This window comes from Aegilops tauschii, chromosome 2 (genome assembly GCF_002575655.3).
Source record: "Aegilops tauschii subsp. strangulata cultivar AL8/78 chromosome 2, Aet v6.0, whole genome shotgun sequence".
Classification (NCBI taxonomy): Eukaryota; Viridiplantae; Streptophyta; class Magnoliopsida; order Poales; family Poaceae; genus Aegilops; species Aegilops tauschii.
Genome location: NC_053036.3, coordinates 32,861,353 through 32,933,441, shown reverse-complemented (window position 1 = coordinate 32,933,441; position 72,089 = coordinate 32,861,353). Strand labels below are relative to the sequence as shown.

Here is a 72,089-nt window from a genome sequence, read left to right as displayed (position 1 = left end):
ACTAGTTGGAATAGCTTCTACCCACTTAGTAACGTAATCAACAACAACTAAAATATGTGCATACCCATTAGAGGAAGGAAACGGTCCCATATAATCAAAGCCCCAAACATCAAATGGTTCAATAACAATTGAATAATTCATAGACATTTCTTGACGTCTACTAATATTACCGATTCTTTGACATTCATCACAAGACAAGACAAACTTACGGGCATCTTTGAAAAGAGTAGGCCAAATAAAAACCGGATTGCAATACCTTATGTGCAGTTCTATCTTCAGCGTGGTGTCCTCCATAAGCCTCGGAGTGACACTTGTGTAGGATCTGTTCCTGTTCATGCTCAGGTACACAACGTCTAATAACACCGTCTACTCCTTCTCTATAAAGGTGTGGGTCATCCCAGAAGTAATGTCTTAAATCATAGAAAAACCTTTTCTTTTGCTGGTATGTGAAACTAGGTGGTATAAATTTAAAAACAATGTAATTAGCATAATCAGCATACCATGGAGCAGTACGAGAAGCATTTATGACAGCTAATTGTTCATCAGGAAAGCTATCATCAATAGGTAGTGGGTCATCAAGAACATTCTCTAACCTAGATAAGTTGTCTGCAACGGGGTTCTCAGCTCCCTTTCTATCAATAATATGCAAATCAAATTCTTGTAGCAAGAGAACCCATCTAATAAGTCTAGGTTTAGCATCTTTCTTTTCCATAAGATATTTAATAGCAGCATGATCAGTGTGAACAGTTACTTTAGAATCAACAATATAAGGTCTGAACTTATCACAAGCAAATACAACAGCCAAAAATTCTTTTTCAGTGGTAGCATAATTACTCTGGGCACTGTCTAGAGTTTTACTAGCATATTGGATAACGTTTAATTTCTTATCAAATCTTTGTCGTAGAACAGCACCTACAGCATAATCACTAGCATCGCACATAATTTCAAAGGGTAAATTCCAATCAGGTGGTTGAACAATAGGTGCAGAAATCAAGGCTTTCTTAAGTATTTCGAATGCTTCTACACAATCATCATCAAAGACAAAAGGAACATCTTTTTGTAAGAGATTAGTCAGAGGCCTAGAAATATTTGAGAAGTCTTTAATGAACCTCCTATAAAAACCGGCATGACCGAGGAAACTTCTTATACCTTTGATGTCCTTAGGACACGACATCTTTTCAATAGCATCAACTTTAGCTCTATCAACTTCAATACCTCTTTCAGAAATTTTATGCCCCAAGACAATACCGTCATTAACCATAAAGCAGCACTTCTCCCAATTCAAGAAAAGATTAGTTTCTTCACATCTCAGCAAAACTCGATCAAGGTCGCTCAAGCAATCATCAAAAGAAGTTCCATAAACAGAAAAATCATCCATGAAAACCTCAACAATCTTTTCACAAAAGTCAGAGAATATAGCCATCATGCATCTTTGAAAGGTAGCAGGTGCATTACATAAGCCAAAAGGCATACGTCTATAAGCAAAGGTACCAAAAGGGCAAGTAAAAGTGGTTTTTTCTTGATCCTCTTTTGACATAGGTATTTGAGAGAAACCAGAATAGCCATCTAGAAAGCAAAAATGTGTATGTTTGGATAATCTTTCTAGCATTTGATCAATAAAAGGTAAAGGGTAATGATCCTTTTTAGTAGCTTTATTTAGTTTGTGGAAATCAATTACATTCTATAACATGTAACAATTCTTTGTGGGATCAATTCATCTTTATCATTAGGAACAACAGTAATACCTCCCTTCTTAGGGACACAATGGACAGGACTTACCCACTGACTATCAACGACATGATAAATTATACCTGCCTCCAGAAGCTTTAGTGTTTCTTTTCTTACCACTTCTTTCATCTTAGGGTTTAACCGCCGTTGGTGATCAACAACCGGTTTAGCGTCTTTCTCCAATTTTATTTTGTGCTGGCATAGAGTGGGACTAATGCCCTTAAGATCATCAAGAGTATATCCAATAGCAGCACGGTGCTTCTTTAGAGTTTTCAATAATTTATCTTCTCCTTCTCTGAAAGGTTAGCACTGATAATAACATGATATATCTTCTTTTCATCAAGATAAGCATATTTAAGAGTATAAGGTAATAGTTTAAGCTCAAACACGAGATCACCCTTTGGTGGAGGAGGATCCCCTAGAATTTCAACAGGCAAGTTGTGTTTCAAAACAGGTCCCTGTTTAAAGAATAATTCATCTATTTCCCTCCTTTCATTCATAAACATATCATTTTCATGGTCTAGCAAATATTGCTCTAAAGGATCGTTAGGAGGCACGAAAATAGAAGCAAGACCAATAATTTCATCTTTCATAGGCAATTCTTTATCATGGGGTTGTCTACAAAATTTAGCAAAATTAAAATCATGAGACATATCCCCTAAACCAACAATAACAATATCTTTTTCGCAGTCTATCTTAGCATTAACAGTATTCAAGAAGGGTCTACCAAATATAATGGGACAAAAGTCATCTTGTGGGGAACCAAGAACAAGAAAATCAGTAGGATATTTAACCTTCCCACACAAGATTTCAACATCTCTAACAATCCCAACTGGTGAAATAGTATCTCTATTGGCAAGCTTAATTGTAACATCAATTTCTTCTATCTCAGCAGGTGCAATATCATGTGTATAAGGAATGAGGTATTGCACTTGCACTAGCACCCATGTCACATGAGCCATGATAACAATTATCTCCTATTTTAACACAAATAACAGGCATGCCAACAACAGGTCTATGTTTACCCTTAGTATCGGGTCTAGCAATTCTAGCAGCTTCATTACAGAAATAAATAACATGCCCATCAATATTATCGGCTAAGAGATCTTTAACCATAGCAATACTAGGTTCAACTTTAATTTGCTCAGAGGGTGTAGGTGTTCTAGTATTACTCTTACGAACCACAATTGAAGCTTTAGCATGATCCTTTATTCTAATAGGGAAGGGTGGTTTCTCAATATAAGCGGTAGGAACAATAGGATCAACATTATAAGTGATAGCCTTTTCTTCAACTTTAATAGGTTCAACTACTTTTACTTCAATGGGAGGATTATATTTAAACCACTTCTCCTTAGGGAGATCAACATGAGTAGCAAAGGATTCACAGAAAGAAGCTACTATCTCAGAGTCAAGTCCATATTTAGTGCTAAATTCATGGAAAACATCGGTATCCATAAAAGATTTAACACAATCAAACTTGGGTGTTATACCTGACTCCTTACCTTCATCGAGATCCCAATCTTCAGAGTTGCGTTTAATTCTTTCCAATAAATCCCATTTGAATTCAATAGTCTTCATCATAAAAGAACCAATACAAGAAGTATCGTGCATGGAGCGATTATTGAGAGAAAGCCGAGCATAAATTTTTTGAATAATGATTTCTCTTGGGAGCTCATGATTGGGGCATGAATATAACATTGACTTAAGCCTCCCCCAAGCTTGACCGATGCTTTCTCCTTCGTGAGACAAAAAATTCATAGGATAAAATTTCTGGTGAAATTCCAATTTCAATCGGTTGTAGTTCCATGATCCCATATCATCACATAGCCTAAACCATGGCAATGCCTTTCCCTTCAAAGATAAAGGGAATACCTTCTTCTTGATAACATCCTCGGGCATACCTGCAAGCTTAAATAACCCACAAACTTTATCCACATAGATTAGGTGCAAATCGGGATGTAATGTTCCATCTCGTGTAAAAGGGTTAGCTAGCAGTTTCTCTATCATACCCGAAGGAATTTCAAAGTAAACATTTTCAGTAGGTTCAGTAGGTTGAGGAGAAACTCTTTGCTCTACTGGCCGGGGTGAAGATACCCCGAACAATCCCCTCAAAGGATTATGTTCCATAGTAACAAGTGACAGTAAATTTCCGCACACTATATGAATTTTTCCTTACCAAATTCCACTTACCAAAGGCGCTTCACTCCCCGGCAACGGCGCCAGAAAAGAGTCTTGTGAAGGAAATATGCCCTAGAGGCAATAATAAAGTTATTATTTATTTCCTTATATCATGATAAATGTTTATTATTCATGCTAGAATTGTATTAACCGGAAACATGATACATTTGTGAATACATAGAAAAACAGAGTGTCACTAGTATGCCTCTACTTAAATAGCTCGTTGATCAAAGATGGTTATGTTTCCTAGCCATAGACATGAGTTGTCATTCGATTAACGGGGTCACATCATTAGGAGAATGATGTGATTGACTTGACCCATTCCGTTAGCTTAGCACTCGATCGTTTAGTATGTTGCTATTGCTTTCTGCATGACTTATACATGTTCCTACGACTATGAGATTATGCAACTCCCGTTTACCGGAGGAACACTTTGTGTGCTACCAAACGTGACAACGTAACTGGGTGATTATAAAGGTGCTCTACAGGTGTCTCCAAAGGTACTTGTTGGGTTGGTGTCGTGGTTTTGTCACTGCAGATGTCCTAGAGAAAGGACTTAGTCGTGGAGCCATCGCTACGGGTTAGCTTAAAGGGGTTAAAGCGGACAAGGGACGCAAGAGAGTTTATACTAGTTCGGCCCCTTACGATGAAGGTAAAAGCCTACGTCTAGTTGTGATGGAATTGATGGGGTTTCGATGACCAGGGAGCGAATACGCTTTGCCTAAGTCTCGAGTTGTTGGTTGTTGTCCCTGAACCGCCGCCGGGTCGTCCCCTTATATACATGGGTTGACGCCCGCCGGTTTACAGAATCCCGAGGCCGGCTCATAAACGTGTCCGGCTCGGTCTCTGCTACTTCTATCTTACAACACAAGTTTACATATCAATGCCGGTTTATGTCTACAGACCTTAAACCGGCTTTGGGCCCTGGGCCTTCATGAAGCGTCACTGTCTGTCCTCATGGACTTCAGATACAGATGAACTACTTATGGGGTTAACCCGGCCTCTCCTGGCCGGTTTACGCCCAGTGGTAATATCCCCAACATTAGGCCCCAGATTGATTTGAACTGGTTCATGTCAATCCTCAATACTTAAGAAAATTTCTCCTTCAACATCTTCACACAATCTTGTAAACCGCCGTGACATCATCTTCTAGGATCATGGTAAACCGCCGTAACGTCACCTGTCATTAACGAGCCTCCGACAATCGAGCGACAGCTCCGCCTTATATCCAAAATTTAGGCTCCTTGATTTTCGCGCCTGATGCTTATCTTTCTGCCCTTATAAATAGGGCCAGGGGGTCTTTCCATTCCCCCCCGTATCTCTTCACCTCGTCCTCTTCCTTGCACTGCCCGACATTTGGAGCTCAGCCGCCACCGTCGACCTTTGCTTCCGCCTCAACTCCGGCGGCTGCATCACCCTGAACGCACCAGAGAATCGCGGCGCCTCTCCGCTCTTCCATCAGCATCGGTAAGCCTTCTTTCCTTCCAACCATAGATCTGTCATTAGGGTTTTAGTGTTCATCGGTGTTCGTCGGTGTTCGTCGTTGTGCAATAGCTCTTTGATTCAAACCTTGATATTTATCCTGTACGGTGATAGCCGTAGCCCTTCTTTTCCATCCATGCATCTCGTTTAAGTAGAAAATCCCATCTGAACCTTCATCAACTTCTTCAGTACCAATATTTAGGTCTGAATATATTTTCATTTTCTGACATGCGGTAGATCCAAAATTATAATGCCAACTTGTGAAACCTGTTTTTCCCTTCACTTATACATCTTTAATACCAGATTGGGCGGTTTAACTTCATATACAAAATGATGACCCAGTAGATACCATTAGTCCCCTGTTGAACCGCCAATGCTTTCATCATTGTATTGTTTCCATTGTCAGACTCCGGTTTACAAATAACCAATCCCGGTTTATCAATATGCTTGTATCCTTATACTGTTGTGTAGTTGTCCACTGTAAATCTTAAACCGGCAATAATCATGTTTCAGATTTCCATTGCCATGGCCAAGCAAATCTATGAATGCAATTGGGCTCCCTCTCGAGTAACCGAAGAGCAGTTAAACAATCTTGTTAAAACAGGCGCTTTAGCTAAAAAAGATGTCATCCACTGGAGGGTCCCTGGCCCGGAAAATCCTCCTACACCCAAGGATGGAGAGGTAGTCGTGTTCGCTGATCATCTCGGACGAGGTTTTAGCCCTCCCGGTTCAAAAAAATTCCGGGATGTACTGGCTAGTTTCCAACCGCGCCCTCAAGACATCGGTCCCAATTCTGTAACCAACATCTGCCACTTCCAAGTCTTTTGTGAGGTTTATCTGCAAGAGGAACCTTCAGTCGAACTGTTTAGGGATTTCTTTCACTTAAACCGTCGCACAGAGTTCTCGGATGGACCCAATACGGAACTGGGCGGAATGGCGGTTCAGAAAAGGAAGGAAGTCACCTTCCCCCATCCCAAACTCCACAGTCACCCCAAAGAGTGGAACCAGACTTGGTTTTACTGCATGGATACATCTCCATCCGATGAAAACCCCCTGCCGGGTTACCGCCCTGAACGCCTTAGCAACACACATCCTTTTTCTCAGAGGTTGACGGCAAGAGAAAGGGCCAACTATGCTCCCCAATTATGAAAGCTTAGAGCCTTCATGGCGAATGGTTTCACAGGAGTTGATCTTGCTCGTTGCTGGATAAGCTGGAGTATTCTGCCCTTAAGCCGGCGCTCCGGTTTGATGTGTGAATATACGGGGAGTTTATAGGATGCTCAGCGGCACATTGACATTCAGCTTACAGATGCAGAAGTCACTGAGGCTGTAAAAAAGATATTGAACGAACCGGAGGCTGTCTGTGCCCAAACCGACTACTCCCTTTCTGCACCTTCAACAAACCACCAGCTGTAAGAATCATATAATCTTTTTATCTGAAGTTGCTTCTGTCCAAATATTCTCTGAAAGTGTGATTATTTTCTGACAGGGTGATGATCCGTTCTGGAACAAGAAACCATCCCAAGACAAACTGGCGAAGCCGCAAGATAAACCAGTCAAGCCAGTTCGTCCAAAGACCAAGGTTGTTAAAAAACCTGCCAAGAGAAGGACCACTGCATCCTCCGATCCACCAGCTGATGACGATGTGGGTAACCCGGAACCAGAGGTAGAACTTGACTCTCTTGGTTCATTTTTCGTACATCTCATTGACAATGATTATTATCAGGACGACGCTGAAGGCAGTCATGCTGAGGACATAGAGGTAACCATTCTTTCCTCCGATTCAGATCCTCTGCCAACATCAAAAATCCGTCAAGCAAACCGGAAAGTAAAATTTTCTCACCCTCTTGCTTACTTGGACCCAAACTTTCTTTTGAAGACGCAGCAGCACGAAGCTCGCCGTACAACCCGGCACAGTGGCCAGGTAGTTACCTCCGCCGGTTTACCGAATAGTCCGGTTCGGAAACGCCAATCAGAGGTCTCTTATCCCATTGATACTTCATGCCCAAAAGTAGGTTGTTTCCGCCAGCCTCTTAACCCGTCTGATTCAAATTATCAGGGTACTTCTCACTCATCCTCTGGCGAGTCATCGACCACGCAGCTTCCACCCCTCAAAACAGTTCCTGGGTGAGCTATGCATGTGTCTTTATTCTTGATGTGTTATCTTTACATACTGTATTGATCCTTATGTTTATCTTTTCTCAGCGCCAAGCCAAGACCCAGCAAGAAGGCTCGGTTAAGCAAACCGGCTGATAATAATGTAGCTGCTGAACCGGAAACAACTCCAGATCCAGAAGAAACCGACGCTGACGACATGCTTAACGATCCGCCGCCTCAAGACCATGACTTCCTTGCCGAACAAGTGCAAGTTGACACTACAAGCCATGCAGACCGGCCAACCAGCCCTGTCTGAACTGATGACAAACCGGCCAGTCCGGTTAAGGATACTAACAAACCGCCAACTCCAGCAAAGGCTGCTGATGATCAAGATGATGGCATTATGATTACTGGCACTGGCCACACCACTCCTGGCAACCCTATCGCTTTGTCAAAGTATACTGCCAAGGACGAGCTCTCTGCTATCGGCAAAGGCAAATGGAATGCCGATTTATCAAGCTACGCCCATCTCAATGCTAAAGACATTCACTCTGGCTTCTTGAACCGTCTGTATACCAGCCGTGACTATGAAGCTAGTTTGGTAAACTTGATGAAGGAGCGATATGAGGTAACTACTATTTTTCTCTTTTGTCCAATTGCAGTTTATCAACTCCTAGTAGCCCCAAGTGACGGTGTATGATACCAATCTAAACCGGGACTTTGTCATAACTTAACTTTGCATATTTAGCCTCCAGGGACCAGATTACTTCTTTATGATGAACCGGTTCCTTAAAATTTGCCATACTGCTCTTTCACCGGTATAGCCCCCAAGGGCCGGTTTAACTTTATAAAGATGAACTGGGACTGTATAAGAATTCTCATACCAATAGTTTTTGAGCAAACACACATTAGCCCCCAAGTGCCAAGATTAATACTTGTATTGTGCTTAGGACTTGTAGAAATTTCTGATAAGGAGCAAATATGCATTAGCCCCCAAGTATCAAGGGCATAACTTGTTATGTGCTTGGTACTTCAAATATGTACTGTCAACTCATTATGTATCTGTCTCTTTATAGGCTGAACTGAGCAAGAAGGAAAGCCAAACCGCTGATCTGCAAGAGAACATCAAGTCCCAACAGGCCGAAACTTCCAAAGCAAAAGATGAGCTGACGAGCGCCTTAGCCGCTATGGAAAAGCTAAAGGAGAGCTTCGCCAAGGAGCGGGCGGATTGGAACACAGAGAAATCCGCTTTGCGGTAAAGAGCTGAAGACGCTGAAGCAGCTCTCAAACCGGTGGTAGACGAGCTGACTGGTGTAAAGCGGCAGATACATGCCATGACTGCTGCTGTGTTCGGTAAGCATCCTTGCTTTATACTTTCAACATATCTTCCCATGCGTTGCCGGTTTGCTTTATACTTTCAACATATCTTCCCAGGAACTCGCATTAGTCATCTAGGCTCTGACGTTCAGAAGAAGCTGAAGGCTGCCACACGCTGATAGAACACTGTATACCGGCGCACAACGAATTATCTGCGCTGCTTCTCACAACAAGCCGCCCCCGACGTTAATCAAGTATACCTTAGACAGGCTATCTATGCTGCCTGCCCGGGTAGAAGAGCTAAAGAGGTCTGCTGCAAGGGCTGGCGCTCTGACCGCACTAACCCGGGCAAAAGCATGGGTGCCTGATCTTGATTCGACGGACGTGGCTAAAGGCTACCCAAGCTTAAAAGAAGACGGATCGGAATTTTGCACTGAAGATCTCCGCGCCATAAACCGGGAAGTACATCCACTGGCTTGTCAACCTTCTGAAGAGGCTGATCTTTCATTTTACCAGGCGAGTTATGATACCAATAACAAGCGGGTTGCTGCACCAACTCCTGAGGCTCAAAACCTGATCCCTCCAATCCGTAAGCACGCTTATGCCCCTGACATTGAACCGTCCACCCTTATAAGCGACGAAGCTGTGTTCCAAGCTTTAACTGGGATCGACTGGACAACTGTTGACTTCCAGCCGCTGGGTAGGGATGAAGATGAGCCGGTGCAAGATGATCCGCAGCCGTCAGGTCAAGCTGATAAGCAATCATAATCCGGGGGCCGGTTTAGTCTTCCACTTGCTGCAATGCTTATTGAGAAACAATTATCCCTTTGGGCACTGAAACGCCTTGTAATAGGCTAGTTAAAACACTTGGTCTGTTTTGCCTTCATGCATATCTATGTGCAACTGATGCGAATCCGCCATGCTTAAGATATGATGTTCATAATCCATAGCTATGTATTCAAGTTGTTCCTGCAGATAAGAAGCTTAAAGCGCCCTGGCGGTTTACCACCGGGCGGGTCATGATACCCAAATATATATATGACCAAGGTTTATAACCAAGGTAAAAGATAACCAAATATGGAAATATATGGTACCTGTGACCTTTAGGCATAGTGTTGGCTGACCAACTTTGTAATGAGGGTAATAACCCTAATCCGGAGTAGAAGTAACTCCTGTTATATGATGCCGTTCCGGGCTGTGATACACACCAGTTTATTCCATACTGGTGACTTTAAGTCAAAACCAGACCGGGCTGATAGTCTCCGGATTATAATTTGATTGTATACTATCAACTTGTAGTTGATAGCCTAACCGGGCTGATAAACACCGGTTTAAAAACATCACAAATCTTATTAAAACAAAGAAGACTCAGCAAAAGGCAAATAAAAACCGTTGTAGTCGAGGCTTTTCTCGGGCTGCCAGGCCCCAAGTTTGATCAAGAGGTGTAGCTATGGTTCGGGTTCGACCAAGCCCCCAAGTGATGTTGTGGCATTACGCCGATCAAGAGGTGTAGCTATGGTTCGGATACGACCAAGCCCCCAAGTGATGTTGTGGCATTACGCCGATCAAGAGGTGTAGCTATGGTTCGGGTTCGACCAAGCCCCCAAGTGATGCTGTGGCATTACGCTGATCAAGAGGTGTAGCTATGGTTCGGGTTCGACAAAGCCCCCAAGTGATGCTGTGGCATTGCGCCGATCAAGAGGTGTAGTTATGGTTCGGATACGACCAAGCCCCCAAGTGATCTAATATCAAGCTTTGAGAAGCTAAATCAAGGGGTAAACCGGACGCCACTTTGTAAGCTCCATGTAACCACACATGATGTAAGAAAACAACAGATACCCCGCTTTAGCTGAGGTTCTGGTTTATTATATTGATCATAATATATACAATGTCATGATATGTACATAAGCAGAGCCTGTAGCTCAAGTATAGTAGGGCCGAAGATGAGCAATATTCCACGGCCGGTTGGTCTCCTCCTCCGATTTACGTGAGTCTTTGCGCTCTCGAACATCGATTAGGTAGTATGACCCGTTGTGTAGATTTTTGCTGACCACAAAAGGTCCTTCCCAAGGGAGGGATAGCTTGTGCATATCCGTCTGATCCTGGATGAGTCGAAGCACCAAATCTCCTTCCTGAAAGGTTCTGGTTCTAACCCGGCGGCTATGATAACGACGCAGATCTTGCTGATAAATCGCCGAACGGGCTGCCGCCATGTCACGCTCCTCATCTAACAGGTCAAGAGCTTCCTGCCGTGCTTTCTCGTTGTCAGCTTCAACGTATGCCACTACACGAGGTGAGTCATGACGGATGTCACTAGGAAGAACAGCTTCCGCTCCATAAACCATGAAGAACGGTGTGTATCATGTCGATCTGTTGGGTGTGGTATTGATGCTCCATAACACTGAAGGTAGCTCCTCAACCCAACAACTCGGCGTCCGTTGCAAAGGAACCATAAGCCGGGGTTTGATGCCTCTCAAGATCTCTTGATTGGCCCTCTCCGCTTGACCATTGGACTGGGGGTGAGCCACTGATGACATGTCAAGCCGGATGTGCTCACGTTGACAGAACTCCTTCATGGCACCCTTTGACAGATTGGTACCATTGTCTGTTATAATGCTGTGTGGAAAGCCAAACCGGAAGATCACCTTTTTGATGAATTGAACCGCCGTGGCTGCGTCACACTTACTAACTGGCTCTGCCTCCACCCACTTCGTGAACTTATCAACCGCCATCAAAACGTGGGTCTTCTTGTCCTTGGACCTCTTGAAAGGCCCAACCATATCCAGCCCCCAAGTTGCAAACGGCCAGGTGATTGGAATCATCCTCAATTCTTGAGCCGGTACATGAGCGCGCCTTGAGAATTTCTGACAGCCATCACATCTTTTGACCAAGTCCTCGGCATCAGCATGAGCTGTCAACCAATAGAAACCATGACGAAACGCCTTGGCCACCAAAGATTTTGAACCGGCGTGGTGACCACAATCTCCTTCGTGGATCTCACGCAAAATTTCACGGCCTTCCTCAGGAGACACACAGCGTTGAAACTCCCTTGTCACACTGCAATGATGTAACTCTCCATTGATAATTGTCATGGACTTGGACCGCCGGGTTATCTACCTGGCCAAGGTTTCATCCTCTGGTAATTCACCCCGGTTCATATACGCCAGATATGGAACCGTCCAATCCGGGATAACATGAAGAGCCGCCACCAATTGAGCCTCCGGATTAGGAACATCCAAATCCTCTTCACTAGGGAGCTTGACGGACGGATTATGCAAAACATCCAGGAAGACATTAGGTGGAATCGGTTTACGTTGGGAACCCAGGCGGCTTAAAGCGTCCGCCGCTTCATTCTTCCGCCGGTCCACATGATCCACCTGATAACCTTTAAAGTGACCTGCAACAATATCCACCTCACGACGATATGCTGCCATTAGTGGGTCCTTGGAATCCCAAGTGTCGGACACTTGTTGAACCACCAGATCCGAGTCACCGAAGCACTTAACTCGGCTGAGGTTCATCTCCTTAGCTATCCGAAGACCATGGAGTAAAGCCTCATATTCAGCTGCATTGTTAGTGCAAGGGAACATTAAACGGAGAACATAACAAAACTTATCACCTCGTGGGGAAGTTAATACGACTCCAGCCCCCGAGCCCTCCAATTGCCTGGACCCATCAAAATGAATAGTCCAATAAGTGTGATCCGGCTTCTCCTCTGGCGCTTGTAATTCTGTCCAATCATTGATGAAATCCACAAGTGCCTGAGATTTGATCGTCGTTCGGGGTATGTATTTCAACCCGTGAGGCCCGGCTCGATAGCCCACTTAGCAATCCGACCAGTTGCTTCCCTGTTCTGGATTATATCCCCCAAAGGAGCAGAGCTGACCACCGTGATGGGATGACCTTGGAAATACTGCTTAAGCTTCCGGCTTGCCATGAAAACCCCATACACCAATTTTTGCCAATGCGGGTACCTCTGCTTGGACTCAATAAGTACCTCACTGATATAGTAAACCGGCCGCTGAACCGGATATTCCTTTCCTACCTCCTTGCGCTCCACCACAATAGCCACACTAACAGCCCGAACATTAGCTGCCACATATAGCAACAACGGTTCTTTGTCCACTAGAGCAGCGAGAATCGGCGGATTAGCCAGCTGCCGCTTTAATTCCTCAAATGCTTCATTAGCGGCGTCACTCCAGACGAAGTTATCCGTTTTCTTCAGCATCTGATATAAAGGGATGGCCTTCTCGCCAAGGCGACTGACAAACCGGCTCAATGCGGCAATCCGGCCTGCCAGGCGTTGAACATCATTGATACATTTCGGTTTAGCCAAGGAGGTGATGGCCTTGATCTTTTCCGGATTAGCTTCAATGCCCCTGTTAGACACCAAAAAGCCCAAGACCTTGCCTGCAGGTACACCAAAGACACACTTGGCCGGATTAAGCATCATTTTATAAACCCTTAGGTTATCAAAAGTTTCCTTCAAGTCATCAATCAATGTCTCCTTCTTCCTTGATTTTACCACAATATCATCCACATAGGCGTGAACATTGCGGCCGATCTGTTTATGCAGACAATTCTGCACACACCGTTGATAAGTCGCCTGGGCACTCTTGAGCCCAAAGGGCATGGACACATAGCAGAAGGCTCCAAAGGGAGTTATGAAGGCTGTCTTCTCCTGGTCCTTAACTGCCATTTTGATCTGATGATAACTAGAGTATGCATCCAAAAAGCTTAAACGCTCGCAACCCGCCGTAGCATCAATAATTTGATCAATACGGGGAAGGGCAAAAGGATCTGCTGGACAAGCTTTGTTGAGATCTGTGTAGTCCACACACATACGCCAAGTGCCATTCTTCTTGAGGACCAGCACCGGATTAGCCAACCACTCAGGATGGAATACTTCAACGATAAATCCAGCCGCCAAGAGCCTGGCTACTTCTTCTCCAATAGCTTTGCGTCTTTCTTCATTGAACCAGCGGAGAAACTGCTTGACCGGTTTATACTTGGGATCAACATTGAGAGTGTGCTCAGCGAGTTCTCTCGGTACACCTGGCATGTCGGAAGGCTTCCATGCAAAGATGTCCCGAGTCTCATGGATGAACTCGATGAGCGCGCTTTCCTATTTTGGATCCAAGTTAGCGCTGATGCTAAACTGCTTGGACGAATCGCCAGGCACGAAGTCAACAAGCTTAGTCTCATCAGTCGATTTAAACTTCGGGGCCGGATCATGCTCTGTTGTTGGTTTCTTCAATGAAGTCATATCTGCCGGATCAACATTGTCCTTGTAAAACTTCAACTCTTATGTTGCACAAACCGACTCAGCATAAGCCGCATCACCTTCTTCACACTCCAGAGCAATCTTGCGGCTCCCATGCACGGTTATAGTTCCCTTGTGACCCGGCATCTTGAGCTGCAGATAGACATAACAAGGCCGTGCCATAAACTTAGCATAAGCTGGCCGTCCAAATAGGGCATGATACAGGCTGCTGATTTTCACCACTTCAAAGGTCAAGGTTTCTGATCTCGAGTCATGCTCATCTCCAAAAGCCACCTCCAGAGCTATCTTACCAACAGGATATGCCGACTTACTAGGCACTACACCATGGAACACCGTATTGGACGGTTTAAGATTTTTATCTGTTAACCCCATGCGACGGAAAGTTTCGTAATAAAGGATATTGATACTACTCCCTCCATCCATGAGTACCTTAGTGAACTTATAACCTCCCACCTGAGGTGCCACCACCAGAGCCAGATGACCCGGATTGTCAACCCGGGGTGGATGATCTTCTCTACTCCACACAATTGGCTGCTCGGACCAGCGCAAATAACGGGGCACCGCCGGTTCACCGGCATTCACCACCCTTTTATGAAGCTTCTGATCGCGCTTGTCCAAGCTAGTGGTGAAGACATGATACTGTCCGCTATTTAACTGCTTCGGGTTGCTCTGGTAACCCGACTGCTGCTGCTGCTGATTGCCCTGATGATTATAGCCACCTTGATTACCATGATTACTTTGATTGTTATGTCCCCCCTGATTACCGTGGAAGCCTGAACCGGAATTTCCTCCACCATAACCCGGCCCATGAGACCCGGGGCCCGAACCGCCTCCTGGTCCATGATCATACCGGAAAGAATTAGAATTTTTGAACTCTTGCATGATGTAACAATCTTTCCAGAGGTGCATGGACGGTTCCTCCTTCGTCCCATGCTTTGGACAGGGCTGGTTCAACAGATAAGACAAACGGTCCGGATTAGGATTTGGCCTTCCACCGCGCTGGGGCGGTTTACCCTTACGCCGCTGGCCCTTGTCGTGTGTATTAGTATTAGCCACAAAGTCTAAACCCTGCCTTGCGCTTGCCGTCATTTCCATGACCCGCCGGGTTGTGGTGCTGCCCCTTGGTGTTGCCGTTCTTCTTTCCCTTCCCTGTCTTATCATCGTCAGACTCGGGATCCTTGGTACTATCAGAGTCGGCATACTTCACCAGTGCAGCCATGAGGGTTCCCATGTCATTACAATGACGTTTGAGCCGTCCCAACTTCAACTTCAGGGGTTCAAACCGGCAATTGCCTTCCAATGTTAAAACTGCGGTGTCAGCGTTGATGCGATCTGATGAATGCAAAATCTCCGAAACCCGGCGCACCCAATGGGTTGTTGACTCTCCTTCCTCCTGGACACAGGCAGCTAAGTCCACAATTGACATGGGCTGCTTGCATGTATCCTTGAAATTCTGAATAAACCGGGCTCTCAACTCGGCCCATGACCTGATAGAATTAGCCGGTAAGCCTTTAACCAAGTGCGGGCTGTCCCTTCTAGCATCATGGTGAAGTATTTCGCACATGCCGCATCATCCACATCCAACATCTCCATGGCCATCTCATAGCTTTCGACCCATGTTTCAGGGGATAAATCTGCGGTGTAATTCGGCACCTTGCGCGGGCCCTTGAAATCCTTGGGCAGGCGCACATTGCGTAATGCTGGGACAAGACATGGCACTCCCAAAGAACTAGAGGGAACTCCTGGTTCCACCGATGTGGTTGGACGAACCGGAGTAAGCTGACAGGCTTCATGCTGCGCCGCTAACTCGGCTTCTCTGCGTGCCCGAGCCCGGTCCACCACCTCCTGAGCATCACCAGCACCACCCGCCGGGTTATTGCCACGGGGCGGATCACGGTTCCGCGCATTGCTTGACACTGCCGGTTCATCCATATGCCTGCTGTAACTCCGGCTTGGACGGGTAGTGGAATGAATCCGATCACGACTATATGAATAAGCCTCCTGTTGAACCAAGGCTGTCTGAAGAAGCTCCTTAACCCGACGCGTCTCGACCGCCGCTGGAGAATCGCCTTCGATCGGGATGGCCGCCAGCCGTGAAGCGGCAGCGACAATGTTGTCCATCGGGTTAGAATAATGACCCGGTGGCGTGGGGACATGCGGTGCCACAATGTTGTTCTGACGAGGCGGATCCACCAAACGTGGCTGAACCGGCGCCCCTGCTCCCGGTGCCTCCGCCCGGTTTACCACCGGCGGATTGCTGGTCCCCGCTCCTGGGGTGTTAAAGAGATTTCTAGCGTCATAAACCGGCGGCAAGCGAGATCGGTGCCTCCTCTTCAGGACTTCGTTCGACGCACTCTGATCCAGCATAATCCGGTAAGCTTGTGCATCCAAAGCGGCCCGCTCCGCGACTATCTTGGTATCCTCAGCTGCTAAGTCGGCTTTGGCCTGGGTGATCTGATTTTTCACTTTCGCGATTTCCGCATTGTGTGCATCCTGATCCGCCGGGTTAACCTCCGCCATCAGCGTTGCCAACGTGTGAAACAAATCAGATAGAACTTGAGCTGGCGGTCACACAGGGCCTCTTGCCCCGACCGCTGCTGCCGCTGCCGATCCGGAAATCATCGCTGCTGCAGTCGAAGAGCGGAGCGCCGGTTGCGTGCCGGCCATGAAGATTGCAACCCGGTTTGGCAGATCAAAGGGGTCCGGAATACTGTTGCCATCGGAACAGCCCCCAATCCGGCCATCTTGTAACTGATATAACGACTCGGTCTCTCCGGTCAATGACTCGTCGCCGGAATAAATGACGGTCTCACCACCAGATTCTGATCTATCCTCAGATTCCCCTCCATGGATAACTCCCACGAAGGCACGCTTCATGACAGGCTTGACCCGGGCAGATCTCGCATGCTGAGCCGTTTCGACGAGGTCAGTGCAGACGTCTGGCTCAGGGCCCGGTTCACCGATCTTGCCAATGAAAACGTGTATGCCACCAAAGGGGACCCGGTACCCGTACTCGATTGAGCCGGCCTCGGGGCCCCAGCCTGCATCGTCGATGTAGAGCTTGACGCGACGACTCTTGGTCATCCGGCCCACAGCGTAACCCTTGAGTCCTTCGAAGTTGCCCTCCAAGAACTTGAAACCATCGTGTGATAGCCCCACGGTGGGCGCCAACTGTCGTGGTTTTGTCACGGCAGATGTCCTAGAGAAAGGACTTAGTCGTGGAGCCATCGCTACGCGTTAGCTTAAAGGGGTTAAAGCGGACAAGGGACGCAAGAGAGTTTATACTAGTTCGGCCCCTTACGATGAAGGTAAAAGCCTACGTCTAGTTGTGATGGAATTGATGGGGTTTCGATGACCAGGGAGCGAATACGCTTTGCCTAAGTCTCAAGTTGTTGTCTGTTGTCCCTGAACCGCCGCCGGGTCGTCCCCTTATATACATGGGTTGACGCCCGCCGGTTTACAGAATCCCGAGGCCGGCTCATAAACGTGTCCGGCTCGGTCTCTGCTACTTCTATCTTACAACACAAGTTTACATATCAATGCCGGTTTATGTCTAAAGGCCTTAAACCGGCGTTGGGCCCTGGGCCTTCATGAAGCGTCACCGTCTGTCTTCATGGACTTCAGATACAGATGAACTACTTATGGGGTTAACCCGGCCTCTCGTGGCCGGTTTACGCCCAGTGGTAATATCCCCAACAGTTGGCGTATTTCGAGATTAGGATTTGTCACTCCGATTGTCGGAGAGGTATATCTGGGCCCTCTCGGTAATGCACATCACTTAAGCCTTGCAAGCATTGCAACTAATGAGTTAGTTGTGGGATGATGTATTACGGAACGAGTAAAGAGACTTGCCGGTAACGAGATTGAACTAGGTATTGAGATACCGACGATCGAATCTCGGGCAAGTAACATACCGATGACAAAGGGAACACCGTATGTTGTTATGCGGTCTGACTGATAAAGATCTTCGTAGAATATGTGGGAGCCAATATGAGCATCTAGGTTCCGCTATTGGTTATTGACCGGAGATGTGTCTCGGTCATGTCTACATAGTTCTCGAACCCGTAGGGTCCGCACGCTTAACATTTCGATGACAGTTATATTATGAGTTTATATGTTTTGATGTACCGAAGGTTGTTCGGAGTCCCGGATGTGATCACAGACATGACGAGGAGTCTCGAAATGGTCGAGACATGAAGATTGATATATTGGAAGCCTATATTTGGATATCGGAAGTGTTCCGGGTGAAATCGGGATTTTACCGGAGTACCGGAGGGGTTACCGGAACCCCCGGAGGTTAATGGGCCATAGCGGGCCTTAGTGTATATGAGGAGAGGCGGCCAGGGCAAGGGCCGCGCGCCCCTCCCCCCTAGTCCGAATAGGACAAGGAGAGGGGGGCGCCCCCCTTTCCTTCCTCTCCTCCACCTGTTTCCCCCTTCTCCTATTCCAACAAGGAAGGGAGGGAGTCCTACTCCCGGTGGGAGTAGGACTCCTCCTGGCGCGCCTCCTCGCTGGCCGGCCGTGCCTCCCCCCTTGCTCCTTTATATACGGGGGCAGGGGGCACCCCAAGGACACAACAATTGATCGCTTGATCTTTTAGCCGTGTGCGGTGCCCCCCTCCACCATAGTCCACCTCGATAATACTGTAGCGGTGCTTAGGCGAAGCCCTGCGTCGGTAGAACATCATCATCATCACCACGCCGTCGTGCTGAGGAAGCTCTCCCTCAACACTCGGCTGGATCGGAGTTCGAGGGACGTCATCGGGCTGAACGTGTGCTGAACTCGGAGGTGCCGTGCGTTCGGTACTTGATCGGTCGGATCGTGAAGACGTACGACTACATCAACCGCGTTGTGCTAACACTTCCGCTTTCGGTCTACGAGGGTACGTGGACAACACTCTCCCCTCTCGTTGCTATGCATCACCATGATCTTGCGTGTGTGTAGGAATTTTTTTGAAATTACTACGTTCCCCAACAGTGGCATCCGAGCCTGGTTTTAGGCGTTGATGTTATATGCACGAGTAGAACACAAGTGAGTTGTGGGCGATATAAGTCATACTGCTTACCAGCATGTCATACTTCTGTTCGGCGGTATTTTTGGATGAGGCGGCCCGGACTGACATTACGCGTATGCTTACGCGAGACTGGTTCTACCGACGTGCTTTGCACACAGGTGGCTGGCGGGTGTCAGTTTCTCCAACTTTAGTTGAACCGAGTGTGGCTACGCCCGGTCCTTGCGAAGGTTAAAACAGCACCAACTTGACAAACTATCGTTGTGGTTTTGATGCGTAGGTAAGAACGGTTCTTGCTATGCCCGTAGCAGCCACGTAAAATTTGCAACAACAAAGTAGAGGACGTCTAACTTGTTTTTGCAGGGCATGTTGTGATGTGATATGGTCAAGACATGATGCTAAATTTTATTGTATGAGATGATCATGTTTTGTAACCGAGTTATCGGCAACTGGCAGGAGCCATATGGTTGTCGCTTTATTGTATGCAATGCAATCGCCCTGTAATGCTTTACTTTATCACTAAGCGGTAGCGATAGTCGTAGAAGCATAAGATTGGCGAGACGACAACGATGCTATGATGGAGATCAAGGTGTTGCGCCGGTAACGATGGTGATCATGACGGTGCTTCGGAGATGGAGATCAAGGTGTTGCGCCGGTAACGATGGTGATCATGACGGTGCTTCGGAGATGGAGATCACAAGCACAAGATGATGATGGCCATATCATATCACTTATATTGATTGCGTGTGATGTTTATCTTTTATGCATCTTATCTTGCTTTGATTGACGGTAGCATTATAAGATGATCCCTCACTAAATTATCAAAGTATAAGTGTTCTCCCTGAGTATGCACCGTTGCGAAAGTTCTTCGTGCTGAGACACCACGTGATGATCGGGTGTGATAGGCTCTACGTTCAAATACAACGGGTGCAAAACAGTTGCACACGCGGAATACTCAGGTTAAACTTGACGAGCCTAGCATATAACAGATATGGCTTCAGAACACTGAGACCGAAAGGTCGAGCGTGAATCATATAGTAGATATGATCGACATAGTGATGTTCACCATTGAAACTACTCCATCTCACGTGATGATCGGACATGGTTTAGTTGATATGGATCACGTGATCACTTAGAAGATTAGAGGGATGTCTATCTAAGTGGGAGTTCTTAAGTAATATGATTAATTGAACTTTAATTTATCATGAACTTAGTCCTGGTAGTATTAGCATATCTATGTTGTAGATCAATAGCTCGCGTTGTTGCTTCCCTATGTTTTATATATGTTCCTAGAGAAAACTAAGTTGAAAGATGATAGTAGCAATGATGCGGACTGGGTCCGTGATCTGAGGTTTATCCTCATTGCTGCACAGAAGAATTATGTCCTTGATGCACCGCTAGGTGACAGACCTATTGCAGGAGCAGATGTAGACGTTATGAACGTTTGGCTAGCTCAATATGATGACTACTTGATAGTTTAGTGCACCATGCTTAACGGCTTAGAATCAGGACTTCAAAGACGTTTTGAACGTCATGGACCATATGAGATGTTCCAGGAGTTGAAGTTAATATTTCAAGCAAATACCCGAGTTGAGAGATATGAAGTCTCCAACAAGTTCTACAGCTAAAAGATGGAGGAGAATAGCTCAAGCAGTGAGCATGTGCTCAGATTGTCCGGGTACTACAATCGCTTGAATAAAGTGGGAGTTAATCTTCCAGATAAGATAGTGATTGACAGAATTCTCTAGTCACCATCACCAAGTTAGTAGAACTTCGTGATGAACTATAATATGCAAGGGATAACAAAAACAATTCCCGAGCTCTTTGTGATGCTGAAATCGACGAAGGTGGAAATCAAGAAAAACATCAAGTGTTGATGGTTGACGAGACCACTAGTTTCAAGAAAAGGGCAAAGGGAAGAAGGGGAACTTCAAGAAGAATGGCAAGCAAGTTGCTGCTCAAGTGAAGAAGCCCAAGTCTGGTCCTAAGCCTGAGACTAAGTGCTTCTACTGCAAAGGGACTGGTCACTGGAAGCGGAACTACCCCAGGTATTTGGTGGATAAGAAGGATGGCAAAGTGAACAAAGGTATATTGGATATACATGTTATTGATGTGTAATTTACTAGTGTTTATAGCAACCCCTCGTCATTGATACTGGTTCAGTTGCTAAGAGTAGTAACTCGAAATGGGAGTTGCAGAATAAACAGAAACTAGTAAAAGGCAAGGTGACGATGTGTGTTGGAAGTAGTTCCAAGATTGATATGATCATCATCGCACACTCCCTATACTTTCGGGATTAGTGTTGAAACTAAATAAGTGTTATTTGGTGTTTGCGTTGAGCATGAATATGATTTGATCATGTTTGTTGCAATACGGTTATTCATTTAAATTAGAGAATAATTGTTGTTCTGTTTACATGAATAAAACCTTCTATGGTCATACACCCAATAAAACGGTTTGTTGGATCTCGATCGTAGTGATACACATATTCATAATAATGAAGCCAAAAGATGCAAAGTTAATAATGATAGTGCAACTTATTTGTGGCACTGCCGTTTAGGTCATATTGGTGTAAAGCGCATGAAGAAACTCCATGCTGATGGGATTTTGGAATCACTTGATTATGAATCACTTGATGCTTGCGAACCATGCCTCTTGGGCAAGATGACTAAAACGCCGTTCTCCGGAACAATGGACCAAGCAACAGATTTGTTGGAAATCATACATACTGATGTATGTGGTCCGATGAATATTAAGGCTTGCGGCGGGTATCATTATTTTCTGACATTCACAGATGATTTGAGCAGATATGGGTATATCTACTTGATGAAACACAAGTCTGAAACATTTGAAAAGTTCAAAGAATTTCAGAGTGAAGTGGAGAATCATCGTAACAAAAATAAAAGTTTCTACGATATGATCGCAGAGGTAAAATATTTGAGTTGCGAGTTTGGCCTTCAGTTAAAACAATGTGAAATAGTTTCACTACTCACGCCATCTGGAACACCACAGTGTAATGGTGTGTCCGAACGTCGTAAATGTACTTTATTAGATATGGTGCGATCTATGATGTTTCTTACCGATCTACCACTATCGTTTTAGGGTTATGCATTAGAGACAGCTACATTCACGTTAAATAGGGCACCATCTAAATCCGTTGAGACGACACCGTATGAACTATGGTTTGGCAAGAAACCTAAGATGTCGTTTCTTAAAGTTTGAGGTTGCAATGCTTATGTGAAAAGGTTTCAACCTGATAAGCTCAAACCCAAATCAGAGAAATGCGTCTTCATAGGATACCCAAAAGAAAATGTTGGGTACACCTTCTATCACAGATCCGAAGGCAAGATATTCGTTGCTGAAAATGGATCCTTTCTAGAGAAGGAGTTTCTCTCGAAAGAATTGAGTGGGAGGAAAGTAGAACTTGATGAGGTAACTGTACCTGCTCCCTTATTGGAAAGTAGTTCATCACAGAAACCAGTTCCTGTGACACCTACACCAATTAATGAGGAAGCTAATGATGATGATCATGAAACTTCAGATCAAGTTACTACCGAACCTCGTAGGTCAACCAGAGTAAGATCCGCACCAGAGTGGTACGGTAATCCTGTTCTGGAGGTCATGTTACTTGACCATGACGAACCTACGAACTATGAGGAAGCGATGATGAGCCCAGATTCCGCAAAATGGCTTGAGGCCATGAAATCTGAGATGGGATCCATGTATGAGAACAAAGTATGGACTTTGATTGACTTGCCCAATGATCGGCGAGGCATTGAGATTAAATGGATCTTCAAGAGGAAGACGGACGCTGATAGTAGTGTTACTATCTACAAAGCTAGAATTGTCGCAAAATGTTTTCGACAAGTTCAAGGTGTTGACTACGATGAGAGTTTCTCACTCGTATCTATGCTTAAGTCTGTCCGAATCATGTTAGCAATTGCCGCATTTTATGAAATCTGGCAAATGGATAAACAAAACTGCATTCTTTAATGGATTTATTAAAGAAGAGTTGTATATGATGCAACCAGAAGGTTTTGTCAATCCTAAAAGTGCTAACAAAATATGCAAGCTCCAGCGATCCATCTATGGACTGGTGCAAGCATCTCGGAGTTGGAATATACGCTTTGATAAGTTGATCAAAGCATATAGTTTTTATACAGACTTGCGGTGAAGCCTGTATTTACAAGAAAGTGAGTGGGAGCTCTGTAGCATTTCTGATAAGTATATGTGAATGACATATTGTTGATCGGAAATAATGTAGAATTATTCTGCAAAGCATAAAGGAGTGTTTGAAAGGAGTTTTTCAAAGAAAGACCTCGGTGAAGCTGCTTACATGTTGAGCATCAAGATCTATAGAGATAGATCAAGACGCTTGATAAGTTTTTTTTTTCAATGAGTACATACCTTGACAGGATTTTGAAATAGTTCAAAATGGAACAGTCAAAGAAAGAGTTCTTGCCTATGTTACAAGGTGTGAAGTTGAGTAAAGACTCAAAACCCGACCACGGCAGAAAAATAGAAAGAGAATGAAGAGTGATTCCCTATGCCTCAGTCATAGATTCTATCAAGTATGCTATGCTGAGTACCAGACCTATTGTGTACCTCACCATAAGTTTGGCAAGGGAGTACAATAGTGATCTAGGAGTAGATCACTGGGCAGCGGTCAAAATTATCCTTAGCGGAATAAGGATATATTTCTTGGTTATGGAGGTGAGAAGGAGTTCGTCGTAAAGAGTTACGTCGATGCAAGCTTTGACACCGATCTGGATGACTCTAAGTCACAATCCAGATACATATTGAAAAGTGGGAGCAATTAGCTAAAGTAGCTCCGTGCAGAGCATTGTAAACATAGAAATTTGCAAAATACTTATGGATCTGAATGTGACAGACCCGTTGACTAAAATTATCTCACAAGCAAAACATGATCACACCTTAGTACTCTTTGGGTGTTAATCACATAGCGATGTGAACTACATTACTGACTCTAGTAAACCCTTTGGGTGTTGGTCACATGTTGATGTGAACTATGGGTGTTAACCACATAAAGATGTGAACCATTGATGTTAAATCACATAGCAATGTGAACTAGATTATTGACTCTAGTGCAAGTGGGAGACTGAAGGAAATATGCCCTAGAGGCAATAATAAAGTTATTATTTATTTCCTTATATCATGATAAATGTTTATTATTCATGCTAGAATTGTATTAACCGGAAACATGATACATGTGTGAATACATAGACAAACAGAGTGTCACTAGTATGCCTCTACTTGACAAGCTCGTTGATCAAAGATGGTTATGTTTCCTAGCCATAGACATGAGTTGTCATTTGATTAACGGGATCACATCATTAGGAGAATGATGTGATTGACTTGACCCATTCCGTTATCTTAGCACTCGATCGTTTAGTATGTTGCTATTGCTTTCTTCATGACTTATACATGTTCCTATGACTATGAGATTATGCAACTCCCGTTTACCGAAGGAACACTTTGTGTGCTACCAAACTTCACAACGTAACTAGGTGATTATAAAGGTGCTCTACAGTTGTCTCCAAAGGTACTTGTTGGGTTGGCGTATTTCGAGATTAGGATTTGTCACTCCGATTGTCGGAGAGGTATCTCTAGGCCCTCTCGGTAATGCACATCACTTAAGCCTTGCAAGCATTGCAACTAATGAGTTAGTTGTGGGATGATGTATTACGGAACGAGTAAAGAGACTTGCTGGTAACGAGATTGAACTAGGTATTGAGATACCGACGATCGAATCTCGGGCAAGTAACATACCGATGACAAAGGGAACAACGTATGTTGTTATGCGGTCTGACCGATAAAGATCTTCGTAGAATATGTGGGAGCCAATATGAGCATCCAGGTTCCGCTATTGGTTACTGACCGGAGACGTGTCTCGGTCATGTCTACATAGTTCTCTAACCCGTAGGGTCCGCACGCTTAACGTTTTGATGACAGTTATATTATGAGTTTATATGTTTTGATGTACCGAAGGTTGTTCGGAGTCCCGGATGTGATGACGGACATGACGAGGAGTCTCGAAATGGTCGAGACATGAAGATTGATATATTGGAAGCCTATATTTGGATATCGGAAGTGTTCCGGGTGAAATCGGGATTTTACCGGAGTACCGGAGGGGTTACCGGAACCCCCCGGGGGTTAATGGGCCATAGTGGGCCTTAGTGGATATGAGGAGAGGCGGCCAGGGCAAGGGCCGCGCGCCTCTCCCCCCTAGTCCGAATAGGACAAGGAGAGGGGGGCGGCGCCCCCCCCTTCCTTCCTCTCCTCCACCTCTTTCCCCCTTCTCCTATTCCAACAAGGAAGGGAGGGAGTCCTACTCCCGGTGGGAGTAGGAATCCTCCTGGCGCGCCTCCTCCCTGGCCGGCCGCACCTCCCCTCCTTGCTCCTTTATACGGGGGCAGGGGGCACCCCAAGGACACAACAATTGATCGCTTGATCTTTTAGCCGTGTGCGGTGCCCCCCTCCACCATAGTCCACCTTGATAATACTGTAGCGGTGCTTAGGCGAAGCCCTGCGTCGGTAGAACATCATCATCGTCACCACGCCGTCGTGCTGACGAAACTCTCCCTCAACACTCGGCTGGATCGGAGTTCGAGGGACGTCATCGGGCTGAACGTGTGCTGAACTCGGAGGTGCCGTGCGTTCGGTACTTGATCGGTCGGATCGTGAAGACGTACGACTACATCAACCGCGTTGTGCTAACGCTTCCGCTTTCGGTCTATGAGGGTACGAGGACAACACTCTCCCCTCTCGTTGCTATGCATCACCATGATCTTGCGTGTGCGTAGGAATTTTTTTGAAATTACTACGTTCCCCAACATCTTGATGACCCAAAAGTATAGGGGATCTATCGTAGTCCTTTCGATAAGTAAGAGTGTCGAACCCAACGAGGAGCAGAAGGAAATGACAAGCAGTTTTCAGTAAGGTATACTCTGCAAGCACTGAAATTATCGGTAACAGATAGTTTTGTGATAAGGTAACTTGTAACGGATGGCAAGTAATGAAAGTAAATCAGGTGCAGCAAGATGGCCCAATCCTTTTTGTAGCAAAGGACAAGCCTGGACAAACTCTTATATGAAGGAAAACCCTCCCGAGGACACATGGGAATTATCGTCAAGCTAGTTTTCATCACACTCATATGATTCGCGTTCGTTACTTTGATAATTTGATATGTGGGTGGACCGGTGCTTGGGTACTGCCCTTCCTTGGACAAGCATCCCACTTATGATTAACCCCTCTTGCAAGCATCCGCAACTAGAAAAGAAGTATTAAGGTAAACCTAACCATAGCATTAAACATGTGGATCCAAATCAGCCCCTTACGAAGCAACGCATAAACTAGGGTTTAAGCTTCTGCCACTCTAGCAACCCATCATCTACTTAATACTTCCCAATGCCTTCCTCTAGGCCCAAATAATGGTGAAGTGTCATGTAGTCGACGTTCACATAACACCACTAGAGGAAAGACAACATACATCTCATCAAAATATCGAACGAATACCAAATTCACATGACTACTTATAGCAAGACTTCTCCCATGTCCTCAGGAACAAACGTAACTACTCACAAATCATATTCATGTTCATAATCAGAGGGGTATTAATATGCATAAAGGATCTGAACATATGATCTTCGACCAAATAAACCAACTAGCATCAACTACAAGGAGTAATCAACACTACTAGCAACCCACAGGTACCAATCTGAGGCTTTGGGACAAAGATTTGATACAAGAGATGAAGTAGAGTTTTAGAGGAGATGGTGCTATTGAAGATGTTGATGGAGATTGACCCCCTCCTGATGAGAGGATCGATGGTGATGATGATGGTGATGATTTCCCCCTCCCGGAGGGATGTTTTCCCGGCATAACAGCTCCGCCGGAGCCCTAGATTGGTTCCGCCAAGGTTCCGCCTCGTGGCGGCGGTGTTTCATCCCGAAAGCTTGCTTCTAATTTTTTTTCCAGGGTGAAAGACTTCATATAGAAGAAGATGGGCACCGGAGGCCTGCCAGGGGGCCCACGAGGCAGGGGGCGCGCCCAGGGGGTAGGGCGTGCCCCCACCCTCGTGGCCAGGGTGTGGGCCCCCTCTGGTTGATTCTTTCTCCAGTATTTTTTATATATTCCAAAACGTGCCTCCGTGAAATTTCAGGACTTTTGGAGTTGTGCAGAATAGGTCTCTAATATTTGCTCCTTTTCCAGCTTAGAATTCCAGCTGCCGGCAGTCTCCCTCTTCATGTAAACCTTGTAAAATGACAGAGAATAGGCATAAGTATTGTGACATAATGTGTAATAATAGCCCATAATGCAATAAATATCGATATAAAAGCATGATGCAAAATGAACGTATCAGTGTCCACCATGGATGTTGTCGGTAGTGGGCGGAGGGATCCTGGGTGGACGGAGGAAGTGTTGGTGGGGGTTGTGATGTTCTACGATGTCCAGGCGGCGGCCGAAGAGGTACAACAACGGCGGCGGACTAGAAGGGTGTGGATGGAAAGTAAGGGGGAGCAGGGATGGAGTAAAAGATAAGTGAACCAGGATGGGGCGTTTGAGTGGACCGGAGGTGTTGGAGTCCTACATGACGGCGGTCTGGACTCCCGCAAAGGCCCCTCATCCAGTTTGCTTCTGATTTGTGAGAAAACGTACGTACGGACCGCTCCGCGGACCGACAGGGTACCATGTTGGATAGAAGAATGGCCCCAATAGCTCGGTCCTGATGGATGTGGCTGGTTAGTGGGTCATTGAAGATGCTCTTAAGGGTAAGGAGTAAAAATGGAAAGAAAAACACAGTCGATTATATTAGTCACTTCGTCAGCTCACCATTAGTTGACGCCGCCAGAGCTTGGACGTTCCCAGCTCTGTGATCTCACTGGTGCTACCATTCAGCGCCTCACCCACCTCCATGCAGGTTCTCAGTATGCCGTGCTCTGCTTTTGCTCGCTTATTTGTTCATGCATTCCACATTATATTTTTGAAAAGGATCGGATTTATTATAAAAGTTTAACGGAAGCCTAAAAATCTTAAACATAATAAAAATTACATCGAGATTCCGAGACCATCAAACGACCACTATTGCCTTCAGAATGAGCCGTCGATGGGCTGCTGTCACCACCTACCGGACCCAGCTTGACCTTATCAATCACAGATAGGAAGCCATCATGCACGTGCTCCTAAGGACCAGCGTCCTGGAGCCACAACCGTCGTCGTCGAATTCTTGCGTAGATCTGAAGCACCTAACACCAAATCTGGCCAGATGACGAGAAACCCTAACCTCGCCGTCCCAAGGAGATGGTAGGAATCCCGTGCGGAGCTCCATCGACTATGTCCAAACGAACAAACTCGAGGGGGTCGAAACCTGGAAGACAAACTCGAAGAAGAAACACCATCATCCACCCGAGCGCCGCACCTGCGTGGACTAAATGCCCTAACCTCAACTACTAAGCGGAGCGGAGACACCGAGGTTCCCCTCCCCGCCACCGGCCGTCGGAGCGACAGGTAGAGGGGAGGCGGATCCACGGGCTCAAGGTGAAATCTGGACGTGAAAGTTTTCCAATGGAACACTATTTAGCATAGTGGCTTAAGTTAAGTGTGAGGAATCAAGGTCCCATCAGTGATTCTAAATATACCAAGCCAGTAATACCTCATAAATTATGAATTTTGTGAAAGCATGAAGACACATATAGATATATAAATATACACACGGATCTGAAATTGTCAGATCCGTTGGACGAAGTCTATACAACAAGTGAAGCATATTTTACACCATTGGGGGTCGTGTAACTGGGTGCATCGCAGCTTCCTCTGGACGTCGTCCAGCGCGTTGGTTAAAAGCGGCATTGCGCGCGTCGTCCAACGCGCTGGTTAAAAGCCGCGCGCGGGCGCCCGCCAACTGCCACCCTTTCCCTCCCCCGCGCCTCTTCCTCGCCTCTTCCCGTGCCCCGCCACCGCGCCTTCTCCCCCGCCTCTTCCAATTCCCTGCCGCCACTGCGCCTTCTCCCCCCGCCTCTTCCAGCGCCTTGTCATGCCGCCGCGCCCCCGGAGCAGCTCGGGCTTCCGCGGCGGCCGCCTCCACCCCTCCAGCGTGTATTATGCGGAGATCCACTCCGGCGATACACGCTTTGGGCTCGAAACGTTATATTTTGCAGTGCCTGCTGGTGCTATGGCGGCTAAATTTTTCAGCGCCTGGTAAAGCAAATTAAACACTCTCCTGCGTGCGCTAAAAAGCTATTTCGGCGCTGAAAAACAAATTTAGCGGGCGCGCAACTGTGTGCCTGTTGGAGATGCTCTTAGGCCCTTGTGTATATAAACCGTTATCCAACAACATCTATGACTAATACTCCATCGGAGACCCAATATACAGCACGTGTCTCTAAGTATTAGCTAAAACATGGCATTACATTAAGCAAAAACAAAATTAAGCTGAGGCCATCTGCAAGTCAGTTGTTTATGGTGTTTGATAGTTCAAGCAACAAAAATGCAGCACACAAGTCAAGTCTACAAGATCACAACATCAACATAACGAGATGGATGTAATTCCAGTCAAACAAAATAAGCACCGATAATTGATTGGTGGCTAATGGGGCAGTTGTATTTCTCAATCCATAATTCTCATCTTCCGCTTGGCACCACCTATCTTGATGGATGGTTTGGAACAGATATTTGAAATAAACCTATATTCGTCTTTCAAGTATTACAAGTGTACCCGATGAAGAATTTCATCACATGTATATCTGAAAATAAATGCAAAGGTTCATATAAAATGACAAACGTCTCGCCGATTGGTCCTGGTGAGAAATATATATCCATTAAAATGAAGCATCACATATTAATTTAAGAGTGTTTATCCAGAACGACAAAGTTCAGTAGAAAATCCTTATATTTCGGATAACTTCGCATAATCCAGGGCTCTCTTTCCTTCTAGTTTGTTTGAGAAATAAAGTCTTAAATACTCTCCTACTTTCATTGTCTTGTATAATATCTTCTGTTCTGCAGTTTCCAACATTGGTGAAATAATTCCATCATAGTTTGGGATTTGAAATGCTGATATGGATAGTCGCTCCTTGTGGGGATTGATGGTGACCCTGTGCTCAATGCTCTTGTACTTCCCATTTGTCATAATCTATAAATAAGAAATAGATTGGATTCAACAAATATCAAGTTTCTCATCTATATCCTTGAAAATAGTAGTTTCTCAATCGTATAAAATTGGAAGTAGTTTGAGACTACACATGACATTGTCTAGGGAAAAGTAATATATACACCATTCAACTATTCCTTTGTCTAGAGTGTACCGTCCATCCCCCGAAAAAGATGACATCGCTTGTAAGGCCTTAATTTTTTTTGTCTTATTTGATAAAGAATTTACAGAAAAAATAGAAGAAGACAGCAGAAAAAATGTTGAACACTAACAAGCTAATTTTCGTTTATTGCAACATAATCCTATTGAATATTGAATATTAACAAGCTGATTTTCATTTATTACAAGACAATCCTATTGAGAACCAGAGAATAGGAACAATAACCTAGTACCTTGTACAAAGAGAAAACAATGAGTCTTTTCTTCAATTAAGAATGAGCTTTCTCAACTAAGTTTCCTAGATGTTGTGTGAGGGCTACAAAGGTGGCTCGATGACTCGCTTGTTTGCTTAGGTGGACAATGTACTTTTTCTGCCCTCAAACTCCCAAAACATTTAGAAACAACCCTAAGCAAAAATCCTGCTTATTTTTTCTAGACCAGCATATGACCTGGTAAAATTAACGATTTAATATGTGATACATCAATTGAGAAGTGCTTTTACAAACCCAAGTAGCAGAGCTATTTAGCACAAGATGACATGTCGGACATACGCACTTTCAATTGGTGTCAGAGGGATGGGTGTGTGAGCGTGTAAGCACATCTGTATCTTAGAGTTTCATAAAGGAGATAGTAAGTTATGAAGTTGAGGATTTCTCCCACCCAAACACATATAAGGATTGCAAAGTTTTTACTAATTTTTATACCATTTAGTTTCAGATGCTATACTACTAGGTTAATATGTCTTTAGAAGCATACCTCAAGAAGGTCGCCCACATTCACCAATAGTGCATCACAATGTGGTTTCACGGGAATCCATGCACCATGCCTTCTAATTTGTAAGCCTTGAACTGAATTAACTTCTAGCAGAATAGTTAGAAAAGATCCATCGGAATGCGGTGACAAGCCTAGAACCTTTTCTGGGGTTGACGTGCATGGAGGGTAGTAGTTCATCCTGAGAAATTGAGACGCATGTTTGTCTCCCACCAATTCCGGATCAACATCTAGTGTTTTTGCAATCAAGATGGCAAGAGAACGCGTGAATTTCATCACCTCTGAAGAGTACTGTTCAATACAATTCCTGGGATCATAAAAATATTAATGTTTCTCTGTTAATGATGGGCTTTGGTAGATATTGAAATATGTTGGACTTATATGACCAGACCTAGCTTGTTTTTGTACCAAGTACAAATAACAAGCCCAATAAAAAATTCATTGCTTGTATAGTCCCCTAGTCGGCCCTTTGCTGGTCATTACCATGAACCATAAAAACTCGGTTGCTGGATATTGATGCTGAAATTTTACCCAGAAGACTTGATATCAATTTGTTTTTCATAGAACAAATAATATTCATTAGTTCCTATGGCTGATTTTAGTAAAATTTGCACTTCTAAGTTTCATAACGAACAATATTCAACCAAATTGTCTAGGGATAGGTAGAACATCAACAATAAACGCAACTATCTTTTCTAGGTTGTTGTGAGGTTAATTTAGTTTGGTGAGGCTGGTGTCATATCTATACCTATGCATAAACGTAAAAGCTATATCATAGTAGTTTACTTTGAGAGATGCGTAACATTGGAAAGGAATGAAATGATACGGCCAACATAAATGTTTGGTACTCTTCTCTTTGGAGTATGAGTGTATATTAAAAGGGTAATGCATTTTTTACATGTAATAATGTAATAAACACACAACAGATGGATCATATGCATAAGAAGATGAATAAATGTCAAAATGACGCTTCAAAGACCACACCACAAATATGGCACACTATATCGGTGAAAGCAAGTTCTTAGTTCAAAACTTGACACGGTCAATCCATTTACCAAAAGATCACATGCAACCATGTCAATCTTCTAAGGTTTAAGTATCCAATCTCGAACCAACTTGAGCGCCTTTGCCAAATTAATATATTTGCTTAATCTGGTGCATAGAATAGAAGGTAGCAGGCATTTTCCTTCTCCTTTCTTATACATTTAGATATCCCAAGCATACAAAGTCTGACCTGAAAGTATGAGGTTGACTTGGCCAGTAGCTCATATCACGAGCTTGGGGTGGTTCAATGAAGAGGGCAAACCTGTCACCCCATTCTAGCTTTTGATCATCAGAGACAACAAACACTTGGCCATACCCTTGAAGATCCCCTAGGCGTTGAGCGTATTCATTCTTAACTTCGAGGGGGAGTCGAAAGAAATTTTGAATGTCCTGCTTTATACCCATTATGACTTCATCCGGTATTCCATGATTTACAACCTGAAAGCACAATAGTTGGACAAACAATAATGCTTTATCAAACACATTTTCAAGGGAAGGAATTAATGAATCTACAAACTAATATGTAGAGAAAAGTATGGTTTTTCTCTCTAGACTAATTCCGGATTTTATCTTTGAAATCCAATACTAGATATCTTTGACCCTATACTTTTGAAAGTGGCTAATCTGGTCCCTAACGACAATCGGAGCAATATGACAAATTGCAATTATTTCCCCCATGTGATGACCGAGTTGCACAAAAGTATGATAAATTATGAAAAAATACCAGGAAAAGCATTCGAGGGAAGAAAGTAATAAAATTGGAAGATGTGAATAAATCTAAGAATTCAAAAAATAACTATATGAACTGAGATTTTTAAAAAGAAATATTCTAAAAAAGTGACTGAAGATATTTGGAATATTAAGTTGATAATAATAAATATAGAAAATGAAACCATAAATAACCAATGATCAGGTTTATATAGGATCAGTCATCCTCAAATTTACAAGAGATGTCGTATTTAAGAATTTGTAAGACCTTTTGAAGTAATAGATATTACAAGTGAGTCTTGAATCAATCTCAATTACTACCACATTATAGACGTTACAATTTCTTAAATCCAACAATATTTTCTGAGGAGGGCAAGGTTAGAGATCGAGTTTAGAATAAATCTCTATATACTACTGAAAAAATAAGTAGCGTTTCTTTTCCTGCTAGGCGGAACTTTTCGTCAACCGGTTTCCCCCTCCACCATGTCTCCATTGTCAGCTGGTTTTTTTTTTCACCTTGCCATATTTGACCACAGCTTCCCAGTATACCGCTCAATCACATTAATTTACTTGTTTTTTTTGCATCAATTCCACTTTAATTTACTTATCAAATTTATCATCAGACTATAGGGTAGATCACGGACAGATTTGATTAACATTTATTTGGACAATCACATTAATAAGGGCAGATAAATCACGAGTTAACACACTAGAATATTTATATCTCGTCGCAACGCACGGGCATTGTCCTAGTTGGTAAAAAAAAACACAAGCTGGGTGAACAAAATTATTTGTTTACTCGTAAAGTCTGTCGGGCTTCAAGTATCTCATCAACTATCCTAATGAACAACAACCAAAAAAAGACTATCTCTACGATCGAAGGTAAAGACCCAGACCCCAAATGTCTCCAGGTTGCCCACGGAGATACAATACCCATTATGAAGAAATATAAATTGTAGTGGTCGGTTAATATTGGCCTCAAGTACCTGAAAGAAGCCCCACTCCGCGCAGGCAAATCTGAGCTTGGCGATCTCTGCTTCAGCGGACTCGGCGCTCAAGAGCTTGCTGAGATCGATCACCGGAACCTCGTCGGACAGCTCAGGGAGAACGGCATGTGCGTCGATGTCCGGCTGGATATACCGTCCGATCTTGTCCACCGTCAGCTCGCCGGCGGACGCCACCAGAGCCTGCACGCTCGTCACGGGAAGCGATGTTCCCACCTTCGACCACCCGCCGGCGCTACCACTCGCTGCCTCCGCCTCCATCGGTGTAGCTACCTAGTTCTCCACGACGGGTCTCGCTAGTCAGGTTACAGCCATCGATCAGGCTATTATATACTCCGTAGCAGATTGTTAACTGAAATGTAATGTCAACTCCTGCTAATGACGCTGGGGCGGACAGAAGGTGGGCATGTGATGATTACATGTGCACACATCACGATGTGAACGGACGGTCAGAGTAGAGCGTACTCCCTCCGTTTGGTATTGGTTGTCGCTGATTTAGTACTACAATTAATATAAAACAGAGAAAGTACCATGAAAGTCGACCACGATTATATCTTTCGGACTCAGAAAATGCGAATGATTCCTTGACCGGCTCGTCCGGGAAGCGCCGATGCTAAAAAATAGGGTAGTGATCTGCGCCGGTGCACCGGCCCAATCGTTGGGCCGGCCAAGGCCCAGCCGTCCGATCCGCGAGCTTGAGCCGTCAGATCTGTTCCTCGAGCCCCCTTCCCCCGCGTTGACTTCTTCCTCTTCTTCTTCACCGCGTCCTCACCCCAGCCGCTCCTGTCGCCGGCGACTAGCCCCCTCACCTGGACCTCCTCCCCCCTAGTCCCACGCTGCTGGATGCGCTCTCCGTCCCTGTCGCCGCCGGCCGCCGTCCCCGTCCCCGTCGCCCCCCGTGGTCCAGCAAAAAGCCCCATCGCCCCCTCGTAGCAAAAAATGGCGCCGTCTTGAAGCACACCGGCACCCCTTGTCGTCGCAGCACCTAGCAGCCGCCGTCGTCGCTGGACTGTCGTGTCGCCGACGCAGCTCTCAACATCGCTGCTCGCTGCCATTGGCGAGTCAGGTTGAAGCTTTTTATCTCATCGGTTGAAGCTTTTCTCTATGCCTGTTGAAGCTTTTCTCGCGGATTGAAGCTTTCCACCGTGCCAATTGAAGCTTTTTTCACCTAGCTTGAAGCTTTTTTCACAAAGGGTTGCAGCTTTTTACTCTGCGGTTGCAACAAAAACACAGATAGACGCCATGGTCGTTGTTGAGGAGGATTTTCTCAATCTCTGTTTGAAGCTTTTTCATCTGTGGGTTGAAGCTTTTTGTCAAAACGGTTGTAACTTTTCCTGTATTTCGTTGTCTGGTTGAAGCTTTTTTATCTAATGGATGTAGCAAAAACCTCCAACGGTAGTAGCAAAAGCCTGCTACGGTTGCAGCAAAAAAAAACATTGTCGTCCTCGCGAGGTCGTAGCTCTGCCTGATGGATGTAGCAAAAAGCTTTGCCGGTAGTAGCAAAATCCAACAACGGTTGCAGCTTTCCCTTGTTGTGCAATGCCATTGAAGCTTTCTATGTCTATGGTTGAAGCTTTTTCCAACGGCTGTTGAAGCTTTTCTAGGTGACGGTTGCAACACTTGTATACGCGGGAGGATCCGGGCATGGCTGCAGGCAGCCATGGCGGCCGGCGAGGGAGCGCCTGGCCGCCGGCGATGGAGGTCGTGGTCACCCAGTCGCAGCCCGGGGGTAGGGGGAAGGGGGGGAGGGGGAAGGGGGGAGGGGATGCGCCCGCGTGAAGGCTTGAGGTAGGGGATGGATCTGGCCATGAAGGCAGGCAGCCATGGCAGTCGGCGAGGGGAGCCTGGCCGCCGGCGAAGTAGCTCGTGGTGGCCCAGTCGCAGCTCGGGAAGAGGGGAATGGATGGGGAAGGGGTGGGGAGGAGGGGGCAGAAGAAGAGGGCTTCCGCGCGCCCATGAAGGAGACGCGAGGAAGGGGAGACCGGCCCAATGTTTGCGCCAGTGCCCCGGCCCCAAACACTTTCCTAAAAAATATGCCCGTCAGCTAATGGCCGAATTTAATGCACTGGCCACTTGCAGATCTGCGGTGGCGTGATTCAAACATGCCTTTGCACCATCACTCTGAAGTATTTTTAACTGATATACCATCTTCAATGTGACGTCCATATCAAACACTGTATCCGTCTGCGAAATGGTGGGGATCAATCAGTAAGAAGTGATGTGAGAGCCGGACATTCAACCGTCGCAAACATTTCAAACGGGATTTCAACAAACCGGATAAATTACATCAAACACGACAAAAGTAAACACTGTAGGCATGAACGATAAATAGCATGCAAACATCTTTAGTACAAGAATAGTTCAAATTCAACAAGATTACCGGATGTTCAACAAGTTTTCCCATATGATCAATTTCAAATTGAGCGGTACTAGAATAATCAGAGCCGGCACATGTCCTCCCACGCAGGCTACCCGTTGAGTCCCATTCAACAATGTATGTGCGTGAATGGCCTGTCCTCGGTCTTGTAGTACATCATGGCCGAGCATGCAAGCTATACAACTTGTAGAGCGGCATTGAGTGAATGAATGAATTAACCAACATGTAGAGCGACAAGAAGCAAACTTTTGATCTCCATGGATGCGAGCAATGGCCACATTGCCTCCACACATTTTAACCGCGCTGCAAAACTTCATGATCTTAATAGTGTACCATCTATGCCCTAACGACCTCACATTGCATTCATTGATGATGTGCATACCTTAGGGCGCAAAGTGATTCCATGCATGAAACGAACCATGCATGCGCCACCAAAAGACAAAGCCCCTTGAGTTCATGCCTACAAAGTCTGTAGATACAGCCAACCACACAGCACAAAATAACTCATCCTTCTCCACCGAGTACCCCACCATCGTGCTTAATCTAGAAAACAACATGGAACTCGAAAATAAGCTCAATCACATTTGACCGAACACCTGCCGGGCGTGGGGTCCACCATGGATGTTGTCGGCAGTGGGCAGAGGGATCCTGGGTGGATGGCGGAAGCGTTGGTGGGGGTTGTGATGTCCTACGATGTCTAGGCGACGGCCGAAGAGGTACAACAGCGGCGGAGGATGAGAAGGGTGTGGATGCAAAGCAAGGGAGCAGGGACGGAGTGGAAGAGAAGTGGACCAGGATGGGGGATTTGAGTGGACTGGGGGTGTCCGAGTCCTACATGACGACGGTCTGGACCCCGCAAAGGCCCCTCCCCCAGTTTGCTTCTGATTTGTGGGAAAACAGACGTACGGACCGCTCCGCGGACCGACAGGGTACCACGTTGGATAGAAGAATGGGTCCCGACAGCTCAGTCCTGATGGATGTGGCTGCTTTGAGGGTCATTGAAGATGCCCTTAAGGGTAAAGAGTAAAAATGGAAAGAAAAACATCGTCGATTATATTAGTCACTTCGTTAGCTCGCCAGTAGTGGACGCCGCCAGAGCTTGAACGTTCCCAGCTCTGTGATCTCTGGTGCTGCCATTCAGCGCCTCCACCACCTCCATGCAACTAGTTACTCCCTCCGTTTCTAAATATTTGTCTTTTTAGAGATTTTAAATGGACTACCACATACGGATGTATATAGACATATTTTAAAGTGTAGATTCACTCATTTTGCTCCGCATGTAATCACTTGTTGAAATCTCTAGAAAGACAAAATTTAGAAACGGAGGAAGTAGTTCTCAGTATGTCGTGCTCTGCTTTTGCTCGCTTATTTGTTCATGCATTCCGCATTATATTTTTGAAAAGTATTGGATCTATTATAAAAGTTTATTGGAAGCCGTTGGACGAAGTAGGTAAGTCTGAGGAATCAAGGTCCTACCAGTGATTCTAAATATACAAAGCCAGTGCCTCACAAATTATGAATTTTATGAAAGCGTGAAGACACATAGATATATAAAGATACACACGGATCTGAAATTGTCAGATCCGTTGGACGAAGTCTATACAGCAAGTAAAGCATATTTTACACCGGGTTGGTGTAACTAGGTGCATCGCAGCTTCCTCTGGATGCTTATCATCAGCTGACTTCGAGATTATCTTTTCTCGCAATTTTATAAAATGCTGACTCCAGACTCTCGCAATATACTAATCTTCGTTTTGATCTTTCTTACGTAGTATAGCCATTTCTGACTCCATACGCTAGCTATTAGTATATAACTGTTAGTTGAGGTTGCAACTTGCTAATCTTTTTCTGTTTGATTCGATCAAACAGAACGGAATTATTAGTTAAACTGCGGTCTCACAAGAAAGATGTGAATGATGATTCCTCGATCGGCTTGACCGGAAGGTCCTCTGATCCCTACGTTTGGACGTAACGACGCTAAACAATGCCCGCTTGGAACCAAGAACGCCTGCTGAGCCCATCTGCAGGCCGGTCTGTTTTACAGTCTTTTGTACTACAGGCAGCAGCAATACTCTGGCACAGGTCAAGTACTCTACTCTACAAGATCAGAGCGTAACCATAAATGAGATGGTTGTAGCTCCGGTTAACCAGAATAAGCACCAACAATCGGTTGGGTGGCTATTGGGGCTGTTGTTTCCCAATTTGTTATTATCATCTTCCCTTTGGCGCCAACCTTCTTGCTGGGATGAAACTGTTTTCGTCTTCCAAGTATCATCACAATTGTGACAGAAATTCAGCATATGTATATCCGAAAATACATGAAGAGATTCAAATGAAGTAACAAACATCTCGGTGATTAGTCCCGGTGAGAAACATATATCCATTAATCATCAAATAGTATTTTAAGAGTGCTCATCTAGAACGACAAAGTACGGTAGAAAATCCTTATATTTCGGATAACTTTGCATAGTCCAGAGCTCTCTTTCCTTCTAGTTTGTTTGAGAAATAAAGTCTTGAATACTCTTCTACTTTCAGTGTCTTCTGTATTGGGATAACCTCTTCGTGCATGTCTAGAATGATAAATTAGAGTAGACAATCCTTATTGGGATAACTTTGCATGATCTAGGGCTCTCTTTCCTTCAAGTTTGTTTGTGAAAAAAAGTCTTGCATACTCTTCTACTTTCACCGTCTTGTATAACAACTTCTCTTCTCTAGTTTCCAAAATTGGTGAAACTATTCCATCATAATTTGGGAGGTGAAATGCAGACACAGTTAGTCGCTCCTTGTGGGCATTTATGGTAACCCTGTGCTCAATGCTCTTGTACTTCCCATTTGTCATAATCTATAAACAAATAAGTAAACTAAATTAGACAAATATCAAGTTGCTCATCTATATCCTCGAAAAACAGTTCCTCATATAAAGTTGAAAGTAGTTTCAGAACTACACACGACATTGTCTAAGAAAAACTTCCCTATACAACATTCAACTATTGCTATGCCTAGAATACACCCCTAATCTCTAGAAAAAAGGTACCTTTTGTCTTATTTGATCAAGCTTTCTTGGAATTAATAAATAGAAAGAAGTAGTACGGAAATTATTGAACATTAGCGAACTATTTTTCATTTATTGTAAGATGATCTGAATGACAATAAGAGAAAAGGAACAATAGTATTCAAGTAGCTTGATTAAAGAGAAACTAGAATGAGTCTTTTATGTGGCCTATAATGAGCTTTCTGAGCAACGTTGGCTTGATACTGGGCGAGGGCTACAAAGGTGGTTGATGCATCACTTGTTTGGCTGGGTGGACATCTTACTTTTTTGCTCTCTAACTTCAAAATTATTTAGAAACAACTCTAACCCAAAATCGTGGTTATTTTTCTGGAGTGGCATACAATGTGCTACAATTAATAACGTAACATGTGATAAATGAATTGAGAAGTACTTTTACTATCTCGGGTGGCTGAAAAACTTAATACCCAATGGCAAGCCAAATATAACCGCTTTCATTTGGTCAATGTGCTTGGGCGTGTTAAAGTTTGTCAGTCAAAAAACTTACGGAGTTGAGTTTTTCTCTTCACTAGGCACATATAAGGATTCTAAAAACATTATTTCCCTATTTTATATAACATTTAGTTTGAGATGTTGTATGACTAACTTAACATGTCTCAAGAAGCATACCTCAAGAAGGTCACCCACATTCACCAATAGTGCGTCGCGACATGGTTTCACGGGTATCCATGCACCATGCCTTCTAATTTGTAAGCCTTGAACTGAATTAACTTCCAGTAGAATAGTTAGAAAGGACATGTCAGAATGCGGTGTGAAGCCTAGAACCTTTTCTGGCATTGGCGTGCATGGAGGGTAGTAGCCCATCCTGAGAAATTGCGCCACATGTTTGTCTTCAACCAATCCGGGATTAAGATCTAGTGTTTTTGCAACGAAGACGCCAAGAGAATGAGCAAGTTTCATCACCTCCGAAGAGTACTTTTCAATAAAATTTCTGGGATCAAAAGAAGAATAATGTTATTGATGCCATTGATAGATATTGAAATAATTTGGGCTTTATATGACCGGACTTAGTTGTGTTAGTTCCAAGTACAAACTATACACCTCGGCCTGAATTTTTGTTATGCGTTGCCATGTACCATAAAAAGACTCTCTTGCTAGCTATTCATGATGAAAATATTACCCTGAAAGACTTAATATCAATTATTTTTTTGCCAGAATACTTAATATTTGTTAGTTCCTCTGTAAGATTTTTAGATTTATGAGTTTTTCAATACAAAAGTTCCATAAATAACTTTTTTTGGATTCAACAAAAAAATTCAGGGCTAGGTAGGACATCAACAATAAAGGCAACAAATTATTTGTAGGTTGTTGTGGCAATGTCTAATTTAACTTGGTGGGGTTGGTGTCATTTCTATACCAATGTTCAAATATAAAGAAAATATCTTAGAAGTTTACTACTCTACTTTGAGTCCTTAGCATAGTTAGGAGTATAAAGTGTTGTGTGTATGAATTGTAAAAGGGTACTCAGGGTCAAAGAAGTGAACATCTCAATCTGCGTTGCTGTTGAATTGATGAGATGCATAACAATAAAAAATAACAAAAAAATAAGGCCAACATAAATTTTTGGTACTCCTCCTCTTTGGCCTATGAGTTTATGTTATGAGGCTAATAAATGCTTTACACGAAATGAACACGTAACAGATGGTAGCAGTGAAAAACGTGCTTTTACCTCAAAATTACATAGAATGTCAAAATCATGTTTCAAAGGTCACACTCACAAAAATGGCGCACTGTAGCAGTGGAAAACATGCTCTTATCTCAAAATTGACATGTTTGTCCATTTTATAAAAAAATTATGTGTAACTAAGTCAATCCTGTAAATTCTAGAAATCTAATCACCATTGAACTCGGGTGTTGGGCCAAATTAAGTAAGCTGCTAAACTTGATTCTTTGAAAAGAAGGAAGGCGTTTTTATTTTCCTTTCTTATCCATATAGATATCTCAAACATACAAATTAAAGTCTCACCTGAAAGTATGGGGTTCACATGGCCAGTAACTCATATCACGGGCTTCGGGTGGCTGGGCGAAGAGCGCAAACATGTCACCCCATTCTAGCTTTTGATCATCAGAGACAACAAACGCTTGACCATAACCTTGAAGATCCCCTTGCCGCTGAGCATATGCATTCTTAACATCGAGGGGGAGTTGAAAAAACTTCTGAATGTCATGCTTCATACCCATGATGACCTCATCTGGTATTCCATGATTTACAACCTGCAAAACTCAAAAGTTGGACAAACAGTCATGCTTTATCAAACATAGTTTTTGAAGGATGGAATGATTGAATCTAGTCATTAATGTTTTGAGAAAAGTATACATTTTCTATCACTAGACTGGTTCCAGATTTTGTCCTTGAACTCTGATACCAAATATATCTGACCTTCAACTTTTGAAACATGACTAATTTGTACCCTGGCCACAATCAAAAGTAGTATAACAAATAAAGCCATGATGATTTCCCCCATGTGGCATTCGAGTTGCACAAAAACTGAATAAATTCGAAACAAATATATATATAAAAGAAAAAACATTCAAGGCAAGAAAGTCGTAATATTGGCAAGTGCGAATAAATCTGAATAATCAGAAAATAAAATAAATAAGCAAACATTAAAAAATTAGAAATATTCTGGAAAAGTCGCCTTAAATTTTAGAAAGAAGAACACTTTTTCTTTCATGTATGTATGATACAAGTGAGGACATATAAATTAAACTGGTTAAGTTCATTACTTGAGTGACGCACCTGAAAAAATCCCCACTCCGCGCAGGCAAACTTGAGCTTCGCGGCCTCTGCCTCGACGGACTCGGGGCTCGAAAGCTTGCCGACGTCGATCACCGGAACCTCGTCGGAGTGCTCGTCGAGAACAGCGAAAGCGTCGATGTCCGGCTGTATGTACCGCTCGATCACCTCGGCCGTCAGCTCGCCGGTGGACGCCGCCAGGGCCTGGACGTTCCTGACGGGAAGCGTCACAGCCAGCTTCGACCACCTGCTCTCGCTGACGCTGTCACTCGCTCTCGCTGCCTCTACCTCCATCAGTACAGAAATGTTGTTCACTACGTCTTGGCGCTCTCGATAGTTAGCTTACTTTTGCTTGCTTATTTGTAGAGAAGGATCCAGCCACCGATGAGGCTATTATTTGTAGAAGAGTGATAGTTACGCTGCCATGTTACATGAAAGGAGGTAGAAGATGCGAATGGTTATTCCTCGATCGGCTCGTCCGGAGGGCCCTCTGATCCATGTGTTTGGACGCACCGATCGATGCTAAAAAGAATGCCCCGGCGGCTAATGGCCGAATTTTACAGGCTTGGAATAGTTTTGCACTGATACACTTGCAGATCCGCTGTGCCGTGGTTAAAACAGGCTTTTGTACAGGCAGTCATCTCCCATCCCTGGAGAATCATATTTGACCGAAATCACTAATTGAGCAAAACTTCCGCGTTTCACACAGAGAAGAAGACAGCGACCGATGTAAAATGGGCAAGCCCATTATATATATAGGTAGCTAACATACTACAGGACCTGGGTTTGGGGAACCGTCTAGAAGGTTCTTGAACTAGTTTTCTTTTTATCTGCTGTTTTCGGGTTCTTCTTTTTTAGTTATTTCTGTTTCTTTTAGAAAACAATTTTTTTCCAAAAAGAGTATTATATCAAAATTTTCTAAAAACTATTGGATTTAAAAATGGTTCGCTTTTTCAAAAATATGTTCGGAATTTCAACAATTGTTTGTATTTCTTTAAAAACTGTTTGAAATTTCGAAAATTGTTCAAAGTTTTTAAAATTGTACACGCTTTTGAAGAGATGTTAGAAATTTCAAAATTGTTCGCTTTTCCAAAAGTTGTTCAAAAATTTCAAAAAAAACACAAAATATTTGAATTTTCAACAAATGTTGGTGTTTTCAAAAATTGTTGTCAAAATTTTAAAACATGATGTCTATAGCGTCAGGTTGCTACAGTGTTCCAACCACTGCAGGCAACGGAGCAGGTAAAGTGATCTCTATAGTGCGCGCTAAAATGGGTTGGCCTAGTTCGGACACTCCCCTGTGCTGAAGCCCGACAACTTGACGCTAAATGCATCATATAGGGACTCCATAATCCTTGTCACTCGAGGGCGAACTTTATGTTATGTGAAAGAAAGCTCAGGCCCGACATTAATAATGCATCTTTTGCGGGTAAATTAATTAATGATGTCCCTGAAACAACGAAAAAAATACAATGTGCTACGGCTTGCTTACACAAAGGTCCACACACACGCGACAAGATTATGACAACTGGCTTACACAAAGGTCTACACGCACTTGGACGAATTATTGTATGGACTTGGGTTGGTGCTTTATTTATAAAGCAAGGCAAAAGTCTATTTCAAGCAAGCCTAACCAACTAAACTAGGGATGCAGAATAAGGGGTAAGCCATGCCGAAGAAAACACAAGGGTGAAGTAGCACCATCTCAGAAGGCTGAGTCGTTGATGCAAAGAACGGAACAACCAAACCGACAAGGACACACCATCCTGCCGACAATCTTTGTCACTGAACAGGACCACGTCTCATGCTGACAAGAGACATCAATTCTAGCATCCCGGAGTTCACGAAGAACACAACGTGTCATGCGGACGAGCGATATGATCACCCAAGAAGAACACCTTATCTCATCAGGCCTGGTCTCAACCATACAAAGCCACATTTGCCAACTAGCAACACTCGGGATAACAAGGAACCGAAGTCCAAGGCGGTGCGCAGGACGGGTAGGATGAGCGTCACCACCCTTTAATCCAAAAATATGGTGTTTTCACCGAGAGCACCAATGAGGTCATAGAGCGGCTGTGATGATGCCTTCAAAGAGGGGATGGCATTCGTGAATGTCACACAGCTAGACGGACTGAAGTTGGACTAGGTTTCGCAACGACATGAGTTATCTGCCTCCAGACTTGGCATGGTTGATTGCCAAGATAACCACCGGACAACCACCACCAAATGCAAATCGGCAGCACCCACGCGCCTTCACAGTCATGGTTGACGACCCTCACTTGGGTTGTGAGCCCTGCCCACAAGCATCACAACTTTCTACCAAATAGGGATGGGGCATTGCAACTTTCCACCAAATAGGGATGCCAGCCTGGATCCAAACTACCTCGTTCTGGCAAGCGTGAGGATAGTAGAGACCTTTTTAAGGCCTTGGGGGTATGATACTGGCTAACAAGCGCAACCCTAGGATCCATATTGTCATGAAGTCCAGCCAGATCTAAACCCGACTAGCTCCGGATGAGCACAACTGGAATTTGAAATGCATAGGTGCTAGGTTAGGAGAAGAGGAGGGAGGATAAGAACTGGGTCACGTCTATAATAGTAGCCAACTCCTGATGTCGGCGGAAAGTGGCCAGACCCCTAGTCGAAGCCACTCGTGTCCCCCATCTACCTCATCATGCACGACCAATGTGGCCTCCACCACAAGCTATTAACCCTAGATCTGATTGATGAAGCACAAGGGTACCGCTTCCCATCATCAAACGGTTATCGGACCAGCCGGTCTTCGGAACACCTAACCGACAAGCACGATTATGCCACACAGTCACTCATGATCTGGATGAGGAGAGAGCCTTGCCGCAACCATCCACAGAAACCACACAAGCAAGCTCTCTCCAGGAGCAAGGATGATGGGAAAGAAGTGGTAACATTGGGTTTTTTAGGGCGTCACCCAAGTCATCCCAGGGGAGCAGCACAAGGGTTGAGATCGGAATTGTTGAAATATCGGTTAGTGCAAACTCCGTTATTAATTGGTTTGAAACTTTTATCCAAAATTGGCTGAAAGTTGCAAAAATAGCCCAAACTTTCAGATGGCTAGGCAAAGTGATTCCCAAGATATTCACAAACCTATACTAAATTGTTGAAAGTTTTATAATTCCATTTAAAAACCAAACTTTCTAAAAAGGTGAGGCAAAATAATAATTGAGATTGAAATGAGCTGGGCAACTCCAATAATCAATGATGTGTGGACCGTCTGTCAACTTACACTTCCCATGTTGCCACGATACCCAAAAAATACATGTTTTTTATTATGTGTAAAGTATATTCCAAAACATATTATCATGTTCATTGGTGAACACACATGTATATCTAGACAATGGAGCCATTTTTGATACCCAAAATCCTAAAGTTCCCGTGTTGTTATGATAAAAATATCCACCTGGAAAAGAAATAGCCAGCTTATCTCTGAAATGGGAGAAAATGGAGGTGACTTATGAAGATGTGAGTAGTGACTCAAGCAAGGAAAGATGTGAGTTATGACTCGAGCATGGGGACAACAGAGGTGGAAAGCACAATGGATGCAAATCACCTATTCAGGGTATATAACAGTGGAAGAAATCCTCTTTTATGGCAATGATTGAAGTTTGAATTCATGCTAATTTTGTTATCTTTCAAATACCATGCCAACAAATAGTTAGCCTACACAGGTTTAGAAGTACTAGTCGACTTACATATGGTTGTGCCTCTCATTTCAACGGATTCACTTGCAAGCAAATAATCATGAACAAATCTTCAAAAGAAAAATCATCGGCGACATCTAGAAAAACTGAAGTAGTAGAAGAAGAATTTTAGAATACATATATATTATCATAAAATGAATGGAGAGATTTAAATGAAGTAACAAATGTCTCAGTGATGATAAATATATCTGCTTACTACATTGAGGATCAAACTTCCCTCAAAAGAGTAAAGGAAGCATCAAAATTCATTTGATGATAGATTATCTAGTAAATGAAGTAGAGTACATAAGCCTTATATTTGGGATAACTTAGCATAATCAAGGGTTCTCTTTCCATCTGGTTTGTTTGACAAATAAAGTCTTCCATACTCTTCTACTCTCATTGTCTTGTATAACACCTTCTCTTCGGTACTGCCCAAAACTGGTGAAATTATTCCATCGTACTTTGGAACTTGAAATGCTGATATGGATAGTCGCTCCTTCTGGGCATTTATGGTGACCCTGTGCTCAATGCTCTTATACTTCCCATTTGTCATAATCTGTAACCAATGATTAATTTTAATTAAATAAAATACGAAATTCCTCCCTTATATAAGGTAGTTTGAAACTAGTGTAATATGTTCATACTGTTTATGAAACATCTCCCACTACACTACTCAATTATCACTCGGGTCAATAAAACACTCTCAATTCTAAATTGTTTGTGTTTCATTCCTAGAATCCAAAATTAGGTTTAAAACCATACCTCAAGGAAGTCACCCACATTTACCAATAATGCATCACCCCGTGGTTTTACTGGGATCCATGCACCATGCCTTCTAATTTGTAGGCCTTGAACTGCATTCACTTCTAGCAGGATAGTTATAAAAGATCCATCAGAATGCGGTGAGAAACCTAAAACCTTTTCGGGCGTGGTTGTGCATGAAGGGTAGTAGTTCATTCTCAGAAACTGGCCCACATGCTTGTCTTCCATTAATTCAGGATCAACACCTATTGTTTTGGCAATAAAGGTGGCAAGAGAATGACTGAGTTTCATCAACTCGGAAGAGTACTCTTCAATAGAATTCCTAGGATTAAAAAAATGTATGTGTTACTGTTAGATATTTGTAGAAATTTAAATAGCTACATACTTTTAGTGACCTGACTTGGCATTAATTTTTAGGGGATATCATTTGCTAGTGTAAAGTATAAATAGAACAAGCAGACCACATTTTGTTGTTTGTTTAGCCATTGGCATGCTTGTACTTTGTTGGGCACACCATGAACACTATCAAATCAATTGATAGATACTTATACGAAAATATTACCCTGGTAAAGTAGTTCATTTTATTTTGCAGAAAAGTTTAATGTCATTAGTTCCTCTCTTTTTCATATTTCAGTAAATTGCTCAACATATATGTTTGATCAAGAAATTATTCAATTAAACCAAATGTCCCACTCACAAACATGCAAATTATGGCAATGAAAGCAACATGTCCCGTTCATTTAAAGATTTGGCATGTTCTTCGTTAACCAAATGATTACATGTTACAAACCGGAACTTTTAGGAATCCAATTTTGATTCAATTCTCGAGTCGGACATATTTAAATAATTTTCTTAATTTGATGATTTGATTAGAAAGAAATAGTTTCAATTTACCTTTATTATCCATCTAGAAATATAATATGTTTCAAACACAAACAAACTAACCTGAAATTAGGAGGCTGGTTTGGCCAGTAACTCATATCACGGGCCTGAGGTGGCTGCGAAAAGAGGCCAAACATGTCTGACCAATCTAGCTTTTGATCATCCGAGAGAACAAACGCTTGACCATAACCTTGAAGATCTCCTACTCGTTGCGCATATGCATTCTTAACTTCGAGGGGCAGCTGAAAGAACTTCTGAATGTCATGCTTCATACCCGCGATGACCTCAATTGGTATTCCATGATTTACAACCTATAGATTGTAGAGATTAGATAAGTAGTCTTGCTTTACATATGGACTTCTATTTTTAGCAATGGAATGGCTGGATCTAGTAATAAATATCTAGAAAATTAAGTATGCTGTTAAAATTAGAAAAGTTTACTAAACCGCACCTGGAAGAAGCCCCAGTCCTCACAGGCAAATCTGAGCTTGGCGGCCTCCACTTCCACTGACTCGGCGTCGAGGAGCTTGGCGAGGTCGATCACCGGAACCTCATCGGAGTGCTCGGCGAGAACCGTGTCCCCGTCGACGCCCGGCTGGATGTACCGTTCCATCGCGTCGACCGCCACCTGGCCGGCAGACGCCGCCAGCGCCTGGACGTTCCTGACGGGGAGCGACGTTCCTGACTGCGACCATCTGCCCTCGCTGGCGCTGCTGCCACCACTCCTCGCCTCCACCTCCATGATCACTCGCAAGTTACTTCTCTGCCACACGTCTACACTGCACACTCTACTCCAGTTACTCTGCCTGCTTATCTGACCAGGCATTGAGCCGTCCAGGCTACTTATAGAGTGCAAGATTGTTAGTGCTCGCAACTTGCAGTAATCTTTTTTCTTGGATCTGATCGAGCTCAATGATTCCTCGATCGGCTCGTCTGAGGTTCTCCGATCCATGCAGTTGGACGCACCGATCGAGGCTAAATAATGGCCGGCGGCTAACGGCCGAATTTTACGTGGATAGAATACTTTTGCACCCCACATGCATGACATCAGTGTGCCCTCCAACTGTAAAACGCTTGGTTCACGGTGTTTAAACTGCAGCAGAAATGCAGTAGAGACCACTGCACGCCGGCCCGGAATACAGTGTAAACAAAATGAGATGGAACGGACGTAGATAACCCCGGCTTGGAACATCAAAGTGAATGGCAGAGGGCGAAGTTGGAGCGAGCAAATAACCTATGGGTCCGTTCGATTCAGAGTTTCAGACGAACGCATTTGGAGCATACGCGATTACACCCCACGACACTGGGGCGCGCGGGCGTGGAGAGAGGACCTCCTTTGCATGCATGCATCGCATTTGTTATTGCTGTGTGGGACCGCTGCTATAGTGTTTTCTGTCTCACCTAATATACATTCACATGATATTCTCTACTGATTAAGTTTCGTTCAAATAAATAGATGCCTAATGCATGTTACAATAAAAGATTGATTTACATTCTGTTTGCACAAATGTATTTTTTCTGACAAGGTCTTTAAAACAAGACCAATATTGAATATATTTTCAGAAGTTAATATTTTGACAACTAAGTAACCATGCTTCAAACTTGTTTCATACAAATTTATTAATTCCATGCGAAAAAATTAATAATGTTTCATTATGTTTCACAAAAAAGTATCTTGTTATTTCACTATGGCTACCCTTGTTCGGTTGCATTTCATAATGTTGCATTGTGTGCTAATGAGTGTCAAACTGATTATTAGTAATCTAAAAGTTTGTAAATATTAATAGATTTTATTGCAACAAAACTTTGAACTTATCTACTCCATAGTTATGTGTACTTTTATAGTGTTTCACCATGTTTCATAATTTAAAATTTAAAATTTATTCAAATATGAAGTGGTCTCATTTCAAAGGTCCCATCGTCAAAAACACAAATATGAAAACGGGTCATAAATTATACTTTTGGTTCAAAATATAAAATAGATTCAAACTCGGAAATAAAATGAAAAAGCATGGGATGGTGGAGCATAGGTGGAACAGTGCGCTTGCATGTGGTGAGAGAAAGATCTACCTACTGTGAGCAGTATAAATGCATGGCATCGGATCTCCAAGCAAAACCAACGGTGCATGCATGCACGGTGGGAGGTGAGCTTTTCTCTGCGGGCGTGTGAAAGGATCGATATAGTTGACTAGAGAGGGGGGTGAATAGGCAACTAACAATTTTTAGCTTTTCTTTACCAATTTAAAATTTGCAACAAAGTAGGTTGTCTAGATATGCAACTAGGTGAGCAACCTATATGATGCAACAACAACAAGCATACAAGCAAGCAAGAGATGCAACACAACATAAGCTTGCACAAGTAAAGGTACGAGATAATCAAGAGTGGAGCCGGTGAAGACGAGGATGTGTTACCGAAGTTCCTTCCTTTTGAGGGGAAGTACGTCTCCGTTGGAGAGGTGTGGAGGCACAATGCTCCCCAAGAAGCCACTAGGGCCACCGTATTCTCCTCACGCCCTCACACAACGCGAGATGCCGTGATTCCACTATTGGTGCCCTTGGAGGCGGCGACCGGACCTTTACAAACAAGGTTGGGGCTCTCTCCACAACCGAATTGGAGGCTCCCAACGAAACCACGGAGCTTCACCATAATGGAATATGGCTCCGATGTGACCTCAACCGTCTAGGGTACTCAAACACCCAAGAGTAACAAGATCCGCAAGGGATTAGTGGGGGGAATCAAATTTCTCTTGGTGGAAGTGTAGATCTGGGCCTTCTCAACCAATCCCCAAAGAATCAACAAGTTTGATTGGCTAGGGAGAGAGATCGGGCGAAAATGAGCTTTGGAGCAACAATGGGGCTTGGGGGAAAAGAGGTGAGTCAACTTGAAGAAGAAGACCTCCTTTTATAAGGGGGGAAACAATCCAACCGTTACCCCCGCTCAGCCCCGCACAGAGCGGTACTACCGCTGTGGCCAGCGGTACTACCGCTCCCCCTCGCGGTACTGCCACACAGACAGAAGAAAGCAAGAAGCGGAGCAGGACCTGGACCCAGGGCGGTACTAACAACAGTGGTAAGGGCGGTACTACCGCTTACGAGCGGTACTACCGCCTCTACTGCCGCTGCCAGTTCCGCAAAACCCGACACGAGAGGCGACAACCTCGAGTCAAGGCGGTAGGAGCGCGGAACCGTAGCGGTTCTATAGCTGAGAGCTCCAGGCGGTACTACCGCTGTGGAACGGTACTGCCGCTTGTAGCTCTTGAGTGGTACTACCGCTGGGGTCCGCGGTACTACCGCTGGGACCAGATTTCATAGAGAAGGCAACAAGGGAGCCTCCATCGAAGTGGGAAGGCTCAGAGGATGCAAATGGGATGTGTACGTGTTGATTCCACCCTAGCCTAACCAATGCGGACCCCCTCTTGATAGTACGGTGACTCCTACGACACAAGTCCACCAAAACTGAATCGAAAGAGCTACACCGTCTTCGCTTAAAACTCCGAGGGGAGGGAATCATCTCGTGCCAAAGGATGAATCTCTGAAATACTCAACGCACACGATTAGTCCGCAAAGACGTTGTCATCAATCACCAAAACTACTTAGAGAGAGACATGCCTTAACAATCTCCCCCTTTTTGGTGGATTGATGACAACATGGGATTTGCACAAAAGGTAATACAAGAAAGTAAATGAATCCCAAAACTACAAAATATAGATGGAGCTCCCCCTGAATGTGTGCACGTAATAAGAGGTGCCTTTGGGAAGCAGAGCACATACATTAGGATCAACGCTCCCCCTATATTTTATAGTCAGACAGCATTAGCAACAGGTAATGGAACATATAAAGCTCGGATGCATAAGAGTAGGAGTGAGCAAAGAATATAACTGGATAAGCATGCAACTCACATACTACCAAGGTACTCGACAAACTAGATAATAAAAGGATAAGGTAGCATTTGTCTCACACCATATGATAGGGTACAGGGTCTCACAAACATAAACCAAACAAGCGTAAAAAACGAGAAAAGAGTTTGCGAGAAAGACAGGCAAGGCAAACACGCCACACAAACACACGCTCGCAACTCGACAACGACAAATCCCTAAGCTCTCTCCCCCTTTGGCACCGAGACACCAAAAAGGCAAAGAGCGCTGCTACAGCTCCAGGTGATAGCAAACTGAGGGTCTCCATCATCACATCCCAGCAGGATCGTCTGCACTGCCATCATCAGTAGGAAACTGCTCGGTGTCTGAATCGGTCCACGGGCAGTGTTGCTGAACCCATTCCTCCTCATCAGTGATCTTTCCCTCAGATCCGCTGGCAACAGTGGCACCCAACTGGCGCATGAGCTCCTTGTGACGGCTCCTGGCCTTCTTCTCAGAAACATGAGCCATATACTGTCCATGAGACTCCATGCAAAAGAGTTTCTTCATATTGCGCTTGATCTTCTTTGCCCATGAGGGCTCCACTCCAGAGGGCTCATAATCCACATCATCGTCAGCATCAGCCTCGACCTCGGTCTCCATGTCAGCAGCTCCAGATGGAATCCCAGACCTAGAAGCCGGGGTGCCCTAGTTCTCCTTCTTCCGTAGACGCTTGATCTCATGGGAGATCAACTCACCAGTCTCCAGCAACATTAGGATACACGCGAGCCCAAGCCTTCTCAATGAGTAACATGATAAACGGACCATAAATAGGGCACTTGTGCTCAGAAATGGCGGAGACGAGTTTAGACCACATGACATGAGAGATATCCAATGATTCTCCAGTGTTTTCTTCCTTCTTATGCTGGCAGAAAAGAAGCATGTCTACGAGAAAGGAGTGAACCATATCCAAGTTCCCAATGCGAGGGAAGAGAGTCTCTCGGAAGATGCGATGAAGAATGTCCAGATAGGCAGGCAGCTCATAGGTCTCCTTCTGAGTCACGGGGTGAATCTTCAAAGTACAGTAGGGACAGAGAGATTGCTTGTGAGTGGACATTGCATTGCGATGAGGGCGAAAGCCAACTGGGTTCTCAAGTCCGTGATCTTCAACACCAAGTAACTCCATGAAGGCCTTCCACTTGACGGAAAGCAGCCTCCCATTTGTCATCCAAGTCAGAGTCCTTTCCTCATCTGTTCCAAGATGGACCGTGGCATAAAACTGAGCCACCAAATCTGCATCAAAATCCTTGTTGAACTGCATGATCCTGCGGATGTTCAACTGAGAGCACATCTGTAGGGCATCACCAAAGTAAGCAAGATCCTTCTCCATAAAGTCAATGTCAATGGTGGGAACATCAACATAGAGATTCTTCTTCGATCTGATCACATCAAAGTAGATGGCATACTGAAAACGGTTCCAGAACGGGCGGTTGACCAAAGTGGGTTCTTGATCTTCCACATAGGGCTTGTGCCAACGCCTTCCCAGAATTCCTTGGCATTCATCTATGTCACAGTCTTGCACCTAGGTTTTGGCCTGTGGGCAGTAGTCTTCTTGTGCTGAGAAGGAGGAGGAACACTTGAGGAAGCAGTCGCGGTCTCAGAGGTACGATAGCGCTTTGAAGTTGAACGCCCGGGGTTGACACGCCGGATATGCTGTTCAGAGAGGCCATCACCTGGAACCAAACACACGGACAGAAGAGACAAACCGAAAGAAAGAGCATAAGCCACCAAACAAAACAACATGGATCAAAAATTTGCAGGAATATGATGGAAGTGGGCATCCGGCGGTAGTACCGCGATCAGTAAGCGGCAGTACCGCCCTAGCGGTAGTACCGCTCCAAGGGGGCGGTAGTACCGCACGAGACGGGGAAACGGCGGTTCCCTATAGCCGTGGTCAAATCCGGCACTACCGGGATGCCAAATTCAAAAATACTCCTACCAAATATCAATCCAAATAGTCTAGTCGCCTTCTCCAACCTACTCAAGCCTTGATTTAGCCAAAAATCGAGAGATGCAACAACTATTGCCCCTGAAACACTAGATCTGAAATCTAGGCAAGAAGAGAAAGGGAACGGGGGCAATACCGGCATCCATGGTAAGAGGACGGGGTGGGGATCCATTCCACCGAAGGGAATGGAGAGGGACGGACCGGAGATGGCAGCCCACCGGAGCCCTCCCGCGGCGAGTCAGCGCTGGAGAGACGAGGAGGAACGAGTGGGTTATGCGAATGGGTATGGGGGAGAAGAAACCTCCCCCTGCCCCGACATAACCCCCTGGTCCCGCCCGCAGCGGTAGTACCGCTTGGGTGGGCGGTAGTATAGCTTGTCAACACAAGCGGTAGTACCGCCCAGCCAAGACCCCAAAGACTAGACACAAAAAGGCTGAGCTCAAAAGGAAAGGAAAAACAAATGGCAAGGAGAGAGAACAAACACAAAGCAACAAGAACACCAACGAGAGGACAAGAAACACACACCTCTTCAAGAGAGGGCGGTGGCCGAGGCCACCTATGTTTGAGTCAAGAGGTATGGCGGCGCGAAGATTTTAACCTTGGGCCCATGACCAAAACTCGTCTTTGAAGCACAAGTACCATAAAAAATGGCTAATGTGAAAGACTTGATCAATTTATGCATAATGGGGTGAGGGAGAGTTCATTGAGAGAACAACACTCCCCCTATGTCCATGCCTACACCTAAACAAGACATCACGAAGAGTATGGTGGGGTGTTCCAAGGTTCAAGCCACATTGCTCGAATCAATGATATTTAGCTCATGCCTTAACTCGCGAAATCTTGATTCATCCAAGGGCTTCGTGAAGATATCTGCAAGGTTATCATGGGTGTTGACATAGTTGAGCTCGATCTCCCCTCGCCTAATGTGATCCCGGATGAAATGATACTGAATCTCAATATGCTTCGTCTTGAAGTGTTCCACCGGGTTGAGAGAAATCTTGATGGCACTTTCATTGTCACAACAAAGAGGCACTTTGTCACAAATGACACCGTAATCCTTTAAAGTTTGCCTCATCCAAAGAAGTTGTGCACAACAACTACCAGCGGCCACATACTCTGCTTCGGTGGACGAGAGACACACACAACTTTGCTTCTTAGAAGACCAACTCACCAAAGAGCACCCAAGAAATTGGCACCCTCCGGACGTGGACTTCCTATCCACTTTGTCTCCCGCCCAATCAGAGTCCGAATAGCCTACAAGATCGAAGTTTGCTCCTCTTGGGTACCATAAGCCAAAGTTTGGGGTATGAGCCAAATATTGAAAGATTCGCTTGATCACCACAAAATGGCTTTCCTTAGGTGCGGCTTGAAACCGTGCACAAGTTCCCACACTCAACATGATATCCGGTCTAGATGCACAAAGGTAAAGCAAGGAGCCAATCATGGAACGATATACCTTTTGATCCACCGCTTTACCATTGGGATCTACGTCAAGTTGGCATTTGACGGGCATTGGAGTGGAAGCCGGCTTGACATCACCTAGCTTGAATCGCTTGAGCATGTCTTGAGTGTATTTTGGCTTGGTTGATGAAGGTTCCTTCTCTTCTTTGCTTGACTTCAAACCCGAGAAAGAACTTCAACTCTCCCATCGAGGACATCTTGAACTTTGAGGTCATGAGAGCGGAAAATTCCTCATTGAAAGCTTTGTTAGGGGAACCAAAAATAATATCATCAACATATAGTTGGCACACAAACAACTCCCCTTTGACCTTCTTAGTAAAAAGAGTGGGGTCGATTTTCCCAATTTCAAACCCACGATCATGTAACAACTCGGTAAGGTGTTCATACCACGCACGTGGGGCTTTTTTAAGGCCATAGAGTGCCTTATCGAGTTGATACACATGATCGGGGAAATAGGGATCCTCGAACCCGGGGGGGTTGTTTGACATACACCAACTCATTAATAGGACCATTAAGAAAAGCACTCTTCACATTCATTTGTTGCAACTTAAAGTTATGATGAGAAGCATAAGCAATCAACATGCAAATGGATTCAAGGCGAGCAACGGGGGCAAAGGTTTCACCGTAGTCGATACCCTCGACTTGGGAGTAGCCTTGTGCTACCAATCAAGCCTTGTTGCGAACGATAATACCATGAGCATCTTGCTTGTTCTTGAATATCCACTTGGTTCCAATGACATTATGGTTCCCTGATGGCCTTGGCACCAATCTCCAAACCTTGTTGTGCTCGAAATTGTTGAGTTCTTCATGCATGGCATTAAGCCAATCTGGATCTTCGAGCGCCTCATAGACATTTTGGGGTTCAACACAAGAGACAAACGCGTGATGTTCACAATAGTTTGCCAATTGTTTACGAGTGCTTACCCCCTTTCGTATGCTTCCAAGCACATTTGTCATGAGATGACCCTTGGTAGAGAGCTTGGATGCAATCTTGGCGGCACGACGCTCCAATTCCTCCTCAGGAGTGAGTTGAGGAGCGGTTACTTGATCATCTTGAGCGTCATCATGAGCTTGTTCTTGATCTTGAGCTCACTACTAGGAAAAGGCCTACTAGTGGCGCACCAGTTTTGCCTACTAATGGCGCACCACTGGTGCGCCACTAGTACCACGCCACTAGTATTTTTTACTAATGGCGCACCACTGGTGCGCCATTAGTATGCCTCCCAGGGGGCCATATATACCCATGTGCTTTGCCATACTAATGGCGCACTGCGGGGTGATGCGCCATTAGTACCCTTTGGCATACTAATGGCGCACTGCGGGGTGATGCGCCATTAGTATCCTTTGGCATACTAATGGCGCACTGCGGTGTGATGCGCCATTAGTATCCTTTGGCATACTAATGGCGCACGTTGGTGTGATGCGCCATTAGTATGTATATTAGGGATTATTATTTTTTCTTTTCTGATTTTTGCACAGATTACAAAATATATTATTGGACAGAATATAAGCAGCACCACACAGCAACAGCAGATTCATCGAATACAATAGAAGATTAGTCTCCGAATAAAATTCATCATATTAGTCTCCGAATTCAAAAGACCGAACAAAGATAGAACATTACAAGTCTCGAGACCGCGAGTAGCGAGTTTGTCTTCACATTACAAGTCGATATCGATCATCTAAACTACCATCACATAGAAGAGAGCTGCGGTCATCACGATGAGCATCATCGCGATGAAACTGGTCTTCATCCGGTTCCTCCAACGCTCCCTCCTCTCTCCCGCTAGATAGCGCGCGTATCTAGATTCCGCCTCCACCCTAGTGGTGTACCCTTTGTAACTGTTACTGCTGAAACGGTGAACCTGTCTCCGACACTCCTCCCAGTCGTCGTAGACTCCGGGAACCTTACCCTTGTACACGACATACGACAGCATCTCTATGCACTAGCCAAACAACAGACAATACATAAGCAATATATAAGTATGCAACAAAAGGATCGGAAGAGAAAAGCAAGACATTAATAGCACGATTCATGGTCCTACTAATAAATAGCATCGATTACATCTAAGTTGAACGACTGTCCAAACCAAAGAGACATACAAGTTCATTAAAGTTTAATTACAACATGAGCTAATCAATGTTTCAGAACTACACATAGCATCACTACTTTCGACTCGACTCATGGGACCGGAGCGTGGATGAAGCCGCCGTCTGTCGTGATGGTCATGAAGTCGCAGGCGTTGTCAGCCTGCATTTGTAGCGTTGTGTCTATCTCACTGTTGGACGGTTGAAATTTGAGGTAGAACTGCCCCGAGGTACGAAGGACATCTTGATGGATGATTTCTGCAAACTCCGACTGGATGCGAAAGAATTCTTGTCGGATGTCCGCGTCCTGGATTGCCGCCAAGCTTGCGGCCCAATCTTTGAGATTATTTGGTAGCAGAAGGTGATTATGGTCCCGTACGATCGCCCGCATGTGATGGAGGGTGTAGTAGGCATCCTTCTGACCGTCAGGCGGCTGCTTGACGCAGGGGAACATCGTATTGTGGGTGAACACGTGCCTGCCGTACCTACGAACTGGCCTCTTAAAGGTGCCTCCAGATGCGGCGTAGCCGGGGAGAGCATCATCAAGAACTTTCTTGATATTTGTGTAGTCTATCTTGGAGTCACGGTCCGGGTCGAAATACGTGGCCATGGAATATTTCGGGCTTAAGAGGATGAGTGTGCAATGTGTGTCACTGCACAGAACACGGAATGTTAGAAAAAAAGAACAATCGAAATCTAAGAAATCATATGTTACGGGGCGGTTAGAAGATGACTTACTCGGGAAAGTAAGGCACAAGGAAGTTATCCTTATCTGGGTTTGCCAGAATGACGCCTTCGAGGTGTGAACTCGCGACTTGCCGGTCCCCAGCACTGCCCAAGATCTTGGCACGCATGTAGAAGGGGTCGACTATCACAATGTCCGGGGTCTTGTCTCTAATGATCCACATCTCCATACTCAGCGAAAACAGCCGAACGAAGGTGTAGTGCAGCGGATGAAGGTTAAGCATAGCAAAGATGTCATCAAACCGCAGGACGATCGTACCCCCGACGGCGCTATCCACAAAGCCCTTGCCCTCTGGAACCTTGGCCACGAAAACCAGGTATGCCACATCATTCTCTCTAAGACACCGCTTCTCCAAAGAAAGAACACTGTCATGCAGACTCCGCATAGCACCGGTTGCAGCATTGAGCATATTTGTCGGTAGCATCGCCCTACCCGCCACATGCACCCTCCTCGAGATATCCTTAGGTGAAGGTGGCCCGTCCTGAGCACGGATCGTACTCGGTGCCGGCTGGCTCGCACTGGCGCCCTTGTTAGTCTTTCGTTTCCGTCCCTTCTTCCTGATCTGCTGTAATGGGATCGAGTTCTTCTCACAGTCCGCCTTCTTGAGCGTGTTGGGGCTGATAATATTTGGCACCTCAGCTATCTGAGGCTCGGTGAAGGTGGCAGCTGGAGGCGTCTCCTGAGAACTGAACGCCAGACGACGCCTGTTGCAATTGGGTTTCTCCGCCGTACCAGCTAGATCGCGGTCGTCTTTTTCAGGGTTGGGTTCTTGAGAAGGAGGCCCGCAGAACTCGTCACCGTACCCATGTTCGGCAAAGTACTTATCGACGTTGGAAAATGTACCGCCGTCGTTGTCGTCGTTGTCCGGATCCTGTGCCATATGCATGTCCGGATTCTGTGCCATAGGGATGTCTGGCATGTCGGGTAGCGTTGCGGCGTTCTTGCCATGGCTTGGCGCTGGCACGACTGGCGGTCTTGTCTGTGGGGTGGTGTCCACCACCCCCAAACGAATTTGGCTCTTCGGCCAAAGCAGGGGCCAACTTACACAGGCACTGAGGGTCATCACATCATCTTCGTCGGCCCCAGCGGGTCGAATCGGAGGTAACAACTCGTCGCAGCCTAGCAGCACCCGAACCAGTTCAACCCTATACAAGGTGGGTGGCATCGGATTACCGTGGAACACGTGGTTGCCCGGAACGATTCTGCCCTTGGCGACATCGACCAACTCGCCGCCCACGAAGTGCAGGAGAGTGCAAGGAACATCGGTGGCGCCCTGCGAAAACATGTAGGGCGTCAGGGATGCCCAGTCAAAGGCATGGAGATGAAGTCATCGGCCGAGAGGCTTAGTTACCGTGATGCCATCGAGCTCGGCTAATGTCGAGGCACCGCCAACGGCGGGCGTGCGCGTGCAACTGACGGAGGGGCCGCTTCCTGGCGAGGTGCCGGCCGGCGTGCACCCGGGTGCATTAAGCTCCAATGCCCGTGCCGGCGCCGGAGACACGAATACCGCCTCCGCCAGAGACACCAATGGCGCCACCTGCGCGTTGTGCGAGTTGCTGGCCGTGAAGCTGGGAACCGGGGGAGGCCCCTATTGGCCGCCCGCAATCCACGTCGTCAGCCCCTGAATCAAGGTAGGCACAATGCCGGTGAGCGTCGTTCCCAGTTGTTGTTGCACTTGCTCTTGGACAATCTCCGGAATCCGCGCCACTTGTGCCTTGAGTTCTTGAACCTCGCGCGACTGGCTTTCCGAGCTGGTCTTTTTCTCCTTTCGCCCACCAGCGGTATAGTATGACGACCATTTTGTGGACAAGCCTTTGCCGGCCACACGACCAGCTGACGACGGCTTACTGAGCTTATCCTTGTTTTTCATTACGTTCAACGCCCTATTTAAAGGGGTACAAAAGGGGAGCTCTGAGACGACCCCGCGCTACTGCTTTCAGCCTCCTGCGGAAGGAATGTGAACCATTTAGAAATTTGGCTTCATTAATTAGAATGCAACCATATGGAGCTAATTACGCGGGGGTGTATTCCTTACCAGAACAAGCTCAAGCGCCCTGGTCTTCGGATCCGTGGTAAGCTCCTTTCTTACCGGGTCCTCCTTGTACCGGGCCCTGACAAAGTTCCTGGTCCGCTTGTCACGTAATTTCTCGAAGCAGGGCGGTAGGCCTTGCTCGGCACGCTCCGCGTCCTCCTTGTCCCATATAGGCTCCGCCACTCTGTAACCGCCGGGACCGAGTTGGTGGACCCCTAAGTTCAACTCCCGCATTTCTTTCCCCCACTGACTTGATTCGGAGGTTGCGCTGCTCTCGCACTTGATCTTGAACTCCTTGTAGTCATCTTCGCTCATCAAAGGATATTTCGCCTTGATCTTCTCATAACTATCACCTTTTTCAATCATTGCCTTCACCGTGCTTCCCCATGTAGACAGGGCCGTGCTCATCCTCGTGAGGGCGGCACTGTTCACTTTATTCCCTGAGAGGCGTGTGTTTGCAAACTCAGCGGGGAACTTGTATCGTCCGTGCAGCTTCGTGAAGAGGAGGCTGCGCAAATTCCCTTGGTCCTTATGCCTTAGGTTCTCGGTGTTGATCGAGACGGTGCTCCGGAGAATGCACCCGAGCTGAACCGAGTACCCCTTGACTACATGTTTGGGCGCCGTTGGATGCCCGTCGGAGTTCACTTCAGTAAATTCCTCCTTGACGGTGCCGAGCACGTTCGGGCGCCGGTCCTTCCGTTGCCTCTTCGGTTGGCTGCCATCTGTGCGTGCGCTGCCATCATCAGTGGTGGCATCCTCGGCGGCACCATCAGTGGTGTCATCCCCGACGCCACTAGGGGTTGTGTAGTCAGGATCGGTGTCTTCCGCGGCGGCGTCCTCATAGCGGTGAGGTTCTTCCTCCATCTCCTGGGACAGCTCCCAGAATTGCTTGCCGCCCGAACCGCCGGCCTCATCGTTGTGGGCCATGTTTCGCTCTAAATAGGAAAAAAGTTTGGTCAAAAAGTTGGTTATTGTCAAGGAACAAGATCATGGTCTCATCATTTAGGGTTTGTCGACACCGAGGCATCCTAAAAGCTAAGCTTTTATCATTTAGGGTTTGTCGACGCCGAGGCACCCTAAAAGCCTAAGCGTACATCATTTAGGTTCTCATCGACACTGAGGCACCCTAAAAGCCAAGGTTTTATCATTTAGGGTTTGTCAATGCCGAGGCACCCTAAATGCTAAGTTAAGTTTTCATCATTTAGGGTTTATCGATGCCGAGGCACCCTAGGTTGGCTGATATATATGGGTATCGTCTAATAATATACCCTACTTAATTAAGGACAAACACCAAGAGACAGTAAACATATCACACTTCTATATGTATAACACAAGAGGCAGTTGATCCTACTTAATTAAGTACTAAGATACCCCGGCCCATGCATTAGTCGCAAGTACCCCATATGTCCTATTTTTAGCAAAGTCATGCTAAAATTCACAGAAAATTTCAGCATGACCTTTGCTGAAAATAGGACATATGGAGTACCCGAATTTGCCGGAACGGAAGTTAATCGACATTCCGGCAAACTCAAGGGCCTCTCGGGGTACCTGCAAAATCATTATCCCCGCGTAATGAGGTCGCCAATGGGTCATTTCAGAAGATCACAAGTAGCATCATCACAAGTACAACATCATCTATAGCTTTATATTAACAAAGCATCAGCACATATACAAAAGACCACTTATGCCAACAGTATGGTTTATATCAGATTCAGAGTTAGAAACAGGAAAAACTGGTGCTTCAAAGCCTACTGGACACAATTTACATCTATCAGTACAGGATGTCCTGACTAATTTCAAGTGTTCACAGGTGAACTTGTACCATGGATGAGCCTAGTGCTTCATTAGTCACCCTGTGCATGAAATGTATCGTGTATCAAACCATCAATTAACTACTAAAAAACAAAAACCTTCATGACAGAGTGAAAATAGTTACCGAACTCAATGACTAAAGATATGTAAAATGTATGACACAGAAAATAAAGAAATCATGTTGATGAATAGTATTGTGTCAAGTTCAGTTTGAAAATTCAGTTACTGCTTGAGTGATTTGACACCAAAAATTACTCCCAAAATTACAATGACTGTATATTGACTGCATATGCTTGTTTTGATTGTAACTTGGTGAAGTAGTCACTACTGTACTACTAGTGTGCAGCGATTGGGGAGAAGAGCTCATCGATTAGATTGTAACTTGGTGCACTTGCATTCAGTCACCACCACCAAATCCTAGTGCAGCTGTGGTTCTAAAATCCTAGTGCACTTGCACTTGGTGCACTTGGAGAACATGATTGGGCATTCTGAAACATAATTGCTCTAGTGCAGCTGTGGTTCCAATTGAGGTGTGCCCTATGGTCTTATACATAAGCCAAACAAACTAATTGGGGTTCAGCAGCAAGCAGCTGCACAACTGCATCACTCCCTGTCTCCCTCCCTTCAGATACAGCGGCTCAAAAGTCAAGTAAACTGAAGATTAATCTAACAAGCCTGACAGTAGCTAACTGTACCTAACTGTACCTAACTGATGCTAACTGTACCTGACTGGATTTTTTTATGACAACTAACTGATGCTAACTGTACCTAACTGTACCTAACTGATGCTAACTGTACCTAACTGATGCTAACTGTCACAAATATGATATTTTTATAACAAAATACATCATTATCAGGGCACATTATGGTCATTTTCTTACATGATGTGTAACATCCCAAATTTTCAATTTGGAATGTTATACATAGATCATCATTTGCATATCATGTTTTGTTGCATTTTGACAAATCCTCGATAAATCCTAAGCAACTCAAGGACCCTCGGAGAGAGTTGGGGATTTTCTCGAATTTTTCTTATTTGATTTTTCAAACGAGGATTTTATTTTAATTATTTTTCTCTCCGGAAAAATATTTCAATTTATAAATAAGCGAGAGGAGAAAATATGACTTCTCCAAAACATTGAAATACTGGAGGAAAAATGTTAAAAACATTATTTGGAATTTATTGGATTTTACTTGCAATTTTTATTGCATTTAAAAAATATGCATGTTTTCAAAATATTTATTTTTGATTTTAAAAATGTTCACCCTATTCTAGATTTTCTAACTAGACGGGGAAATTTTATTTCATATTTTTCTGATTTTTATTTATTTTTCTACGCAATATTTTCCGCGGAACATTTAAAAAAAATTCGCGCCGCGCCGACTGGGCCGAGCCCAGCCGACGGCCCACCCCGCCCGCGCTCTCCTTCCTCCCCACGACGCCGCCGGAGTCCGCCGGGAGCACGGGAGCCGCCGCCGCCTCGGATGCCCCTTCCCCAAGCCGGAGTACCCCCCCTCCATATATACCCCCCTCCGTTTCTCCTTACCCGAGCCGCCGCCGCCGCCCGCATCGCCCGCCGCCGCCGCCCGTAACCCGCTGCCGCCGCCGCCCGCCCTCGCCGCCGGAGCCGCCGCCCCGAGCCCCGCACCCCCGCCGCCACGAGCCCCGCACCCCCGCCGCCCCTCGCGCCGAGCCCGGAGCCCCGCCCTCGCCGCCGGAGCCCGATGAGGTACTGCCCGTGTTCGCGTTGACCGGTTTTCTAAAAAAACCTTTTGTTTAAAAAAAATCCCTAGATCGGTTTTTTTGGTTTTCTTATTTTACGAGCGTTCACCGAACCGTTCGTTTTAACGAACGCGTTCGTCGGTTTTTCTCTGTTAACGAACGTCCGTTATTTAAACCGTTCGTCCGTTTTTCTTTTTCGTCGGATTTTCTCGTTATTTTCTCAGATTCGATTTCTGATTGAATTTTCGAATCTGTATAACTTCTCGCTCGTTTATCGGAATCAGGTGATTCAAGCGCCTAGAGTTTCGTCTCGAAATTCTCTTTCCGTTTAATCTACTCAAACAAGTTTTTGCAGCAGTAAAATTTGACCTAGATCCAGATTAGCAAACGAAGTTTCTTTCTTTCGCCGTTTGACTTTCGTTGCTTCTTTCAAGTTGATTCTTTTTGCAAACCGGAGTTCTTAAGTTGAACTTTCTGGTTGGATCTTTCTTTCGAGTTTTACCTGTGCATTAGATGAGTACTGATTGTATGCTTGTTTGTTTGCGATAGAGTATCCGGAGTGTGCCGCTTGTTACTTCGACTCGCTAGGTTTTGCGGATCATCAGCAAGGCAAGTAACACTTTGATCATACCCCGTTCATACCCAGTTTTATTGCATTAGATCTTTTTCCTCAAACACATTGCATGATTAGGATCTATTTAAACTGTGGGTATTGGGAAGTAGTTGAGGTAGTACCTATTACCTGTTTATATCAAACCCTTGGGAGTTACTTCTACGTTGCTATTATATTGCCATGCTATGCTCGTAGACGTGGATTGGGTTTGAGAGATATTCATGACAGATGTGAGTGTTTAATAATGGTTCAACTTAAGGTGGCAACTAAAACTCACATCTGGGTGGATTGAGGCACCTGGAGAACCCAGTGTTGTCTGTATGTATAAGGTCCGCCACCCAGGCTCAAAGGGATCATAAGATTATTCATGCTAGAAACTTCCGTGTGCAGCCGCAAGCTATTATGGGCTCTAGCATAGCTGAGTAGGTTACAGGATCTCTTGAAGAGGTGGACTAGCAGATGTAGGGGAAAGTAGGTGTACCGGTCCATCCAGAGTAGAGAGTGACTGTTTCTGAAAGACTGTGTCTGGGTCATCCGTTTCTCAAACATCATGTAGTGCGAGAATCAAGCGGAGGCGATCGAGTCTTGTGGGGAAAAGTGCACAAACCTCTGCAGAGTGTACAAACTGATCATGATTAGCCGTGTCCCCGGTTATGGACAACTTGAGTATCTAGTACCTGGATTATCATTTGAATCTCATCACCGTGATACTTATAATTAATTTTGTTGGGTTAATGATGTTACTTAATTGGGATTGAGTTGGAGATACCTTCTCAATGTTTCAACCACCATGATAGTTAAATAAAAATTTATTCCTTTGCAGTAGGATAAAATTGGCTTTTCGCAAAACTGTAACCATAGAGCTTTCCACCAGCCATATATGCATATAGTATAGCCTTATCATTGTTCATTGCTCTCTATGTGTTGCTTTGCCAGCATATTCTATGTGCTGACCCGTTTTCGGGCTGCAACGTTTCATGTTGCAGACTTTTCAGACGACGAGTAAGGTGCCTTAGGTCGTGGTCTTATACTCAGTGATGCCGCTGGAGTTGATGGACTCACTTATCTTCCAAGCCTTCCGCTGTTATCGTTATTAGATGGCCTTAAGCCATGTTTATTATACTTAATCTCTTCGGAGATATTCGTTGTAATAAGTGTGTGATTGCTACTCTGTTATAAATCCTCCATTTGTACTGTGCGTGTCAGCATTACTGATCCAGGGATGACACTGGTGCACAGCAGCACAGGCCATTTGAGGTCTGGTCGCTACAAAGTTGGTATCAGAGCACACGCTGACTGTAGGACACGACCACTAAGCTTAAGCCCTAGAAAAACTTCTCTCTTCTCATTTCTGACCCCTCTCCACTTTCTACTCTTTTAGGAATGGCGAATGCAAGGAGCAAGTTCATGCAACCAGATGAAGACACGCCATTTGGACGACATTTGAAGGAAGTCACCAAGTACTTGAACATAGGAATACCAAGCGTCACCGGAACCTGCAACGCTACATTACCTGAAGAGGAGAGTTGGAAGATTCAAGTTATCATTCCAGGAAGGATGTTTAGTGCCATGAGATTGGTTTTCGAAGCACCAACTTGGAGCTTAGGGAAGAGCATGGCCGCACATATCGCCATGGGACGCATCGGAGAAGTCTACCACCAGGAGCTTAAGGATACAATTGTAGCTTTCATCCAGGAGCAGAACCAGCATATTCGACGCCGGGAGAACCAGATATGCACGGACAAGGAAGAACTAAAGAAGGCATTTTTTTACTCCAAGAAGAACTCAAGACTACACGCGAAGACTATCTGGAGGAAATCAACGCACTAGTCGGGAAGATTGACGACCTGGAGAATAAGATTGGAACATTCATGGGAAATCCAGTGCCAAAAGCAGAAGTCGACGAATGCACTTGTCCGGATAACTACATCATCATCGACGACACCGACTCGGAACCAAGTGAAGACGAATGGATTGATGAAGCTGGAGCAGACATCATGGAGTCTTCAACGGATCAGAATTTTTAGTAGACTACCATATCAGTAGTAGTTTTTCCCCCATTTAGTAGTATAGCTCAGGCACTTTGTAACGCTAGTTAGATCGATTGTTTTGCCTTGTTTGGATTGATTGAGTGATATTGATTGTAATTGCCTCATGAGCATATGGGTAGTGTTTTCTCTCCAGACCTCATTCTACTCTTAATTCTCATCTTTTCTAAACCTATCAGATGCCTCCGAGACGCGACACCGGATTTGTTTTCCCGCCAGAGATCACCCAGTTGATTCAGCAACAGAATGCCTTGATGCAAGTGTTAGTTCAGAACCAAGGCAACAACAACAACAACAACCCACCGCCACCATCACCTGTTGACCACTTAGCCCGTTTCTTAAGGCTAAACCCGCCGGTGTTTTCCAGTAGCACCGAGCCGATTATTGCAGATGATTGGCTCCGCAAAGTTGGAAGGGAGTTAACCACTGCAGGATGCACAGATGCGGAAAGAGTGCGTTTTGCCGCACATCAGCTTGATGGACCCGCAGCATCATGGTGGGAGAATTATACAGCCACGCACCCTATTGACACTGTCACATGGGACCAGTTTCAGCAAGCTTTCCGTACAGCTCATGTTTCAGCAGGAGCTATGGCTATGAAGAAGCGTGAGTTTCGCAACCTACGCCAAGGAGGACGCACCGTAGGCCAGTATGTGGAAGATTTCAGTAAGTTAGCACGTTATGCACCAGATGACGTTGCTACGGATGCTGCCAAGCAGGAGAAATTTCTGGAAGGACTGAATGATGAGCTGAGTATGCAGTTGATGGTAGCAACCTTCAACAACTACCAGGAGCTGGTATATAGAGCTCTCATGATAGAAGGGAAGCAACAGCAGATTGAAAACCGCAAGAGGAAGTATGGACAAGGGAAGTATAATTCTGGAGCCCAGCAGAAGCCACGATTTACCCCGAACCCGGGAGGACAGTTTCAGCATACCCATGGAGGAGGTAGTTCGCACAACCATAATGGCTCCAAGAATGGTAATGGGAATGGAGGAGGAAACGGACAGAACCGCACCAACCCATCTACCCCAACCAAGAGAGATCTAAGTCACATTACTTGTTTCAAGTGCCAGAAGACGGGACATTATGCAACTGATTGTCCCGAAGCCCAAAATGGAAACGGCAATGGAAGCTCTGGGAAGAAGCCGAACCCGTTCAACAAAGGACATGTGAACCACGTGAGCGTGGAGGAGATTGAAGCTCAGCCTGATGCAGTAATAGGTAAGTTTTTGGTTAATTCATTTACTGCAACTGTTCTTTTCGATACTGGTGCATCGCATTCATACATATCAAGGGGATTCGTAAACAAGTTTAAGATGCCCACCCAAGTTCTCAAAAGCCCCATGTTAGTAACCTCGCCAGGAGCAGAGTATATGGCCACCCAAGGATGTTTTAAGATACCGTTGGCCATTGGAAGGCATGTTTTCCCCTCAGACCTCATTGTTTTGGAATCGCAAGGTTTGGATGTGATTTTGGGAATGGATTGGCTATCGTTGTATGGAGGAAACATCGATTGTGCCAGCAAGACTATTTTGCTTACCACCCCGGAAGGAAAAAGGATCAAGTATGTATCCAGGCATATGCCGAAGAGGACTCAAGTGAATTCCTTATCAGGAGTTGTACAGGAGGAAGTACCAGTGGTGAAGGATTATCCGGATGTATTTCCAGAAGAGTTGCCAGGCATGCCACCAGATAGAGACATTGAGTTTTTGATTGAACTTTTGCCAGGCACAGGGCCAATATCTAAGAGACCGTACAGGATGCCCGCAAAGGATTTGGAGGAAATTAAGAAGCAGATCAAGGAGTTACTGGATAAAGGCTATATTCGCCCAAGTTCGTCACCTTGGGGATCACCAGTACTTCTAGTAGAGAAGAAAGATGGGTCACTAAGGATGGTTGTTGATTACCGAGGATTGAATGAAGTGACCATCAAAAACAAGTACCCACTTCCGATGATCAATGATTTGTTTGACCGCCTGCAAGGAGCTAAAGTATTTTCCAAGATCGATCTACGATCAGGATACCATCAGTTAAAGATTCGAGAGCAGGATATACCCAAGACAGCATTTACCACCAGATATGGATTGTATGAGTATACCGTTATGTCATTTGGACTGACTAACGCACCGGCCTATTTTATGAACCTGATGAACAAAGTGTTTATGGAGTTTTTGGATAAGTTTGTCGTGGTGTTCATTGATGATATTTTAATCTTTTCCAAGGATGAAGAAGAGCATGAGGAGCTTTTACGATTGGTACTTGAGAAGCTCAGAGAACATCAGTTATATGCCAAGTTCAGCAAATGTGAGTTTTGGTTGAAGGAAGTTGGATTCCTTGGACATGTTATTTCTAGAGAAGGAATAGCAGTAGACCATGCCAAGGTTGACACAGTGACAAGTTGGGAATCGCCCACGACAGTTGGAGAAATCCGGAGTTTTCTTGGACTCGCAGGATACTACCGGAGATTTATCGAGAATTTCTCAAGGATTGCTAAGCCCATGACTGAGCTATTGAAGAAGGACACCAAATTCAATTGGACTGAGGAGTGTGAAGCTAGTTTCCAAGAGTTGAAGAAACGATTGGTTACATCACCAGTGTTGATTCTGCCAGATCAACGCAAGGACTATGAAGTTTATTGCGACGCTTCTCGTCGAGGACTTGGAGCAGTGCTTATGCAGGAAGGAAGAGTTGTTTCGTATGCTTCCCGACAACTTACACCCCATGAGAAGAATTATGCTACGCACGATTTGGAGTTAGCAGCCGTGGTGCATGCATTGAAGACATGGAGACATTTTCTCATCGGAAACCATTGTGAGGTGTACACGGATCACAAGAGTTTGAAGTACATTTTCACGTAGAAGGAGTTAAACCTCAGACAGAGGAGATGGTTGGAGCTCATCAAGGACTATGATATGAGATTGCATTATCACCCTGGAAAGGCTAACGTAGTAGCAGACGCGTTGAGCCGCAAGAGTCATGTAAACACCCTCATGACAGGAGAGTTACCTCAGGAGTTAGCCGAGGACTTACGCGAGCTATGTTTGGAGATAGTCCCTAGAGGCTATTTAGCGACATTGGAGATTCAGCCTACCTTGATGGAAAGGATCAGAGAAGCTCAGAAGACAGACAAGGAGATTGAAGAGATAAAGGAGAAGATGAGCAAAGGAAAAGCCAAGGGATTTCGTGAGGATGAGCACGATACCTTATGGTTCGAGGACCGCGTATATGTGCCAAATGATCCGGAGATCAGGAAGTTGATTTTGCAAGAAGCCCATGATTCACCATACTCGATTCATCCAGGGAATACCAAGATGTATTTGGATTTGAAGAATACATTCTGGTGGACCGGAATGAAGAAGGATATTGCGGAGTATGTAGCAGTTTGTGATGTATGTCATAGAGTGAAGGCAGAGCATCAGAAGCCAGCAGGATTGCTACAGCCATTGCCGATACCCGAATGGAAGTGGGATAAAATAGGCATGGATTTTATCACAGGATTACCCAGGACTCGTACAGGCTATGACTCGATATGGGTTGTAGTCGACCGTTTGACGAAAGTGGCTCATTTCATTCCAGTGAAGACCACTTACACCAGCGCTAAGTTGGCAAAGATATACATGACCAGGATAGTATGTTTGCATGGAGTTCCGAGGACCATTGTATCAGACAGAGGAACCCAATTTACCTCGAAGTTTTGGAAGCAGTTACATGAAACAATGGGAACCAGGCTGGAATTTAGTACAGCATTTCACCCGCAGACAGATGGACAGACCGAGAGAGTCAACCAGATTTTGGAGGACATGTTGAGAGCATGTGCACTAGATTATGGATCAAGTTGGGACGACAATTTGCCATATGCGGAGTTTTCTTATAATAACAGCTATCAAACCAGTTTGAAGATGGCCCCTTTCGAAGCTTTGTACGGAAGGAGGTGTAGAACACCGTTGTTGTGGGACGAAGTTGGAGACCGTCAGTTGTTTGGACCAGATTTGATTAAGGAGTCTGAACAGAAAGTGAAGTTGATTTGCGATAGGCTCAAGGTAGCCCAGTCCAGACAGAAGAGTTATGCTGATTCTAAACGCAAGGAGACAGTTCACGAAATCGGAGACAGAGTGTATCTTCGAGTATCACCACTACGAGGAGTAAAGCGCTTTGGAGTTAAGGGAAAGTTAGCGCCTCGTTTTATCGGACCATACAGAGTGTTGGAACGTATGGGAGAAGTTGCCTACAAGCTGGAATTACCCGAAGGATTGTCTGAAGTTCATGATGTATTTCACGTTTTGCAGTTGAAGAAATGCCACGCAGAGATGGCTGAGATACCACTGAGAGATACTGTGCCACTGGAAGCAATTCAGTTGGAAAGTGATTTGACTTATGAGGAGAAGCCAGTTAAGATTCTCGAGTATGCCAGCCGAGTTACCCGCAGCAAGGTTATCAAGTTTTGCAAAGTTCAGTGGAGTCACCACACAGAAGATGAGGCCACCTGGGAGCGAGAGGAAGATCTACGGAAAAACCACTCCCACCTGTTTTCTAGCCAACCCGAATCTCGAGGGCGAGATTCATCTTAAGGGGGGTAGGTTTGTAACATCCCAAATTTTCAATTTGGAATGTTATACATAGATCATCATTTGCATATCATGTTTTGTTGCATTTTGACAAATCCTCGATAAATCCTAAGCAACTCAAGGACCCTCGGAGAGAGTTGGGGATTTTCTCGAATTTTTCTTATTTGATTTTTTAAACGAGGATTTTATTTTAATTATTTTTCTCTCCAAAAAATTATTTCAATTTATAAATAAGCGAGAGGAGAAAATATGACTTCGCCAAAACATTGAAATACTGGAGGAAAAATGTTAAAAACATTATTTGGAATTTATTGGATTTTATTTGCAATTTTTATTGTATTTAAAAATATGCATGTTTTCAAAATATTTATTTTTGATTTTAAAAATGTTCACCCTATTCTAGATTTTCTAACTAGACGGGGAAATTTTATTTCATATTTTTCTGATTTTTATTTATTTTTCTACGCAATATTTTCTGCGGAACATTTAAAAAAAATTCGTGCCGCGCCGACTGGGCCGAGCCCAGCCGACGGCCCACCCCGCCCGCGCTCTCCTTCCTCCCCACGACGCCGCCGGAGTCCGCCGGGAGCACGGGAGCTGCCGCCGCCTCGGATGCCCCTTCCCCAAGCCGGAGTACCCCCCCCCCCCTCCATATATACCCCCCCTGTCCGTTTCTCCTCTCCCGAGCCGCCGCCGCCGCCCGTAACCCACTGCCGCCGCCGCCCGCCTTTGCCTCGCCGCCCGCCCGCCGGAGCCCCGCCCTCGCCGCCGGAGCCGCCGCCCCGAGCCCCGCACCCCTGCCGCCCCTCGCGCCGAGCCCGAAGCCCCGCCCTCGCCGCCGGAGCCCGACGAGGTACTGCCCGTGTTCGCGTTGACCGGTTTTCTAAAAAAAACAAAAAAACCTTTTGTTTTAAAAAAAACCCTAGATCGGTTTTTTCGGTTTTCTTATTTTACGAGCGTTCACCGAACCGTTCGTTTTAACGAACGCGTTCGTCGGTTTTTCTCTGTTAACGAACGTCCGTTATTTAAACCGTTCGTCCGTTTTTCTTTTTTGTCGGATTTTCTTGTTATTTTCTCAGATTCGATTTCTGATCGAATTTTCGAATCTGTATAACTTCTCGCTCGTTTATCGGAATCAGGTGATTCAAGCGCCTAGAGTTTCGTCTCGAAATTCTCTTTCCGTTTAAACTACTCAAACAAGTTTTTGCAGCAGTAAAATTTGACCTAGATCCAGATTAGCAAACGAAGTTTCTTTCTTTCGCCGTTTGACTTTCGTTGCTTCTTTCGAGTTGATTCTTTTTGCAAACCGGAGTTCTTAAGTTGAACTTTCTGGTTGGATCTTTCTTTCGAGTTTTACCTGTGCATTAGATGAGTACTGATTGTATGCTTGTTTGTTTGCGATAGAGTATCCGGAGTGTGCTGCTTGTTACTTCGACTCGCTAGGTTTTGCGGATCATCAGCAAGGCAAGTAACACTTTGATCATACCCCGTTCATACCCAGTTTTATTGCATTAGATCTTTTTCCTCAAACACATTGCATGATTAGGATCTATTTAAACTGTGGGTATTGGGAAGTAGTTGAGGTAGTACCTATTACCTGTTTATATCAAACCCTTGGGAGTTACTTCTACGTT

At 44.9% G+C, this 72,089-nt stretch overlaps 3 protein-coding genes across 3 annotated transcripts; all 3 read right to left on the bottom strand.

Annotated features, from left to right (window-relative positions):
- Nucleotides 1–29,970: 29,970 nt before the first annotated feature.
- Nucleotides 29,971–34,214, bottom strand: LOC109765932 (2-oxoglutarate-dependent dioxygenase 11-like). The gene is made up of 4 exons (XM_045232796.2): nt 33,936–34,214; nt 32,432–32,679; nt 31,183–31,504; nt 29,971–30,249 (listed from the first exon to the last, which is right to left on the bottom strand). Exons 1-4 carry the CDS (start codon nt 34,212–34,214, stop codon nt 30,004–30,006), a joined length of 1,095 nt encoding a protein of 364 aa, XP_045088731.2. The 3' UTR covers nt 29,971–30,003.
- A 4,370-nt stretch (nt 34,215–38,584) lies between these two features.
- Nucleotides 38,585–42,431, bottom strand: LOC109765929 (2-oxoglutarate-dependent dioxygenase 11-like). The gene is made up of 4 exons (XM_073506802.1): nt 42,141–42,431; nt 41,367–41,614; nt 40,010–40,331; nt 38,585–39,172 (listed from the first exon to the last, which is right to left on the bottom strand). The coding sequence occupies exons 1-4, from the start codon at nt 42,429–42,431 to the stop codon at nt 38,930–38,932; spliced, it is 1,104 nt and encodes a 367-aa protein (XP_073362903.1). The 3' UTR covers nt 38,585–38,929.
- A 3,688-nt stretch (nt 42,432–46,119) lies between these two features.
- LOC109765928 (2-oxoglutarate-dependent dioxygenase 11-like) lies at nt 46,120–48,253 on the bottom strand. Its single transcript, XM_020324697.3, has 4 exons — nt 47,955–48,253; nt 47,567–47,814; nt 46,622–46,943; nt 46,120–46,415 (listed from the first exon to the last, which is right to left on the bottom strand). The coding sequence occupies exons 1-4, from the start codon at nt 48,243–48,245 to the stop codon at nt 46,170–46,172; spliced, it is 1,107 nt and encodes a 368-aa protein (XP_020180286.1). The 5' UTR covers nt 48,246–48,253; the 3' UTR covers nt 46,120–46,169.
- Nucleotides 48,254–72,089: the final 23,836 nt, after the last annotated feature.

Excerpts from the sequence above, each read along its gene's own strand:
- LOC109765928 (XM_020324697.3), bottom strand. The coding sequence starts at position 48,245 with ATGGAGGTGGAGGCGAGGAGTGGTGGCAGCAGCGCCAGCGAGGGCAGA. Across the intron at positions 47,815-47,954 it reads AGGACTGGGGCTTCTTCCAG|GTTGTAAATCATGGAATACC; the intron begins GTGCGGTTTAGT and ends TACAATCTATAG. Across the intron at positions 46,416-46,621 it reads ATGTGGGTGACTTCCTTGAG|ATTATGACAAATGGGAAGTA; the intron begins GTATGGTTTTAA and ends CATTGGTTACAG.
- LOC109765932 (XM_045232796.2), bottom strand. The coding sequence starts at position 34,214 with ATGGAGGCGGAGGCAGCGAGTGGTAGCGCCGGCGGGTGGTCGAAGGTG. Across the intron at positions 32,680-33,935 it reads CGGAGTGGGGCTTCTTTCAG|GTTGTAAATCATGGAATACC; the intron begins GTACTTGAGGCC and ends TTGTGCTTTCAG. Across the intron at positions 30,250-31,182 it reads ATGTGGGCGACCTTCTTGAG|ATTATGACAAATGGGAAGTA; the intron begins GTATGCTTCTAA and ends TCTTATTTATAG.
- LOC109765929 (XM_073506802.1), bottom strand. The coding sequence starts at position 42,431 with ATGGAGGTAGAGGCAGCGAGAGCGAGTGACAGCGTCAGCGAGAGCAGG. Across the intron at positions 41,615-42,140 it reads CGGAGTGGGGATTTTTTCAG|GTTGTAAATCATGGAATACC; the intron begins GTGCGTCACTCA and ends TGAGTTTTGCAG. Across the intron at positions 39,173-40,009 it reads ATGTGGGTGACCTTCTTGAG|ATTATGACAAATGGGAAGTA; the intron begins GTATGCTTCTTG and ends ATTTGTTTATAG.